Here is a 58,232-nt window from a genome sequence, read left to right on the forward strand (position 1 = left end):
AAAAAAAGCCTTCAGGAGAGCGGCTCAGTTTTCGCATGTATTTCTCTTAGAAATGAGTTTTCACGCCTCTCGAGTCGCGTTAGAATTGCTCTGCTTGTGTTTTCGTACCAGGTAACATCCTACCAGCTTGTAAAACTGAAGTCTCTTGCGGGTGTTTGCCGTGCCCGGGAGGACCGACGGGCAGGACAGGCCGAGGTGCAGCAGGGGTGGCTGTGCTGGCCGGCCCGGGGCCCCGCGCACGGGCGGCCGGCAGCAGGAGGTGCCCTGGGCACGGCCCCGCTGCCCGGCGGGACGGGCACAGCTGCCCGGGCCGCCCCTCCCCGCCCGGAGCCAGGGCCGCGCCGGCTGCGCAAGGGCTCGGGAGAGTGGCTGCAGGGCCGCACAAGTGATGCTTTGCAGAGAAGTTGTAATACGTGACTGGGTTTCATCTCATTTGAACTGAAACAAATTAAAAGCCTCCAACCCCGTCGAGCAGAATGCCGCAGCCGCGGGTTTATGGCGCTGGCTGACTGCAGCGCTGCATGAGCGTGGGGAGAGCAAAGGGGGAGAAGCTGCTGGGGCTCCCTGAAGCAGGGAGGCTGTTGAGGGTGAACGGGGCCATGGCATCACCCCTGTCAGCAAAATCCCACCAAGCACAAACCCTCCCAGTCGCCCCAGCTAACACTCTCCTCCTGAGAAAGGGCTAATCTTTACATGCCTCAGCCTTTCCCAACACATCCTGGTTCACAAGTTCAGCAGCTTCAAAGTTACGTCTGATCATTAACCCTGAAAGACTGGAGATTACTGAAGCGTTTAAACTGCGTGTTTGAGAGGGCTGAGAAGCACAAAGCTCAGGCACAAATCTGTGCCCAAATCCCGAGACAATCTTCATGAGGCAGATGGAGGGGTTTGCTTCAGCTGTGTGATGCCTGCACATTGTGTAGGTTTGTCTTGATTTCTTTTTAAAGCTGCTTTAGAGCAGCTGATGTTTTGTAAATGGTCATGGGTTTTGGGTGTATCTGCCCATATGGTCTGTGGTGAGTATGGATGTTCCTCTGGACTTCTGTAAGAGAGACGAGAAGGTCACAGCTCTTCATTTTTGACACACACTTTACAAAAATTGCTCTTTTCTTGCACATTTTCTCTATCACTTTTACTCTTGATGTGACAGGTACAGAAGAAAAAGCTGTTTGTGAACATGTTACACACAAAAACAGCAGCAGCAGGCAGAAGCTCCATCTGTGGCCGAGCTATTTTTCCGTTTGTTATTTCCATGGAGTGGCTTTTTGATGTCAGAATCACAGGGAGATGTGGGTTGGAAGAGGCCTCCTGAGGTCACCTTCCTCTTGCTCAGCATGAGTCCAGCTCCATTGGGCTTCTCAGCAGCAGTGAGCCCCTTAGCAGTGTGATCCTCAGCACCGTGACAGCAGTTTTGGAAGGATCTGAATGGGCACTGAGGAACAAATTTCATTGGTATTCTCCTTGATGGGATTTAATCTTAATGCAGCTCATTAGTCTTCAGGGGTGGGAGTCTTGAACCTGACAGTGCCAAGGGATTAACCTAAATTCAAATTCTGTAGGTATAGCCTCAAAAAATGGGAGGTGAAGGTCACACAGTGAAGGAAGCCCATGAATACAGCCTGTCTGTGACACCAGTGCTCCTGTGAGCAGAGGCTGAACCCAAGGTGACCCCAGGACAAAGCTGGCAAAGGGCTGAGGCTTTGAGCCCTGCTGGTGCTGATGTTTCTGAGGGTCAGTGAGGGATCTGCTCCAGGAAAAGTGGACCCTTCATCTCATCCTTAAGGAGAAACTGCTGAGGCAGCCAGAATCAAGCACTAGCTGAGTCTGATGCTGTTTTATTTTTCACCTGTTTGTATTGCTGCTACCTGGCAAACTGGGATCAAACTGCTGGATCCTGCAGCACAGACACCCAGCTGGGGCAGGCTGGGACCACTCCCTGCCCATGGCAGGGCGAGCTGCTGGGCTGGGGACTGTTCAGTGGGCAAGAGACCAGCCCAGCTGCACATCCAGTCAGTGTCTCACCTGCACACCCAGTCAGTGTCCCACCTGCACATCCAGTCAGTGTCCCACCTGCACATCCAGTCAGTGTCTCACCTGCACATCCAGGCACTGTCCCTCCTGCACATCCAGGCACTGTCCCTCCTGCACATCCAGTCAGTGTCTCACCTGCACATCCAGGCACTGTCCTACCTGCACATCCAGGTACTGTCTAACCTGCACATCCAGGCACTGTCCCAACTGCACATCCAGGCACTGTCTCCTGCAGGCTCCACTCCCAAGCTGGGGATGCCAGGACTTATCCCAAGCCTGGCCAGTGCCTGGATGGCGGGGGCTGCCCGCCAGCCTGCAGAACACAGGAATGTGTTTGCCATGGCCAACCTCTCACCCACCAGGCATGAAACACCAGGGTGTGGCTCCATTTCATCTTTGGTCTTTCATCTCTTAAAATTGTCCCACAATGCCCAGGCAGGCTGGCATGTTTTCAGCACTGAAAACCAGATGTTGCCAGCTTTCCAGTGGTTATGCTTGGTGTTTTGTGTGTTACTTCAGCAGAAGTATGCACGTCATGCCTCTTGCAAAAACAGATAGGATTTATTCTCTGAACAAGGGTCAGCTCTGTTTTCAGCCGCCTTTGTCTCCGTAGCAATGTCTGTCAGGGTCAGAAATATTGCTGTCAGCTTCCCATGAGCATGGGTTCAGTAGCATTGCAAGACTCAGTCCTCTCCCAGCCACTTGCTTACCTGGCCCCTAAGCAGCTGCTTGGTTTGTGCCTGCAAAAGTACTTGCCTGAATATTTTTGCCAGTAAAATTAGTTATTTTTTTCCCTATGTATTTTTAGACATTAAACCCAGAGTTTAGTCATCAGCTCTATGCTTTCTATCTGTGTGCAAGTACTGCAGAGGAGATAAATATAGATATATAAATAGACATATGAATAGATGTATGTATATATGATACACACACATAAGTGTATATATGTATATATATACATAACACACACATGTGTATGTATAGATATAATATACAGACACATTCATGCTATGCAAATGATCTGTCCTTGAAAAGGAAATCTGGTACCTGGGGATGTGGGCTTTCCCCAAACAAAATGAAGTTTCGAGGAGGAAGGATGCCCTTGCCTTTGTGTGCACTGCAGGGGTGTGATCCTCCGGCACCAGACCGTCCCTGGGGCACCAGCAGGGAGGAGGGTGGGCTCACACAGTGGCCAAAAGGCTTCTGGCAGGGTCTCTGAGATGTCCAAAGAAATGGTGCCAAACCACATGGGCCAAGGCTTGCCAATGCTGCAGGAGCTGCTGTGTAAATTGCCTCAAGTTTTAACGAGGGAGGCTCATGGTCTTACACCCATCTTCATGACAAGTGCCCAGCTTCAAACCAGGAAAAATAAGTAAAATTCTTCCAGAAGTTTTATTAACATTTTCTTTCATAGTTACTGGAAAAATAAAGTGGACCATTAGTCATCTCAGAAATACAGCAGAGCAGTATGAGGGCAAGGGGAGGGTTTTTAGTGGTGGTAGTTTTTGTGGACCAGTTACTGCAACTGAAATACAGTCTCCCTAAAGAACTGTAAGCACAAATCTGAGCAGGGAGAGAGCTTGGTATATCACTTTAGGCTGCCTTTTTACCTCGTTTTAGAAGCCCAGATAAAAGTGACAGCTAGCTCTGCAAGAGCACCCAGACGTGTTCTGCCGTGACCTGGGGCACTGAGCAGTCAGGGCTGTGGAGTGGGGAACACACCGAATTCCCGTGGCTGGGCAGGGCAAACACGGTCACTGTCACCCTGCGGGGCTCCTCAGAGCGTCACCCAGCTGGGAACACCTCCGTGCCTGTCTGCCTGTCCCTGCTGGGGACAGAGGTGTCTCCAGTGCAAAGGCAGGGTCAGGCTGACTCAGGCGCTGGGAATCGCTGTTCCACTGCAAAGGCTCTGGGCTGGGCATCACAGCTGAATTCCCACAGGGGCACACACGGGCAGTGTGAGAGCCTGGGGGCACTGACAGGGCCACCTGCTGACATACTGGCAGCGCCCTGCACAAGGTGAGCCTCCCTTCGTGTCTCTGTGGCGTGGAGAAGTTTCTACACACGTGTGCATAAACACACAGGTGTAGACACACAGATGTCTGTCTGTCTGTGTGCTCATACATGTGTGTATACACATTTCCTACACATGATTCTACAGACACACGTACATTCAGACATGTACACAGGCATGTGTATGTAAATGGATGTACACAGAGACATTATACACGGGTATGTACATATATAACATATCTATACTTCTGTTACTTGTAATACACTGCTATACTGTATATATACACATATTCAATGTTATACATTATATATATAAAATTTCCTGTTGAGATCAAACAGTCCCTAAGGAGACTCAAAGGCTGGGACTGGTTTGCAGCCCTCTCTGCAGGGTTTTTATCCCGTTCTTCAGCTCCACCATGTTTGCAGAAGGGCTGCAGTACCTCACTGTGAGCCACAGTGGGTGGGAGCTGGCAGAGCCCTTGGTTTAGGCACTAAACATTTGGATCAAGGTACAGCTGTTTGGTTTGATTTGGTTGGTTTGTTGAATTTTTATCTGTAGCTGACATAAGGGGCCGTTAGCACTTGTACTACACATAAGTATTGATTTCCAAAGGGGAATGGCTGATGGATCACTGCAGGTCCAGCACTAAAAGATGCCCAAGTGCTGCTTGACCCAGCATTCTCCTTGGGCCTGCAGGGATTGACTCCCCAGCAGTCGTGAGGGCAGTGGAGACAAAGATGAATGGCTCATTTCCCCCCTAATGCACTTCAGAAACAGGCTTTTATGAAAAACAGAGCACAGACAAGATGGAAAGGGCGACAGTCATTTTTGAAGGTCACACATACCATTTCTTTGTGGCAAGTTTGCCTCTGTGACTGACAAAAGCAGGACAGATCAAGTGTCTTCTATCAGACCTGGATTAAAAATGAAGTCATGTTGCTTGGAGAACTGACAGTCCCACCAAAAATAATAGAGGCTGCTGACAGTTCTGGCTTCACAATAAAAAGCCTCTTCCCACGTTGTCAAAAGAATTTCCCTGCTATGGGCATAAATAAGGCATTATTTGAATGGAAATGGTAAAGGTAAGGAGCTATAAATCATATTGGTCTGCTGCAGCAACAGCCTGCAGCTGAAAAGCGTGTTCTTGTTTCTCATATATATGGAAATATACGTGTGAGTGTATAACCAAGACATGCACATCTATTCATATCTCTGTATATCTATGAGTGATTCTACGCATGTTCCGTACACGTAACTAATGGTAGCTAAAATTACTTAGCAAACAGTCCTTCCCCTAAGAGCAAATGTTTGCTGTGATGCACCGAGGGCTGTTGTGTAAGATTTGACCGAGTATCTTTCCCATACATAAAGGTTGTAACGTAGCAACCGCTTTTTTTCTGCTCAGAAAACACTTTCCAAGCTAATTATTACTGCCCTTATCAGTGGCCACTGTCACGACTCCCGATGCCCTGCTGGGCTGGGCAAGAGGCTCAGCAGCTTGGAGCAGCTTGGATCTGGATGAAGGTGGTCTTGGAGAGGAGGCATGGCAAGTGAGGGCTCGCCCTGTGGGTGCACACCCGCCGTGAGGGGATATTTGGCTTAGGAGGCTCCAGTGTTCCGATTGCCTCGCTGCGACAGGGAGCTGCCCCTGGCTGCTCAGTGCGACTGTGGCCACTGCTTGGGAAGAGCCCACAGCCCGGGCCGTGCTGCCAACCCTGGCTGGAGGCAGTCAGGTCCTCACTCTGTCCTGTGTGCATATATAAATATATACATCCATATGTATATAAACATACTGATATATGTACGTTATATGAGTATATGCACACACGCAGAGACATCCCTGCATGGACATCGGGGCGCAGGAGAACCCCATCTCTCGACACTCAAAACTTCTCTCTGCCTGCAGGACCGAGGCAGTGACCCTGAGGGCCGGTGTCGGCAGTGCCCTGCTGCAGAATCGGGCGATGGCTGCTGCCGTGGAACGAGGGCTGTCCCACGCTGGGAACAGCGGGAACGCCACAGGAACCTCCTGCAATTGCTGCTGTGAGTGAACCCCCGGGCAGGGAGAAGGGGGGACAGCACACGAGACATCCCAACCCAAGGGCGTCTGTCCCGGCGGGCGCTGTCCCTGGAGGGGCCCTGGGGACGGGACAGGGCTTGGTCTGTGGTGCAGAGGCCAAGACACGGCGCAGTCCTGGCCAGCTGGCACCAAGCCGGGCACTGCCAGCGCCCCGCACTGTCCCCGGCGCTGGGCTCAGCTGATGGAGGTGCTGGGTGCAATGCCAACATGGCGTTATATAAACGTAAAAGCATTTTATATAAGCCTATTTTATCTGCAAATCATTTATATTTAGAACACCTATTTCTACTGGAAACACTAAAACCATATTACATAAGAGCTTGTTTAAATCCTTTGGCTTAAGGCTTGGGCAGGGGGAGGGGTTGGTTCAGGCATGGTGCATTCAGGCTGCAGTTTATAATCACCGCCTCAACCGGCAGCCAAAACCCAGTCTTAAAATCCTTTTTGCTTTCATTCCACGCTGCCCTGACAATAGCACAATACTTCCCTGAAGGGTAATTTTCCTCTTTCTTAGTGCTGCCTTCGTGTTTGGAAACTTTCATTTATAATGCTCTGAATGTGCTGCCAGCACAGGAGAGACGGCAGCTGAGCAGTGCCCGGTCAGTGTCCTTGTGCCCGGGCTGTGACAGTGGGTGGGAACGCTGCTGACATCACCTGAGAGGCTGCCGAGCCATTCTCAGAAATTAAAAAATGCATTAACTGGAAATGACCATTTAGCACTATAAAATTACTTGTGTCGTCATCCACGCAACGATGTTTTCTAATGTACAAATCATTCCCCGAGCCCTCCCACGAGGGGGAGGCAGGAGCGGTGGTGATGATGGCCATCAAATCCATGTCTAATGCACTGAAGGCAGCTGGAGCCTTTGGACGCTCTGCTGCGGCCCTGGAAACATCTGTTCCCACCACGTGCCAGAACAAGCTGCTCCCTACCAGGCTGGGGCAGGCTGCACCAGCCCACCCCATGTGCTGGGCTGTGGTGCGCCTGGGGGCTGTGTTACAGCAGCAGCACAGCACAGCTCTGGGCATGGCAGCCCCTCCTGGTGCAGGCAGAGGAGCTGTGATGGCCACCACAGCCTGCTGTGGCAAGCAGGTCCTTACACAGCATTTGGATGCTGCTCCCACCGTGCTTTCCCAGTGTGAGGGTCTCTGGAAATGGAGAGGTGGAAGATCCCACCTCACAGTGATGATGCTGTCCATGAGAACCCTCTGTTGGCCCGAGGCTGAGTGTACCCTGTCCAGGTGTGGGCTTCCCTGCAAACACACTGCTCTCCCAAACGAGCAGGGCTGGGATCTCCACTGCTTTCTCATCTGGACTCTAATCACCATCACTGCTCCAGTTCTCCCTGTAAGTGCTCCACATTCGGGTGACATGGTTCATTAGTTTCTATAAATGCCCAGGACACTGCAGAGATTTCAGGGACAAAGTAAGACCTAAGCTGTAAATGACTTTCCTCCTTACCTTAATCCATTAACTCCCTTAAAGTGACTCAAACTCCAGCACCAGGGGAGCCTGGTTTGTCCCAGCCAGCACCCTGCTCTTGCAGGATGAGCTTTAACTGCTTCATCCTCCATTTTCCCTGCTGTATAGTGGAGAAGACAACACACAAATTTCTTAGTGGTGTGGGAGGAAGGCAATTAACAACTGTGCATGCTGCAAATCCTCTTGAGACTTGCTTTCCCTCTGAAGGAAGTGCAGGTATCTTAAACTGTTTGAAAGCCACATCATTCCCAAATTCCTGTGAGCTCAGCTGTGCGGGCAATGGGGCTGGGGTGCTATGTGGCAGTGAGATGGAAACTGAGTGCCCTGGTGCCCAGAGGCAACATTCCCTGCTGGGAATTACCCCAGGACACGAGCAGTTGCATCTCCAACTTGGTTTCTGCAGCAGCTTCATGAGTATTTTGAGGAGAAGGGGGGAAGGACCAAGCTGGCCTGTTCCTGACCTGCTCCCCTGGCCTCAGTGGCGGAGAGCAGGGTGCCAGTGCCGAGGGATGGAGCTTTCCTGAGCCCTCCTGGCTGCTCAGCCCCACTATGCCCAGGGCTGGTGCCAGGCTGCCCTGCCTGCTCGCCCATCTCCCCACACATCACCACTCAAATCACTTAAGCAAATTCTGCTCATACTTCACTTGAGCCAGATGCTGTACATTAGATTGAAGTGGTGCCTGGAGAGATGTCTCGTGTCAAATATGTAAAACTAACATGACTTTGAACTGTCTCTGGGCTGCCACAGGGGTGTTGCTCCCCACACTCCCCTCCTGCCTTGCAGGGAGCTCCCCAGATCCAGCTCCATGAGTTTGAAGCTGGCTCTCCTGGGACACTGCCCACAGACACTAAAACTGATGTCAAAACCTACAACAGTGAAGAAGTTCATCTCGAAAATACGTCTCTTTATTTAGTCTTGGACAAAAGTTGTACAGGGGTGATTGTTAATGGAGATGGGCATCCCACTACTGCAGAAAACGGCCTGAGTTCCAGGGGCAGTCAGGCCACTGACTCCAGTCAATTATTTCACTTTATGCACTCCATCTCCTCCTATCTTTTATCACTTACAATAAAAGTCAAGTGACATAGTGAACATCTGGGACATTCATGGATGAGCACAAGACTTTGACTATTTCAAGGACCTGGAGAACAAATTTGTCTCATTTTTTGAGCATGGAAGAAGAGAAAGTGAGGTTATAGGAAACAGCAGAGCCTGCCCTGTGCTGAGCTTTCCTTCCAAGCCCTACAGCCATGCCTGGCCAGCTGGGATGCCTAACTGGGGGAAGACCTGATGTCTGGGAAGAGCTGCTCTGTGTTAACTGGCTGATTAAAACTGGGGACATGGTCCTCATCCAAGGGCTGTTCTGCATCCATCTGGTTCTGCACCGCATTGACAAACTCTGGCAACTTGCAATGCACATAGTAGATTCAATTTAGCCACAGAAAGCAAATGAGTGGATAGCAGTTTGGACTCATGGAAAACAGCAATTTTCATTTTACCTAAAGAACAATGCAGTTTGATTTAGCCTCAGAGATTTTAGCATGCATTCTCTAATGGCTCAATGACCTCATAAATTATGGGGCACTGAGTTCACGCTTCTTTCTGAGCACAGTCCACACCTGCTGGAGCCTGAGACCTGCGATGCAGAGCCCTCTCATGAGCCCACCACGCTCTCCAGGCTGAAACCTGTGTCCTGCACTGCAGCTGCCCCGCTCCCTGAGGAGCAGAAGCACCTCAGTGCTGGGTGTGCAAGGCACTGGAGAAGCTGGATGGGCCCTGGCCAGCAGCCCCTGGCCAGCCCCAGCAACAGCCTCTGCCAGGTGGCCGAGTGGCCCTGGGGATGGGAACCAGCTCCCTCAGCCACCCCTGCCGTAAATCCACAGCCCTGACTGCTGCTGTCAGCCCCTGGGAGGAAGAGGCAGTTAAGTGAGAGACAGCCTCCGTTGGGTTTTTATTTTGTCGTAGCTGGAAGGACGCCATGGGTGGCAGCTCGGAGAGAGAGCTGTGATCAGCTGGGAGATATCCAGCTCCTGCTGGCAGCTGGGCTCTGGAACAGCTCCTTCCCGCTGCCTGGCAGGTCCCAGCTGATAAATAAATGTGATCCCAGGCTGATGTGTTGGAGGGAATGCTTTATGACCTTCATCCAACAAAAAAGAATTCAGGCAGGTGTTGAGAGAAGGCGAGTGAACACATTGGTGTAAATAGCCATAATCAGTCGTATTTTGGGGAGCACGAGGTACCAGTCTGCTGCCAGCAGAGCTGTGCTGCCTCTGCCTCAAGGCTTTGGCGTGGGTCTCCACGTGTGAGAACTGGGTGTTTTGCCCCAAAGAGCCTGTGTGAGAACCTCCCTGCTCCCAGCAGCCTTCTGCAGCCAGCCAGCCCTGCAGCCCCACTGTTACCAGATTTCCAACATCCTGTTTTCACGGGGATTATTTTAATCTTCCTGTTTCCCATCACATTTTTCCTCCTGCCCATGCCAACGCAGACTGCAGTTCCTGGCAGGCAGGGTGGAAGCCTCCTCCCTGGGCTGCACCAGCATTTGGGAGGATGAGCTGGACTCTGCCCTGGGCACGCCTGGCTCCTCTCCACTGCTGGTGACCCACCACGGCCACACGGCCGCTTGCAGCAGGTCATTTTGACTCCACTCAGCCAGTCAATCGCTCAAGCAGCTCTGTGCTTTCTTCTTTTTCTCTGTGTTGGCTGAAGAAGCCAAACACCTGCTCCACTGCTGATGTCATTTTGGTTTTATCAGGGCAGGAGGAATGCTGCAAGGTACTGATGAACTGAGCCATACAGGTGAGGGCAGGCAGCTCCTCAGGTTCCAGCTGCAAACAGTGAGCTTCTCCACGGCTGCCCAGCTTGCCAGAGCTCCACTTAGGCTTCCAGCGTCTGCTTTTTTCCTGGATTTGCTCTGGATGACGAATCTCCTTGCCCTGTGCAGGTCCCTGAGCCAGTCACAGGTTTTTTACCTTGCCTTGCTGGAAGTGGATGCTGTACTCTGGGTGATGCAGTTACAAGGCAAATAGAAATACAGACAGGAATGCCAGCAATCCCAAAGGATGTTCCTGTCCACTCTGCACCCCAACAGACTGGCACCTTGCTGCTTCACAGGGCTGGGTGTGATGTAAAACTGAGAGACTCAAACAGCTGAGGGTCTCTCTATATAAAAGCAAGTAAAAAGAAAAAAAGGATCACGGAAAACCAGTGAAATATCTTGTGTAAGGGTCCAAAAGATAATTTAGTATCTAGAAGTAATTTAATCTTTCAATACGTGTCAACATCAAATCTGCTAAGACTCTAACAATAGCAGAAAATATCTGAGACAAATAGGATACAAAGCAAAACCCAAACCCATCTGCTTTCTTAATCATAGGCTTTAAGAATGTTTCTGCTAGTTACCCAGCTATTTCAAGAGCTGCACTGTCTAAATCTGTATCCAAACAAACACGGAAGTCACAATAAATCTGTCATTCAGTGATTCAGGTCTGTGCTTTAATTCCTTCTAAATGATAACATTCAAGGCAGGCATTAAATGGAAACATTGTTTCTCTACAGCCTCTAGCTCTGAAGGTTTAAACTCTAATCCTGTCTGAATGGCATCACCAAGAACGAGAGTGAGAAAATATCCTTCCACTGCCTGAATCTGGTTTTGGAGCATCCATTGCTGAAGCTTGAGCTGCAAACTAATTCTAAGCTGGCTACACCTGCTTTTTGGGAAGATGCTGTGGGGATGGTGACACAGAAAAATGATGAGGTTTATACTTACCTCGCACCAGCCACGGTGGGATTAACGTGGCAGTGAAGCCTCCACACTGCACAGCAGCAGAGCTCTGGGATATGGCATGGGGAAGATGGCACAGCCCAGATACAAAGGAAAGCCTGAATTTTATTAGGCCTCACATCTATTCTGAGAGTGGCCAGTGATCTTTAACCCATCAGGCAAGGGATCACCCACTTGCCTTGGACTATATTCAACCATGAACGATTACTAGGAGAATATAATAAGCCTAAACCCAAAGTTACAAGAAATCTGCAAAAATGTAAAGTGTAAGCTAAGACACAAGTAATGCAGGACGATACCAAATTAGGACAATTGCCTTCTAGCAATGTTAAAACTGAAGAAAACCCATCAAGCCATCAGCCACCAGTTGAGTAATGACTCTGTGCTCTGGAAACACAGATTGGATGTAAGCATAGATTAACCCCAGGCCCCAGGGACAGATGGAAAAGCCCTACAGCCATGTTCTTACGGAGCGTGTGAGCTGTGGGAATCACCTCCCAGCACCTTTGTGTTGGGAACAAGGGAGCCAAAGCTGGGACATGAAGGGCAATGGCTCTGATGCTGCACAAGTCACAAGTTCCCTGTCCCACCCGCAGCTGCCAAACGCACACTTTGGAATTTCATACCACACGTAGCAATCCAGGCTGGGTGACATAAAGGTTAAAAGTAATTTTGGCTGCAGTAGCCCAGCAGAGAGATTACAAAAGGTATTTTATTATCAGAGTTTTCTATAGAAGGGCTGCTCGGCAGTTGGGATGTGGCAGACGGATTCCTGAGGACAGCAAATGACACGTGTGGCTGCTGCCAGCTACTGACCCAGCTATTTGCAGAGCGTGGCCATACCTGGCCATCACCATATCCCCATCCCCAGGGGCTGCTGGGCACAGCTCCCTCTGCACATGGCCCATCACGCCCATCAGCCGTGCCACTGCCCAGCCAAAAGCAGCCCCTGAGCTGTTCAACAGCCTGTATTTTAAGGAGTTCTCCAATAGCACTCAGCGTAAGCAGATAACCATTTTAAATATAGACACCGGAATGGAAGCCTGAGTGCTGGGTGCCAGCAGTGATCTGGATTATTTGCTTGTTACTAAATACCCCCTGGCATTACTGCCCAGGTTGTTCAGCTCAGGTCTGACGCAAACAGTGGCAGAACAGCAAACAAGAATTTACAGGATTTTGTAAGAACTGAAATAAGTCAAGGAGTAAGGAACAATTTGGTTGAGGGTTGCTGTTGCTCAGGGCTGCATCTTTGGAAGAATGAAGACAGGTTACTGTTTAATTACGTGTAAAACCCACTGAAGGCTTGACAAGCACTTCCAGTTCTCAGCAGCAGGAAACATGAGTATAAATCAAGAAAAGAAGACTTGTGGGAGCAGATTTAGCTCAAGGATGGTTTTCCTTTTGATATCCAGCAATAATTGCACCGCAATCTCCCACTGAATTCCTTGGGACCTGCCTACATTTCTCGGGGGTTTGCACTGTACACATGTGTAGAGTAGGGGATGAAAGTCAACATGTGGAAAAACTCCTACGTCCCTGACTATCACAGAGGTTAGAAGGGGACAGAAAAAAAATAGCAACATTAGCTCCATGTGGAAAAAACCGTCTCAGGTGGAGGCCGTAAAAAAGGCATCAAAAACCTGTTCATAAACCAGTGCCTCCAGGCAATCAGCTGGACCAAAGTGGGAACTTGGCAAGGCTTTAAAAGGATGCAGCAGGCATGGCTCTAAGAGCTTCTGCAGCACAGAAAAGGCAATAGCGAGGTGACAGGAAAACAAAGTACATCAAGGCACAGATTTTGCTGTAGGCAGCGAACCCTTTGCTGCAGGTACAGGTGCTGAGCAGGGCAGGGAGGGGCAGCAGCAGCAGGGCCTGCCCCAGAGCCCAGCTGCTTCACAGAGCCCCGCATCCAGCCCAGAGCCCCAGCAGAGCAGCTCCGCTCACAGCAAAGACCAGCTAAGCTGTGCTGCTCACAGTCATCGCACCACTACCAGCAGTGTGGGCAGAGGCTTTTAATAGCTAAGATTATATATAGCAACGGGGATTTAATTAAAACTAAATACAACTCTGAGAAAGCTAACTGACCATGGCTGAGAACTCTCGATCAGAACAAACTGTTCAGCAATTATTAGATCTCATGTGATGACAGGACGTGTAAAAGGCTCTGTCCTGGTCTGTTGTAAACATCACCTCTTCTAGCTGAAGCTCTTGTTAAATATACTTTAAAATGCTGCCTTTTAACCAAAGGCCACTTGGAGAAGAAAGGGTACTTTTAAAAGATGGTGAATGTTCTCATTTCATATTTGCTTTTTTGTTAAATGAGGGTGTACCATTGTACTTGGCAAGCACCTTGGAGTGAAACAGTGGTCCCTTTATCTGGTTCATGGTTCAAGCCTCTTCCATATTTTGTTTTTAAAGACAATGCTGTTGCTAGGTCACAGCAAAGGGCTACACGTGTAACTGACCTATTTTTTCCTGCAGGGATAGGCACGGCTGATGAGTACAGGGCAGGAACCCTCTTCCACCCCACGGGAACAACCTGTGACGCCCGGCACTTTGTGCAGGCTGTTCTTCCAACACTCCTGCAGTTTGCCAAGGGAGAACCCAGCACCACACCCAGAGTACCTTCACTTTCTACCAGTGATTTCACTTTGCACGGTCCTTATAAAACACTTCTGTCTCCACTTAGGGAATTCCTCCTGCTAAAGAATCCCAAGTGCACCCTACAGTGACCCATGGATGGAGCCTGTTGTGACAGCAGGGTTTGCACCAAAGCAGGCAGCACAGCCTGTACAGCGCTGCCTCCCCTGCACAGGTAGAGGACAAAGGTAATGAAGCACCATGCTGGGTTTAAGCTCAACACTTTACTCTTCCCCTCCTTTTAGTGTAAAATGTTCCCTTTGTAACCTTACAGGCTTCTTAAGCAGTTTCACATGTGTTCTTGCATAAAAAAAAAAAAAAAAAGCAAAAGATACTTCATTTGTACAAGATGTGTTTTTAAGCTGAATTTTGTTTCCCATTCTTCCACCCACACCTTCCCACCCACTGCTTTCCTCCAATCTCAACAAAAGCCTCCAGAGCCCTCGAGAACAGTCCCTTGGCCAGAGAGGGCAGCTGCTCACCCCCGCCTACAGCCCACACCCACTGCTGGGGCTGCAGAACGCCCAGGGACCGTGCCCAAGGACACATTCCCTGTCCCCTCTCCAGGTGCCCACCCTGTGACAGACTGAAGGGACAGATCCTTGTTTCAGGGCAGCTGCAGCTGTGCTACCTGCCAGAGGAGCAGGGGTGGAAGAATCTGGAGGAACTAAAACACTGTCAAAGGAAAAGCTGTAGGAGTTTGCCAGGAGATGCAGCTTTAGTGCACAGTTAATTATCTCCCTCTGGAATGGCTGTGATGGGAGGAACTGGAAGAGAAATACATACTGTTCTAGGGCTTGCTGCACATTTTGAAACATCCCACAGGAGCTACCTGGTCATGCCCCCAAAGCCTCCTCGTGGAAGCGCTCCAGCCAGGCTCCTGGCTGAGGACCCTGCACCCTCACCTTCACTCCAGGCTGCCAGCAAGGTGAAGGTGCCCGCACACACTTGCAGCAGCTTTTCCTTTGGCACGTATCTCTCTAAAACATTGATCAAACAGTAACTTCGGCCACTTCTACTCTGAAAGTGAATTGGTTTTTTGGGACAGAAAGGGTTGTGGACACCGCTCTGTCTTTGTGCTTGCAGAGACTCACCCCTACACAGGATTTTCCTCAGGTACAGGCTGCAGGCACCAGGCCAGAAGGAAACTCTTGGGAGTCTCCTTCCAGGATGCTGCCTCCCCAGCAGCGGCACTTCCAGGGAGAGTTTCTCATGCTTCCGTGAGCGCCCTGTGTCAGGCAGTGACCCTCACAACCCCCCCAGCTGCAGCACAGCTGCTCTTCATCTGGCAGGGTGAGTACAAAGCATCACAAACTGCCGTTTTTGCTGGCCATGTTTTTATTCGTTTTTAGTTTTAAACAGGGGAGCCAATGATACATCCAGTATTTCAAAAAATCAGAAGGTAAAACAAATTTTCAAAAGACCGAGATGCTACATGCTATATTTAACCTAATTTTATTCATGCTTGCTTTTGAGGGGGGCTGGGAGTGGGACAGGAATCATTCAGTAAAAACATACAGTAAAAACAAAATGTCTCACCATATAGAACTTTAACCTACAGTAATGTTGTACCTTAATTATTTCCATGCACACAACTAACATTACAAAATCTTTAAAAAATGAACACAATTAAGACTTCTAGGAGCATTTGATAATAAAGCAATTCCTAATTTCTTTTGTAGAGATCAAGCACCTCCAATTACAAATTCCTATACACAGTGAGTGCTTTACTTGAAATGAAAACTAAAAAATAAAAATGTATTGGATAGCCTCAGAATAAGCCGATGTTAATATATATCCAGCGATGTAGGCAATAAAACCATAGTGCTAAACAAAAACTTTTATCTGAAAAGTAACTCAAAAATTGACTTTCTATAATTACAGAAATATACTTATTTGCTAAAATAAATAAAAGTGCTGCATATTAACACTTCACTATAAAGAATGCATACCAGAACATTTATAAATATTGAATGATTTTCAATAGGAATAGCTACTACAATAATGCTGGCTAAACAGAAGTGCATAATGAGAAGCACTATGGGTGGTTAATGTTTTGCCACATACTGCTGTTACCTTGAGGTAGATAACACATGCGTACCAAATTCTGCATTCATTTCAGTTGCTGCTGGTATCATGTGTCTAAGAAATGTGTAGAGTATGAAAAACTCTAAAATACGCATGAATGAAAAAAATGTTTTGGGAAAAATAGATATTCTCATGCAATTATGTACAGTCTCACTGTGTAAATTTCAAGGCAAGGTTCTTTTTCTGCAAAACATGGACACTGTTTTACTGAGAGAATGTTTTTTTTTTTTTTTTACTTGGTTTAGTGCATTTTTTGTTACCTCCTGCATTTTGCATTATTTTGCTCTATTCTTTAATTTTGTGTGCAAACGACATGCCAGTTTAAAAACAAAACTAACTCATGTATAGAAAGTAATTCTGGATTGTAAAAACAATGGTAAACAGAAAACTAATGAAATCCATACCAAAATTACACCATCTGATTCAAGTAAAAAAATTACTTACACTAGTAATAAAAAAAGACAAACACATCTCATGAATATAAAAGAAATGTCTGCTGAGTGTTTTAGTTTAGATGTTTCAGAATGCTGCTGTAGGTTTTGTGGGGAATCTGGGGAGATGATTTCATAGCAGAAGGCGTTAGTGTGGCCTGGATGGACTTCAGAGGCGAACCAACAGGGCTGTGAAACTGAGGAATACCTATAGCCTCAAGCTGCTTGTTGAAGAGGAGTTCCTCACTGTTACTGAGAAAGCTCTCTTCTCTTTCCTTCTCCCCAAGCTTCCCCTCTTCTACTGGCTCAGGTTCTAGCATTTCAGCATCTTCTTTCTTACTAAAAAATTTGTCTAAATAACTGGTGTAAGTATTTTCTTTTTCAACTTGTTCATCTTTCCTTACTTCGCAACAGAACTGGTCTATGAGGAAGCACCCCTCCCCACCACTGACAAACTGACTGTCCCAAGAAGTTTGGTACAGAGCTTCTAACTGTGCCAAATTGGCCATTCCTTTCTCCTGCTTCTCTCTGCTCACCGACTTCGATATTATTCCTTTCAACTCTATCTGAGACACTGAACTATTCAAGTCATTTAATTTATCAACATCAGTAGACTCGTGTTGTAAACTAAGCTGGATGGTTTCTGCTATAAAAGAATCAAAGTCAAACCCCTGATTCTTCTCCCTTTCTTTTTCAACAAGTTGCTGTGATGCTTCCTCGAGTGCTATCTGAGCTTTCACCAACCCATTCTTTTCACATTTAGACTTGCCTTTCTTGTCAGACTTTTCTTTGCTTTGTTCCTTCCAGTTTGAAAGATCTATAATAAGCTTGGGCTCATAGTAATGGTTAACTTCACTGTCTCGCCAAACCAAATTATCTAGGTATGAAGATGACCTCATTTTGTAATTACAAGTGTGACTACATTCCAGATCACAATACTTGTTTTCGTGGTGATCTGAATACTGCCAGCAAGGCTCAGTAGAGAAGTGGGTGTCAAAGGCAGGATCCTCCAGGTACTTTTCACGATCTCCGTCCAAATATTTGCGAGGATCTACTTGCACTTCTTCTTCGTCAGTAACATCGGAAAGAGCCCTTGGATCACGCTGAACTTCATCAGCTTCATAGTTATTATGAATAGGCCAGTCATGGTCGGAAAACTGACTTTCATGGTATCTGTAAAACAATTTCCTAAGTGTTAGCAGCTAAAAACAGTCTTCTAGCTCCCGAGACAGAGACAGTTCAGTTTAGAAATACCCCTTACAAATTAATGACAATTCAACACAAAGTTCTTCCTTAATCCAACTGGGTATCTCTTCCAGGTTTTTAATTTAATCTAGCATAAAAAACAGAATTAGGTACAATAGCTCACTCCATTTACAGAACTCTTTCTAAAGTGTGTTTAACTGACTTAAGATGACTACTGTGAAATCTCTTTACTATAATATGCACTAAGCATTAGACAAGACAATCATAATTAAAATTCTCCTTTAACAAAGTTTATTTTTAGAGAAGTATTTTGGGGAAGAAAAAAATATTGGAAACACTAATTTTAGATTCTAGAGTCAGGAATGCATCAGTATATCCCAGTCACATCTAACTGATTATAAATCCAATGATAATGCTATAAGGGAAAATTTTATTCTCATGTCAACTCAAAAAGAACAAACAGAAAAAGAAATAATGCCCATGAAGCAATGTCACTTCAAGTACAAAGCCATCCAGTTATGTTACCTCAGTAAGTGGCAAATTTACCTTTCCCAATTATAAATATGGCTGTGACTTTCATCCATTAGCAGAATATCATCAACCTCATCTTCAATGTGAAAAGGATGACTTGAAATAGGCTCATCCGTTGGAAAGGAATAAATGCTCATATAAGGATGGGACAAAGCTTCTTCTGCTGTCAATCGATCCATGGGACTAAATGTCAAAATTTGCTCCAGAAAGTCCAGTGCTGTAGAATATAAGCCACCATTAAATGGGAAATTTCTGACATTTAGAACTTAACATTAAGGTGCAGCGCTTTGCTCTAGAGCCCTCCAGTTGTTTCAAAGTAGCTGCCTGTGAAGTATCAGCTATTGACAGTTCTGTGCCAAATATGCAATCCCGTAGCCATCAGAAAGAGAGACAAGTCAAATCTAAGATCAACCATAATTTAACTTAAAGCATAAAAGAAATAGCAAGAGACAGAAAGCTTCAAGCTGAATCAGTATCCACCAATGGCTAACAGGAAACAATGCTGTTACTTTGGCTGGGGGACTCTTCTAAAAACATTTGAAAGACAGTCCTTCTATAGGGACTCCATTCCAATGGTCCCTTGTATTTAAAAGGCCAGTGTCTCAAAACAAAGCAATTCCAGTGCAAATAGGTCCAGCAGAGATTCACAATTGTACTCGAAAGATAACCAAGCAGCCATCATGGAAGTAGGTTTTTTTTACTATAGCAGAAAACAAACCTTCTTCAGAAAACAGATTCTTGTAACTGAAACATGCTTTTAACAATCACACACCTGCACCTCAAAGCAGCACACTACTTGATGACTTCAAAACATCAAATCAAGTTTTTTTTTTCATTACTTACCTTCAGGACTGATGCCTGGAAGCAACTGAGTTAAAGGTTTGTGTGGCTCAGTCATATCGTTTCTAATGTAAACTGGAATCACATTGAGAAGCTCCTGACGGTCCTCCTCATGTACAACAGGAATTGATTCTAGAATCAACTGCATCTGTTCAAGTTCATGTGCACCTGAGCACCAAAAGAAAAGACAAGATGCCATTTCAACTTTAAACATTTCTGATCCCTGTGTATGAAAGGCATGTCAAAATTTTGTGCTCTGAGCAGCTATTTCCAGTAAAAGATTATAATCTCCTGCAACAGAGGAAAGGCTGAAGTTCTGAATTTAAATGATAATAAATCTGAAGAGCTCTCAAGAAATGCCATGGCATATGAAGAATTACAGAGCTGCTACTCACAGATAAAAGAGACCTAACCTTAAGTTTTGTAAGGGTGTTTTCACCCCGGATGAGGTACTCTACAGCAATATCCTTTTTATTATACACTATATACCACAATCCTCCCCTTTCAACTGATCCACCTAATTAATCCAGTATTTGACCTCACTCTGAATTATATGTCCCTTATTAATAAAAACAGTAGTAGTTTAGATCAGAAAGACATTTTGCAGGCCACAACCATTTGCATTAATATCCTACTCTGAAATCCTGCATTAACTGTCAAGTGCAAGACAAAAATCACCTGTCAGTTACATAAAGTGATTCTCTTTTTGATAAAAGTACTGTATTACGATTGAAATTATAGTACTCTTTTAGCACTGCCTGAAGTTTCCCTGGGTAAGAACAATAAGGGCCTATACAGCAGGTAAGTTTTGAATAATGAACAGCACCTACATTCAGTACTGGAGTACTCAGAAATACAACCTGCCAACTTCAGCTTGTTGTTCAACTAGCAAATAAAATGCTATAGGATTATTTGCATGCCAGTGTTTCCTTCCTTCACCAAGCAGCTCTGGGCAATCACAAGCAATACTGATGTATGTGACAATAAATATAAAAACAAATGGGGCCAGCAAGAGACTGTACCATCTCCAAACCTCCACACCCCCAGTTCACTTCAGTGCCTGCACAGCACAGCAGCCTGCACTGGACATCCTACCACACACCTGCCAGGTGACTTGAAAAGCTAAGGCCAAATCACTGCAGAAAATCTGACAGAGTTCCCCAAATGAATCAGTACTGCCTCAAGTTAACTCCTCTACTGGACTGAAACAGCTGTTTTGTTTTACTTCAGACTACAACAAATTACTTAATATGATCTATCAGATGTCAAATTGCTTGTAATTTGCTGGAAAACAGATTCTACTGTGCAATTAGTACCACTCTAAAAATTAATCAGCATTCTGTCCACTGTCAGCGGAATAACCATTGCAAAATACTCATTTAGAACAAAGGGCTAGAGAAGTTGTCTGGAAAAGCTACTGAACTCCTCTGCCTCAACCTCCCTTCCCTCACTTGTTCCAGGTATTCTGCAATATTAATCTGCATTCTTCCTTCCCATTCTCATCAGCTTTCTGAACAGCAGGATTCCTAAGGGCTGGTTCAGAAGTAGACGGGAAGTTGCAATTAACCAAACCAATCCCTCTGAACAACTCTGCAAAAGAATTTTAATCAGAGTCTCAGGGCAGAATAACTGTCGATAGTATCTCCAACCACTTTCCCTTTTCAAATGCATGATGTCAAGAAATCCACTTTTCTTTACATAGAAAACCATGGCAGTGCTAAATTTTTGAAGGGGCACAGCTGTATCTAAAATACTTTTCTAAGTATCTACTCAATGCAATTAAGGCATATAAACAAGCCTATAAAATTAGGATTTTGATGACTACGACCAAGTTTTTAACAGAATTTTAAGTCTCTGCTCAGCTATTGGGCCAATAAAAAATTGTAACCAATACCAATGTTATTCAAAGAAAAAAAAAAAGCCAAAATGCTGGCAGTTGTGATCAATCTATGCAGAATGATGAAATCTGCAGACTTTCTGCCATTATTTGCCAGCAGAAGTACTTGATGCAATGGGAACCTAATAAATCTTGTATCAGCCAAGCATTTAATACTCTGGGGACATTACTCCAGTAGTTAGCAACTCAGAGTGAAAAACTCACTGCACGTTAAGAGAAGCCTTTGCGCTGATTTATAACAAATAATGCTTTCAAGTGACAATTCTCCATTAAATACTTAAGGGGGAGAGGGTCTCAATTCCACTGCCTTTTCATGCAAAGCTAAGAATGACAGCAGAGGTGTGCTTTCAGTCCACGTGTGTCTAAAGCAATGTGAACTTTAAAATGCAAGCTTAGCTCCGAGGTTTTATCTGTATTACTCCTATAATTCAGGCCCACAGGAGCAAACCCAAGAGGAAGCCTGAATAAGACAGCTGCTGCTGAGGCCCCAGGGTGCACAAAAATAAGCATTTCAGAGGTATTTCTGCAGTTTACTCATCTGCTCCCACGGACCGAGCGCTTGTCAGCAGGTGGTGATCTCCTATAGTGCAAATGACAATTTCACTTTATCTAAAATGCTTTAGTTTGTGCTCTGAGCTAGGTCAGCAACACAGTACAGGATTGCCATCAAGAGACTGGCTCCAAATATTTGCTCCTGAACCTAACCAAAGCACTAATATAGATGCACCCAATGAGACCAGAGCATTGCTTCCTATCTTACCTGAAACAGTGGAAGGTTGCACATATCCTTGCTGTATTGCATTAAATTTTACACCTCTAAATCTATGCCTCTGGGGCTTCAGAATTTAAAATACAGAGAAGCAAGAAGCTATTAGGTTGACTACATTAAAAAAAATAATCTTTATGTGTATGATACTCAGGGTTTTCATAATCTTCAAATATTCCTTGGACACACCAATTCACACATGTATCAGAGCACTTCTTAGGTAACCAATAAATTTAGCTCAATAAAATTACAGACAGATTTACCATGTATGACTCCCACATTAAATTGTGGTATTTATCTAAATACACACAAACACAAGTAACGAAATTGAAATGTCTTCTGCTTTACAGCTACATTAATTTACGGCTCATGTAAATGCATAATAATACAGTACATCCTGATAGTCAATGACTGATGTTAGCCACGAGAACCAATCTTTCCTGAGGAACATAATTAAACAGTACCACTCCTTTTATAAATATACACACTGATTTTATTCTACCCACCTGCAAAGAGGGTTTTCCCAGTCAGCATTTCAGCAAAGATGCAACCTGCAGCCCACATGTCAATGGCTTTAGTGTAGTTGTTAGGAGAAAGCAAAAGCCGGGGCGATCTGTACCATTTAGTAACCAATCCTTCAGAAAGATGGCCCTGATGAAATTAATTAAAAAAATTAATTAGGTTTTTAAGACTTATGTTTTTTTAAATTTCTTATTTTTAATGCACTACTAACAAGATTTTTTTTAGTCTCAAAGTCCTAGTAATTATATTGTGTGCATTCTACTAGACCTTCTTTCTACCTTTACCAGTATGTTCGTGAGTGAACAGCAACCATACAGAAATATGACACTATCTATTAGTCAAATGAGGTACTGCAGCAAAACTTTCTCCTTCCCAGATGTCAAATAAATGCAGAGATGATCGTGAACTCTCTTATGAAACGTCTAGACCAGGAGGACAATATCTCTAAACCAATCCCCCAAAGCAGCCACACTTGCACTATGAATAATATAATCTTGTCTAAGTCTTCTATAATTAAATATAACTAAATGTTGCTCTTAATCTCAGGTTCTGTTTTCACTCTTAAAACCTTTGCTTTTCTGAACCCATATAGTAAAAGAAAAAAAAAATGCTTTCAGTAGTCCTATCTGAGACAAACCATGCTAAGGAGGCCTTCCACAGCCTTTCTACCTGTGCAAAGGGGAGAAAGATGCTATTTTAAGGCAGAATTGTCAATGTGTCACTTAGATAATCCCACTCTCTGCATACCTTGTGGGAATAATGAGGATCCATGATTCGTGCAAGACCAAAGTCGCCAATCTTCAGCACCAAGTCTTCAGTATTAATGAAAAGATTAGCTGGTTTGAGATCTCTATGCAGAACATTTGCAGAGTGAATATACTTGAGCCCACGTAGCAGCTGGTACATGAAAAGTCTGGCATGATCTTCCAGTAAAGGGCCTTGCTCTAGCAAATTAGCCAGATCTGTCTCCATGTATTCCTGGACAATATAAACACAGTTCAATTCTGTCAGGGAGCCCACATCATCTGTTAACTGGCTTCCACTGGGACCAAGAATTTCAAATACTTTGACAATGTTATCGTGGTCAAGTCTTCTAATAATTTTGATCTCACGTAGAGCATGTTTAACACTCTGGGGATCTGTAAGGACAATTTTCTTGACAGCCACTCTTTTGTCACAGTCATTGTCGACAGCAGAAAAAACTAAGCCGTTTCCACCACAGCCCAGTGGTTTTAAGTCCATATACCGAGAGCCCAGATCAAAACCATGAATGTTCATGAGACTTTCAAATTTTTCTGCCATTTTAAAATTCTTTACGTTTTTCCTCAAACTACTAAGCTTCTGTAAACACACGGAGACACTTCCACTGGTATCTGAAGGAAAGGTCTTAGAGAAAGGGAGAAGAAACACTTGGCTTTGACTGCAAGATGGTTTCTTGACACTCTCATTTCATTATGAGCCAGCCAGGCCTGTTGTGTCCCCTTGAATTTAGAGCCCGTAAGCTCTAGAACTCAAACCGAGCATAAGATAGAAAGATTGCAGCATTCATAGTTCAAGAAAGGTGCAGCATTTCTGCAGACATTAAAGAAAATACTCACAAGAAACTCAAACGGAATGAAATGACATACTATGCACTCAGCTCTACTGTGCTAATCTGGTTAACGTTTAACAAAAATGTGAATAAATATGCACATAATAGGCTTCTATTAACATCCTCCTCCTCACAGTGCAGATACATTCAGTGTTGGACTGGTCCTGAGCAGCGTCATTCTATGGTGCTGGTAAGCACTATTTTTTTTTCCTTCTTCCTCCTTTTTCTCTTCTTTGTTTACAGTCTAGTTAAATGGAAAACCGGCAGCTCTTGATTTACAAAAGATGCCTTCTGTTAATGATCAGGTGGCTCCAGCTCACCACAATCACAGTCAAAGCTACCATCCATTTTACTCCGTGGCAACCTGAAAAGCAGAGAAAAACACATCAGTACCCCAGCACACACAAAAGTCTTCCTCCTCTCCCAACTCACTGGGTTGTCCTAAATAGACAACTTATTTACTATGCAGTTACAAAATTAATAAACCATCAAAAAAACTAAACTAATTAGAAATTATATGCACTTTTCACACTTGTGGAGGAACACAATAATGACCAACCACCACTTCTAAAACATGTATCGTGAGCATCTTTGATGTAATCTATTGAATTTAAGCCACACAACAAAAAAATCCACCTTAGTCTTAATAAAGAGACTAACAAAGCAAACTTGGTAATTCTCCAATAGAGCTGTTAAGAGACAAGCCAGAAGCAACAGGATCTGTAGCATCTGTCAGCAAATTTTGGAATAATTCTTTTCACTAAATTTTTATTTGAAGACAAAATCAGGTTTAACTATTTCATCACAGTAAGAAGTAACTAGGTACTGGTCACACAAAAAGGGTAAGGCTTGTACACTCCCAGTATTTACTGAATATCTAGCACACATCCAGTGCCACTTATAAAGCTTTAATCCTTGTGATTTTGGATAAAGTTTACCAACATCTCAAATAATAACTATGCCTCTACAGACTCATTGTTACAGAAATCATAGGGGTAATTCCTACATATCACACAAATATCATGACTTTATCAATTATTTCTACACTTATCCAACCTAGATTACAAAGAAAAACTAGCAGCAAGTACATTTTATCGAGTAACTGGTATGTTCTACAACCATTACCCCTACCATATGGGCTCTTTCAGACATCATTTATTTTTTAATAGTGTAATGAATTCACCTACTATTTATGAAAAACTGAACTGGCAATTTTCTCAATAAGTTCCCGTCAGCAACAGCAGAATGCAGTCATAAAACCACATGGTGCATTTTTGTACAGCACCCTCACTTCTTTTAAAAGCTCAAAAATGCCACAAAGGGAAGAGTCAGAGGTGTATGCTATAGTGTGGTAAGCTTTGGGCAATTCCACAAGTCACTTGAATGTTCTTCCCCAACATGTATAGGTCAAACCACTTAGTGCCTCCTGTTCAATCTTAGATTAACACATTTCAGCTCTCACCTCAGCTCTCTAGCTAAATGTAAAGGTCTCCCCACTATCCCAACACTTCAGAATTAACGATATGAATGTTTTGAAGGAAAACAGTGCTAGCCTTTCAGTGGAACAACTGGGAGCAAGCAAAACAAGTCTCCTCACTCCTGACAGAACAGCAAGAGCAGCTGACAAGTTATTAACATATTTTAAATAATGGCCTCAATTCACTAAAGTAATCAGAATTGTATAGAGAAAAAGGAAAAAAAAAAAGGGGAAAGAAAGGCACACTGGCAATGAGAAACAAGACCGTTTCAACACATTTAAATATGACCCTTCCTTCGGTTCATGCCTGACTGTCATCAAGACACAGCCCCAATGCCCTGGCTTGCTCGCTCCCTCCTGCGACACACCACCTGCCCCCAGGTATGTGGGCACAACGCATGCTATCCTCTGCTCAGCTCTTCTTTTTAAATAAAGATCACCAAATGTAGTATTTCTGAACTGAAAAGCATTGAGCTGCCCTCTACTGATGTGGTATCCCCTGCCACAAGCATGATCTTCAGAGCTTTCTCTACTCAGCACATGGAACTTAAGATTTCTTTCTTTGCGCATTGGCAAGAGTCCTAATTTTAAACAGTGTTTTACAAGGGTTATTATAGCTTCAGTACAAACACAGTGAGGTAACACTACTACTTTTCCCCACACTATCTTGACTTTTTACCAATATTAAGACATTACAGTGAGAACCCCTTTTAAAATATCCATGAATTTATTTAAAGAACAAAAGTAAAATTTATCCTAAAGAGGACAGCATCAGTGACTATCCAACCCTGTTCACAATTATAAAACCCGGATGTTTGCCTCTTGATTTTTAACGTTTTTCAACCTGAAAGTATTTTCTCACTCACATGTACTACTTTCAGGTTCACTTATCGTGAGCTGCTGCCTGTACAGCAGTTTACATCACCCCATTCACCTTTCATTCCAACCTCCCCCCGCCCCCCAACACTGTTACGGAAATTTATTTTAGTACCAATACTTCAAATTTCACATTAACTTGAGGTCCAAGGCCTCTGTTCAATTACTCTGCATTAAGCTGTATTTTACATCCTTGGGACCATCTACAACCACTTGTATTCTGCCTCATAATTAGGCTCATTGTTTCACACTGCTGATGTCTTCAACATGCAGCAATACCGAAACTGTTTGCACCAGCTGCGTGACACATCTGGAACCTCTCTTTTAGCTAGCTCCATTAAACAGCCCAGGAGCAGATTCCAAACAATGCCCATCAAGCAGCAAAGATTATGATCTACCATCTCTGCCATAACTCAGATCTTACCCCCTACTGCCATGAGTGAATGCAGCGACAAAAGGACTGCTTCAGGGAGAAAGGGAACTGTGGCCCATTTGCTTCCTGAAGTAGAAGCCCTAAAATTTTCATCTTGTAATCTCTGAAATGATGCATTTTTAATCATCAGTTTACACTTATCCTTTCACAAGGTGTCCACTAATTACAATGTTTTCAGAGAGCATGCAATGATCTCTATAATCAGACCGATTTAGCTAAGAAAACAAATGCAGACAACATAAGTAACCAACTCAGTGCAGCCTTCATTTGACCTGATCCTGCTCCAAACTTCCTATCTGTGAACAAATTACTTATTCCTATGTTCTAGCAACTTGAAACGTATAATGGACTATAGCATAAAAAAGTGAGGGCTTTTCATCCCACTTTGTGCTGATCAGGCTATTGATGCAGGCACCGACATCTTCATCCAGGCTATCACCTTGCCACGACTACCAGGTTTCTTTAAGTGATACTTTTACTCATTCTTCACACAAAGTTTAAAGAGGGAAACACAAAGATTTAAGTGGTTTACAACTATGGTTCTAAAATGGGTCAGTTCTTGGGAGAGGGTAACAGAAATGACCCACACGAGGGCTTTAAAATCATCCCTAGTGATGATCATCACACTTGACCGGTTTCAGGCATTGCGCAAGCAACCCCTTCAAATCACGCTCAACTCCTGCACGTGAATTTATCACCGTTTTCAGGAAACAGGATGTACACCGAAACAGTCAGGTATGAGATGTTTACTTTGTCAGAAATGCAAATAAAACTGAAAGATAGCAGTTAATTTGATTATGCTGACCATATAATGATCAAATTATTACTCACAGAAGAAAGACCGAGAATGACTAATGACACATTATACAACCTGCTAAGTACTATCCCTTTGACTAAAAAAATACGGGGCACAGAAGAACTTTTTTTTTTTAGATCAGCCACGTTGCAGTCAGTAGGCAGAGTGAGTCATCGTCCAACTCACGGAACTGCTGCTTTCTAAAACCTCCTACTTGCTCCCCACACTGTTTAGGGAACTCGGTGCTGGCAGTAAGCAAATGTTACTATTAGTTTATAAATCTTCTGAAGCATCTGTAAAAACACACAAGAACCCAATGTACTTTTTTGTATCGTGTTTAAAAATGGTTATCCCTTCAGATAATAATCATGAAAATTCCCCAGAAAGGAGCCCACCATCAGCTAACCACAGCCTTCTGCACCTCTGCAGACCTGCTACCATCTGCTGTTCCACTGAACAGGTAACCAGTCAAGAGTGAATTCAAAATAACATCCACACAAGCAAGGACTGAGCTTGAGCAAAGGGCTGAAATGAAAGTTCCCATTTTAGCTTTAGAGCACACATTTTCTGAATGCAATTGCCAAACCAAAATGCATCTCTATTTTAAGCCACCGCTTTCCAGAATTTGTAACAGGTTTATAAACACATAATGCCGTGACGACGTTATTTTTATATATACACACATACATATATATAAAAAGCTTGCTAGCAACAGCACTGGCCATACAACACGCCGATCGCCGTTTCTTTTTCCACAACACAATTAACAGCTATTGTGAGGCTCATCCTAAACGCCACTGAATTAGGAAAAGAGACACATCCTACAGACGCCAACCGAGAGCATCCTGCCTGCCTAGGCAAGGGTACCTGTTCCCCAAATCCCAAAACTCGGGCAGCCTCTCTTCAAGCCATTACCGTCGGGTGTTTCAACCCACTTATTAAGAGCATTAAGTCACTTTTCCCACAGAAGGTTCCCGGAGCCTGCGGGCGCTCGGCAGCAGGAGCGAGCGGTACCTGTGCCCTATCTGCCGGCTCGCAGAACTGCGCCGAACGCAGCGGCCAAAACTTCCGCAGGCGGCGGAGGCCGGGCCCCCCCGGCAGAGGACATCCTTCCTCCCGCCTCCCCCGGGCCGAGCAGCCCCGCCGCCTGCGCCGCTGCTCCGGCCGCCCGTGCCGAGGGACGCGCTCCCGCCGCGCCGCGGGGGGCAGCCCGGCCCCGGGCCGTGCCGCGGAGCAGCCCTACCTTCAAACGCCCTTCAGGCCGCGCCCGCCGCCCCCGGCACAGGCGGCCCCGGGCCCGGCGCCGCAGCCGCCGGCAGCGCCCCCCGCGCGGCCGCCCCCGCCCGCCCGGTCAGCGCCCGCTCGCCCCGCTCGGCCCCGCGGCCGCCGCAGTGCGGAGGGGCCGGGCGGAGGGAGCGGGGCGGAACGGAACGGAACGGGCCGGGGGCGCCGCCGCCGCCGCCGCCGCCGCCGGGCGGGATGGAGGGAACAAAGCCCCTTTGTGCGGCGGGGCCGGGCCCGCGCGTGCGGCGGCCGAGACCCCCGCGCCCCCCGCCCCCCGCACTCACGGGCCTTCCCAGGCTCATCGGGGGTGCGCTGCTCACACGGCCGAGCCCCGCGGCCCCGCCACCGGCCCTCGCCCGGCGCCCGCCCGCCTCGCCGCAGTTGCCGCTGCCGCAGCCGCCGCCATGTAACCCGGCGCGGAGGGCAGGGAGGGGCGGCGCGGCGGCGGCTCCGCCCGCCAGGGGCGGCCCCGGGCGGCCCTCGGGGATCGGGGGCGGGGCGGGACGGGACGGGACGGGAGGGCAGCGGCGCCCGCGTGTCGGTGAGGGGTCCGGGCGGCTCTGCGGTGCTCCCCGTGCCCGGGGTGGGGGGGCGGCCCGTGCGACACCCGCTCGCTCACCTCCCCGCCTCGCCCGTCGGCCTGAGACACGGCGCTCCCGCCGCCCCCGGCTGGCCCGAGGGGTTCGCGTTCTCGAAGCACGGTTGAGTCAAACGCGGCGAGGAAAGGCGGCAGGTGGGGCGGTGCGCGCCGAAGGGAGCGCGGCCGCGGCTCTGCCCGCCCCGCTGGCCCCTGCGGCAGCCAGAGCAGCGGCAGCGAGGCCCAGCGGGGGCCCCGCAGAACGAGCGCTGTCCCCGCAGAACGAGCGCTGTCCCCTGGGCTGCCGGTGTGCCGGGCTCCAACAGCCACAGGCGGGGAAGCGCCCGGGTGCGCCCCGTTCAACTGGCCCGGCACTAAACGTCCCACACGGCGGAGAAACAAAAACAGTTGGAAGGCAACAGGCGGGCGCAGCGGAGGCAGTTCCTTTATCCGAAGGTGACACTTTGGCTCAGGCGTTCCGCAGTCTTAATGTCATGGCGGATCTGAGTCTTCTCCCCACAAGCATCTACAAATCTTTGCCATTGCTGTCACCTCTAGATACCACAAAGGATTTCTCTCTTCCGATAGCATCTCCCTTAACAGAGTCGCTAAGAGTCTGCCTTTCCTCCAAACAACAGCTAATGCAGCAAAATAAAGAAAAATAATGAAAACTTTACATTTTCCCCCCTGAGACTTACACAGCAGTCTTCAGTAAGGAGAGAGACGCACGGGGACACCAAATCCCCGACGTATCGGAAGAGCCTTATGTTTCTACTAACAGTTTTGGTATAACTGTCAAGGCAGGGTGCAGTTTTCCTACTGCAGTCCCTTATATGCCTTTTCAGTGCAGGATGACTCAAAAAAATGATAAAACAATTAATATTCATTTTTGCTGGTCTAACAGAGGTTATTTATAGCTACTACTAGGACAGAAGTTATATGCAATAGGGCTCTATTGCTCTGCTGCCATTTGGACAGAAGCATCCAACTGACCCTTGCACTTTTAGATTGTGTAACTTTTTTTTTTTTTTTTTTTTTTAAATAAACAAGTAATATATCAGCATCCAAAGATCTCCCTACTCACTTTTTCCGTAGTTTTTAAAGTAACTTTTAAACTGTCTTCAATTATGCAGCAAACATCCTCTGTTTCAATTCGTCAGATGCACTGCTAGCTCTGATATTGACCCCGCTACCAGGAGAGGTGACCTGGGGCTTTGGTAGTTCAGCACTCTGCTAACAGCACACAGACAGAAGTCAGTAACCAAACTGGCACTTTATGTTACAATGCTCGCTAATTGATAGGCAGCTCACCATGCTGCCAACAGCACAGAAAAGCCAGAAACAAAGCTGCAGTTCTTCTGCCCACCCAGCAAAACAGAGCTGGAAGATTACAGCACTGCTGCTCCAGAAGGCCTGTATTTAAGTACACTCCATAAAGAAAAATCTGCAGGAGTGCATATTTGGAAGAGGTGATGTTAGGACGGCAACCAGAGCCAAGCCACAGAGGAGTTTTTGCTTGAATTAAAAGAAGGGATTTAGGGCTTTAAAAAAGGCTGGAGCAGCAGTAGGACCAGCAGTGGTTATATGTCTAAATCCAGAGCTATTTAGTTAATTAAAGAACCCCTCCATCCATACAAAGTATTTTCATTATGAGAAACAAAAGAGCAAGCTGATCCTCAGATTCTAGAATGCTGAAGTAAGAAAAATTTTATATTATGTCCTTGAAACAGCACCTGGAGAGCCCATAATCTGTGTCCATTGGGACTGTTTGCCAATATCTCCAGTGTCAATTTAGTCAGGTGGAGAAGTTGCACATCCATGGAGTTTGCTCTGCAGCAGCCTAGACTGTTTGAAAAATAGTTTAACAAACACAGAGGAGGTTTGCAGTAAGCAGCAAGCTTCCTCACTTGGGTAGCACACACTCACTCATAATCTCAGATAGCCCAGAAGTGCCACTGGTTTCTACGTTCTTAGTTCATAAGTCATGAACTTCATTCTTTTTTTTCCCCCTCCAAATTATTTTCTCCCATTCCAAGAGTGTAGTTCGTGGTAGGATTTAGTGAATGAGATCCTTCAGTCTAGAGGAAAATCTTGCAACAAGGAAGAGCATAGTGCAGGAATGTTACTTGTCATCAGCCTCACTATTTATAGAATTACAATGCACATGTGAGTTGCTCAGAATTGTGTGTCACATGGCAATTTATAACTATCTAATCCAGCAAATTGCAAATCTAATGTTTTCAGATTTTTAATATCCTATTGATTAGGCTATAAATTACTGTGACATTTTTTTTCCACATTTCCTGCAAGAATGTAATTTCATAGCCTGTAGATGATATGCTAGATGATACCAACCCGTTCTAAAACACTGGCAGATATTAACTGTTAATGAAATGCAGAACAAGAAGGGAATTGGATTTCAAAGGTCATAAAGACCAGCAATTAAAAAATAATTAGAACTGCAGCAGTGATTCATTTATTATATCCAAGTTCAAAAAGATCAAACAGTAAATTCCAGTGTAATATTTCAGTCCTGTGTGTGAATTGTTACTTGTGGCATAAAAGGGAATGAAGTATTTTTTAAGTGTCCACACCCATTATGATTGGCAAGGGAAGAAAGATTTGGAGACGGTTTGAAAAGGTTGCCCAAGGTAACTTGGCAGCTCCAGGCTTTTGTCTCAGTTTCAGTGCTTGACTTACACGTCCTCCCAGGAGAAGGGAAATCTGTCCTAGGATACATTTTTAAGGACTAACCATACTTCTTACCAAAGTGTAAGACGAATTTTGCACGTGAATAGGGATGAGTTTAAAGGAAAAAAATCTACTTATTAAAAGGAAATGGGGAGAGATTTGAGAAACATTCTGTTTCTGCGGCCTCCTTGGCTTATTCCTGCTTATCTGTGCTCTGAGCCCTGAAATACAATTTAATTTTCCTGGCACAGATCTCAAGAGTTTTTAATAATTTGGGTCTCCTTTAACTGCTGCCTCTTCCAATCAGCCTAGTTCTCTGCAGGTGTTAAGCAAAACCTTTATAGATCGCTTGCTCTTCCAGCTTAGTTTCATAGCGCTGATGGTCAGCACAAACAGCCTGGATACATTTGAGTTTCACTGGCAACCCAATAGCTCAGGTAGCTTCATTTCCTGGGCACCTTCATTTCCTGGAAGTGTCAGACACTACCTTGCCATAATGGACACAGGGTTTTTTAATTTGTTCTTTTTAACACAAACACTTTTTTTTTTTTCTAACAAGCACTCACTCTCTGGATTAGCACTTTAAAATTTTCCCAATAAATCTTAAAATATAATTCCAGTCAGCATTATTATCAGATAACCACACAGAAGTTGCCGTCTTAGAAACTTTTAACAAATGTTTGTGTCAAGATCCCTTTTTAGTTAGAGTTTACTTGGTGGTAGGCAGAGCTGGCTGGGCACAGACAACATGCTATCACCTCATTAGGCTCACTTGGATCTGACTTTGCTAGAGCAAGATTTGTACTCTGATCAGCAAAGAAAACGATGATAAGGACTTGGAATAAAGGAAAAGATCATACCCCAAGATCTGCATTCCTGTGTGAAACAACAGACAGACTGGAAAAGAACAGACAATTAACTGAGGCCAATTCAAACCAGAGGCAGCAAAGTACAAAGGGCAAATGGAGGAAGAAAGTAACAGAAGATGTTCAACTTTGAGGCTAGAAATAAATGGGTTATGTGACATACTTTGGAAATTCTGTAGGACAAAACGTCATTAAATACTTAAAACAGAACAAGTAATTTTTCCCCTTGGTAGACCATCAGTGATCTAGGACACTTTGGTACAGCAGGCTGCATGCAGTCTCCCTGCTTAAAATCACTGTTTCATTAAGTCAGGCAATTCCATTGCCTACTTCTTCTATGTTTGAAACAACACTCAGTGCAGGGGACAGAGTATCTGCCTAAAGCAGGAGTTGGCAAAGCCATGTCAATAAAGAGAGAAGAGGAAAGCATAGAAAACTTGCCTTGTAGCTGGGTCATCACTGGAAGCATTAGCCCTTTGTGTGTAAGGCTGGAGCTCTCCCAGATCCTCAGCCTTTCATCATTTCCTCATTAGTTTATCTTGCCTAGAGATAGCTTGCACAGAATAGCAAACATGTCAAAAATTTTACTGAGGTAGGTAACTAAGGCTGTATGTGTGATAGTTTAATTTTTTAAAGGATGGCTAGTACCAACATTTTCACACTCGGGCGCTCCAAGTGACCCAAGCTCCTTCTAACCTCCCAGCACGGGACATTGGAGGTGTGCATCCAGTCAGTGGATGAATCTACAGCTGAGACATATTCTACAGGAGGACAAGGCAAAGTGTGGGATGAAGTGGAAACAAGAAGCACCAAATGTTTTTGTCCCAGCACTTCAGGTGCAAGAAAATTCAGTGTGCAATAGTCCTTCCCCATTCAGACCTTCAGCAAGGCACCATTCTCATCCTCACCTCCAAAACCTCAAGTGAAGTGGTTAGGAGAACACATCTGCCAACTGAAGTGGCACCAGAGCACAATCATCTGAGGCCTCTGGGCTGGTTATTGCATTAGCTGAAGTGCTGCTAAAGTTGAAAGGCAGCAGATATTTATTTTAAATATCTATAATACCTTGAGTACGCCAAGGTGGGGAGATGCCCTGGAAGCAGGACTGGCTGCTCTCAGCAAAAAATACATTTGATTTTGGTTCCCTGCTGGAAAATATGTCAGCTGTTGGGCAAGTTATGAAGGCCTGATGATGGATTTATATAGTACAATTCTGTGTTTTTGTAGAACTATTGTATTTAATTGCAGAAATATACATATTGCTATGCAGAACTGTTCTTGTTCATTCTTATAGCACTGTAAAAACCTTCCTACATGTAACATTTTGATTCCTATTGCATTGCAGACATAAAGCCTCTGGTGTGATTGTAAATACAGCTGGTGCTGCAGAGTTTGTCATTTACAGAGAAGAAAAAATTGGACTAACATTCACTAACATTTTCATCCACATCAGAATCCTCTTGAAATACATTTACAGGGGCAAAGCTCAATACAAACACATGGGTATTGTGAAAAGAGGATGAAACAAACTGCCTTGGGAGGCACTTTAAGAAATTGTGCCTTTGTGACTGCTCAGGCAAAGGCCATCCCCGAATTCCATTTGCTCCACACACAGTAGTCCCCAGTGCGCCCCAGCTCATGGATGCAGCTGTTTGGATGGTTAAAGATAAAGGGCCATGTGGTGCCAGCAGGGTCAGGGCAGGCCTGCAGGAGGCTGATAGGAGTTCTGCTGCTCAGGGTGTGTTTTGGCTGGGGCTAACACCCTTTTTCAGGATTCCCAAAATAGCACTTATCAAAAGCAGCAGGTTGACTGGAAGCATACTGCTTCACATAATGACTGCAACTATCCCTGCCAGACTCCTACCTCAGTCAGTCTCCTGAAGCTAAAGAGATTGAAAATCTAAGAAATATCAAAAAGTAGGGATTTTTATAGAACATCTACCATCAAATTATACAGCAAATACTCAGTGTTGCAAAAGCTACCTTGAATCACTTTTGTTGTATTGTCAGACAGCAAAACCCAAAGTTTTCATTTCACTAACAAATATATTTTAGAAACACCTCCTCTCTCTCAATACTCTGTAACTTTTTCTCAGCACATCTTGCACCATCTATTTCTAAAGATTTCCACTGAAAACATATGGGACTATTCAATTCCCCATACTCCTCAATATCATTTATGTCTTAGACTTCGTTAATATTTTTAAGGTTGTTTCAGGTTTTTTCAGCAGTTTTGAGACACTTGCTGGGAGGGATTACATTTCCAAAGTATTTGTTTTCTCATGAAAACTGGGTTTCACTTGTGTGCCAGAATCAGCAGACGTGTTATAAATAGCTTTGGATAGATGACAGGAAATGATGCAAGATCTCAGGCCACTCTACAGAAGACAACTGTTTGAAGTGCTGAGAAAAGAAGGACTTGGACCATTGACTACTGCACAGGGGGAAAAATTAATGCACAGAACCATAATTTACTGCAAAGGGTATTAGGCTTACGAAACACAAGACCACTTATTACAACTCAAGCAAAAAGTACTTGCTTGCAATTACACTACAATGAGAAACAAGAAAATTAATTTTTCCTTTGAAGAGGAAAAACTGACCAGAATTGTCTAAACTCGCTTTGTATTTTACTCTTGGGGAGAAAAGACACGCTCCTTACATGCTACAAATGCCAACACACACATTGGTAATTCTCCAGGCTCTGAGTGGTGCCAAACACTGGGATCATCTTCCTACCCTGGCATTTCCCATTAGCTTCAGCAAAGTCTCTTCCAACTCAAAGTGCTTTAAATGGGCTCCAATACCAGATGCCTAGAGGTTAAGCTGTGTCTATTCATCTCATCTGAAGAACTCCCTGTTACTCTTTGCAGTCGTAATACAGAATGGAACAATAACTCCTGGTCTCATTTTGCTTCTATCAACTCCCATGAAGATAAAGCACAATAATTTAACCCCCAATAAATGCTTTATTTGCAACAGGAGCGAACTCACAGCATTCTTAAGTTTACAACAAAACTTTGAACAGATGTAACCTTAACACAGTGACTCCAGCCTTCACCTCCAGTACAAACTGGCTCCTTTTCCTAACAGCAGGAAGCACCTCTCAGCCCACTCCCTGCCACACTTGGCACCGTGGATGACTGGACAACGTGCTACACATGAAGGGCTACTAAATTAGTGAGAAATACATAGTGTACCTCCCCAGCAGGTTGTTTTTTCACAGAGGGATGCATTTAGGCCCTCTACATTCCCACATTACAGCTGAGCATCGTGTGGACCAACCTCCCTTCTGTCCTGGGCCCTGGAAGAGCATCAGGCACACAGCTCACCTCGTACCATCATAACCCCCCAGTGCCTTCTCCCCCAGAGACACCATCAGCAGGCCTGCCTGGGACTTCTGCTGAGGTTTTACTTCAGGAGACCATGGCATATTTGATCCCTCTCATGACTGTAGCTCAGAGGCATCCCACTTTCAGGAGTGGATGGTTTCTATGCAGGGTTTTTGAGTTGTCTGTTCTTCTGACAGACAGAAGAGCCTAGAAGCACTTCTGCCTAGGAAAGGAATAAATAATACATGACAGATTTTTTGTACTGAGTAACTCATTTTACCCATGATCCACGCTTCTGTAAGTCTGAGGAACAATTATTTTTTTCCAGTAAAGATATAAAATCTGACTGAATCTTTGTTATTTTGGAAATGTTAGATTTATTGCCTCTCTTAGAGGTACAACAGTGCTGAAACTGGGTCATCTCAAACTTTTTCAATTAAGGGCTAGACAAATGAAATACATCTCTCCATGTACACAGTGCAGGACAGAAAAACAAATCAACTTGTTAGTGGATACTGACACATACACTTACACATTTACATATACACTTACACACATACACATACACTGTGTGCAGGAGAGGAGAGTAGGAAAGAAGGTGGGCAAAGCTGTCAGCCTTTGCAGAGCTCAGTGGGAGCTCCAGTGCCAGTTGGTGCATCTGACCTTTGTGACCTTAATTCCTCTCAGAAATACTTCCATTGGACACCCCGGTGCTGAGGAAGCACTGAGACACAGTCCTCAACCCAGAAAGTTATCTCATAGAGGTAAACATTTCATTGAAGGGTTGTACCTAGAGGTTCTTTCATTATATAAATAGCAGGCTTTACCCTGCAAGTGAGCTGGAATTAAGAAAGGTAAAGAAGTAGAGAAATCTGCTTATAAGTGCATCACCTTTCCCTTATCTCCAGCATATATTTAAATAGTTTTCCACTCAAATTTCAATAGTCAAAAACTGTTAAGTAAAAATTTAAGAGATACCCCATGCCCCTAAAGTTGTATTTTTTGAGAAGAAAAAGATATTTCTTCCTCATTCTTTTTTTTTTTTTTTTTAAACACCAGAGAATTGTTTAAGCCTCAATTAAAATACAACCAATTCCTGATAAACTTATTTTAGTAAACACAAAAAGCTGCTAACCATTATCTCATATTTCTTCTTATTGTTTAATCAGGACACTCCCAAAACAAAAGCAATCAAGATGACTCAAAGAAGATGAGTTCCAACCTTTGGACCAGCTCTGATTGCAATACTTACTTCTCATGATTGCAGCAATTCAGCAGACTCCAACACGATAATAGCGTTCACGTGTTCTCTGTGACCTACTCCAGCACTGCCCTGGGTGACAGCAAGCCCTGCTGCACGGTTCCTGTGTGTGTTCTGCTGTCCCCAGCTCACAAACCAGCTGCCAGACCTTCTTGTGCCCCCTTGCATCCATGATCACAGGGGTTAGGTACACAAACCCTTTCACTCCTGTTCAGTGGTGCGAGAGACACGGCCAGGCTGCACTGTTGCAGTTCTTACTTGGCCACCCAAAGCAATCAAGAACCAGCTTAGCCACCAGAAAAAATTGAGCAAACTCTCCCTGTGTCTTGAAATGGTGGCCCAGAGGGGTAAGACTACAGCTTACAAACCTCTCCCCTCTTTATTGCTGTTGATTTTTCCAGGACAGCCTGTCTATCCTTGATTTCTGTGTTGGAAAAGGTGTATCCCAGAAATCAAGGATAGAGAGAAAACTCAGCTCTTGCCCTCAGAGTTAAACCATACTGCCAGGGTTGGACTAGGAATCTTATTACCACTGCCAAACCATCCTGCTCCAAGGGCAGCTCCAAGGGAGACAACACTCCCAAGCCTGTCTGTCAGAGATGCTTTACAAAGGCTTCACAAAACAGCACAATATTCATCAAAACTGAGGTTGTGATTTTCCCCTCAACCCAACAAAGGTTTTGAGACATCAGCTGTTTATTTGCTCCTGACAGACTACCCAAGCTGGTATTCCCACAACTGCGTGGACTATCTAGATACTTCCTCGAAGTACAGAGTAAAGTGAGATTGTTATGGTTTGTGATAATATCCCTGTTTCAATAATTACAGCAGCTCATTTTCTTGTAGTAAAATTACTTCGTGAATGATATGTACGATTAGGGATCAAAGTACTGTCCTGTACCCCGCGTTTATCATCCCAGGTCCAAAGACGTTTATTAGTAAACAATAGCAATGTAATCATTGCCAGGCAGCAGGGAGTCAGAGGCAGGGCTTGAGCAGGCTGCTGGCAGCTAAGAAACATCAACAAAGAACCTGCGGGGACTGCTGAAATCAAGGGAAGCAGCAGGGCAGTAATGGAAACTTTTGAACCTTTTTACACAGTGGAACAAGAAGATTTGTCATTCTGATTGCTGAAATGTTTCAGATAGCAGGAGAACATGGGAATATGGGCCTTCATGACAGCCAGTAAGCTTCTCTGACCTTGGAAGGGAGCTCCATGTGGCATGACAATCACAGTAATCAGAACAAGCTCTAGCTGCTCTGATATAGCTTTACTGCAGGAGCAGATATTCCCTTTTTTCCTCACAAGTGCTCAGTGCTCTCCTTCATTCATTGGACAAGACAGTGCTCACCTGATTACCAGCAACTGGATACCGACAAAAACCAAACTCAGCGTACTGCCCTGCGTGCTGTTCATCACATATTGCCCCGGTCTGAGGACAGAACTGCCAGAGTTAAAGGGCTTGGCAAATAACCATTAAATTAATTTCTACAATCTGAAAGAATGTCAGAATATTATCAATCCCACTCTTCTGAACTAAGTCACTAAAGAACAAGGTCAATGTAGCCCTTAATAGCAGATTTAAGATTACTGGAACTAAAATTTGCAAGGATTCTGTACTTTATTCCACTTTTCAACTCACTTTTCAATGTCCTTGGTCCTGGCACCAAGTACAGATCCCCAAAGCTCTGAATTCTGAGTTTACAAGTTATTCTAGGCTTTGTCCAGGCAGTTCTTTGTCCATGCCCAGCACCAGAAGGCCCCGAGTAGCTGAGTTTGTACACCCTGAGTTTGCACACCCTCTATGCCAGTCTCTTCACTCCCTCTCAGAGACCATCTAGTTTCTCCAAGTCTCTTCCCATTTCCTGGTTTCTATTTGCTTTTCTCCCATCCAATTAAAGTCTCATTTTTACAAGCTTTTTCTCCCAACCTATTTCTGAAAAGTTCCCTACCTATTTGGTCCTTGTTTCTTCCACGAGTCAGCTGCTGGAGCCAACAGGAGCCACTAAAAGCAATACATGGGAGGAACAGTCCACTTAAATTCAATTAAGGTGCCCAATCCCAGCATAGCCTGTAGAAGCCTGTGGATGCATTCACAGGAAAATTTCTGTTCAGGAGTTGTGTGGGCTGGAGCACACCCAGGACTCACAGCACGGGAATTAATCTGCTAACAGATCTCTCAGTCTGCAAAAACCTGAGGTCTCCAGTTCGTGAACACCAAGAAAGATAAAACACGCCTTTTTGATTCTGGATTTCAAGAGTGCCCTCCTCTTCTGAAACAGGCAAGAGTCTTTTAAAAGCTTTTTGTTGTTGTTGTTGCTTGCTTGTGTTTAAATAGGGCAAAATCATTGGTCTCCTCTGCCCCGGTTCTTGTAAAATAAGCGAAACATTCCAGCAAAGTTCAGATTTGGAAATCTACCTGACACAAAAATGTTTCTGTCTGAAGAATCAGCCGTCAGCAAAGTCGTGGTCTATCAGAGAGCCTTTCCCGAGAGGCTGCGGGTGCCCAGGGGCTGTGCCGCCGCCCGCCGGTGCCGCCCGGCCCCGCTCTCCGCGCGGTGTGCCCGGCCGAGCGCACGGAGCCAGCTCGCCTGCCTCACCTCTCAGCGCCTTCTCCTCATGCTCCCGGGCACCAAAGCCTCCAGCTGTCGAGGAAGGTGGTGGGGAAGGAGTCTTGCTGCACAGGAACGCATTAAGGAGGAGAAGAAGCAGCCCAGGGAGTTTCTGAGGAAGAAATGTCCGGGACAGTGCCCTCCGCGGGGGTGGGTCACGGATTGCTGGGGGAGCGCAGGTCGTCAGGGAGCGAGGGGCACCTGCTGCTGGGATGCAGAGCGCCTTATTCCAGCTTCTCTTCCCCTTCACCAGCCTGTTTTGGGAAAAGGCCCTCAGCAGTGCAAGGCAGGAGGCTGTAAGGAAATATCCCACTCTCCAGGATGAAGGTTTTCCCTATTCTTTTGCTCCAGTGTGTGGCCACACGGCCTCTCACACCCAAATCCTGCTGCTTGCCTGGTGTCCTGGTGCGGACTCCACAGTCCTCGGTGCAGCTGGTGCTGCAGGGCTGTGAGACAGCCAGCACCAGGACAGGCAGGGACACAGAGTAACAGGGACAGACCCAACCATTAGAGGAACGCAACGCTGAAGGAGATGGGGAGCTAAGAGTTTAAATAATCTCCATCATCAGCTTCTCTGTAATCTCAGGTTTTGGCTGTTTGGAGAGATAGACAGAAACTACATGTGACTGTATGCAGGGGAAGAAGAGAAGTCAACATTAGGCCAGCTTTCTGATGGTTACAGAAGCTGTAATTTCATTTTCTTGCCGTTGTATCCTATGTGAAAAGCATTTCAAGTCATGCCGCACCCCCTAAACCCTATAAAGAAAAACTAGACCTCGCAAAGCTGTTTTCCAGTGTGTCAAATTCAGCTGTTAGACAGGTTTTCCATTAACTCCCGACTGAGCAGAGGCAACCAGGTCACCGAACACCAGGAGAGCAGGACTCCTTGCCCAGGTTTCTGCGAGCCCCCCTCTCCAGCCTCAGCAGAGTCTGTCCCACCCTCTGTCACTCAGCAGCAGGCTGGACACCTCGAGGACAGCCAGCTCATCCCAGCGCTGCTGCTGCAGGGGTTAACGCTGCAGCACATCGGCGAGGCCACCCAGTGCCACCACTGTCACCTGCGGGACACCGCTGCTGTAGGAGGGACCGGCTCGCCTACAGGGACTGCCTGGAGCCCTCCAGCATCACCTGGCTGCCGTGGCAGGCAGAATCCAGGAAACGCTTCTCCAAACCCGCCCTTGTGATCTCTAAAACAAGCTTTTATTTATGCTGCTGCTGGTGAAATATACCTGAGAATCTATCTGAAATATACAGAAAATAACCTGAGTCCTCAGTCTACCTTCAGCTGTAATTTTCTTGAAGGATCCTCTCCCTCTGCAGAGCAAATACAGCGTTTGCAGGAATAGAGCTGCACTTATGTAAGTTTCTGAGAATGCCAAGTTGAAAGCCTGACAGAATAAAAACTTCTGGTAAAAACCTATTTTTTCTCTTTTCAAGAGATCTAATCTATCTTCTGTGCATTCCTGACCTTCGGAAAGCATTTTCATCTCACACGTTAAGTATAACAATCCTCTTAACAGGGAACATTTTGTTAGGGCTTTAAATTGGGTTACGTAAATTATTTGTAGTTCTGACAGCAGGTTTCTCTTCCGTCCACGAGGACAGTTGTTTTGAGCTTGCTACAAGGTTCATTTGCAATCACAGCAGATAATCATCGGAAGGCACTGTTTGAAAGGCGATTTTATCTGTGGCATATGCCACAAGTTTGTCAAAGCTTTTTATAAAAGCAACATTTTTGCTAAATAAAGTACAGTAACATGCATGAGAATTAAGACATCCCTGATGGGGATTGTAAACTAAGTGAACAAAAGCTTTTCTAACTTTAACAAACCTTAGGAGGTACAGAACACAGAGGGGAAAAAACCCAACACTATGTAAAACCATGGATTGAGATACGTATATAGGTGGTACTGAGCATGTCTCAATCCATGGTTTTACTTTTGCTGACTGCAGAGGGAATTGCAAACAGTCAGGATGAGGCTCTTTCTTCACACTAGGTACTTGTTCAGAAAAAAAAACAGTAGAAAAAGTATTCAGAAGTTACAGCACTACTTTTAGTATTGTATCAGAGCAGCCAGTGACTTAGAAACACAGTTTGCAGTACTCTCTTTTCATTTTTTCTTCTCCCCAGCCCCTAGACAGGCACAGGCTTAGACACTGTTTTGAATGGGAAGAGTTCTCTGGCAGCAGAACCCTCCTGCCTCCCTTTCTCTTGTCACTGGTAGGGCTGATTGGGGAAAAAAAGTTTCTACTGATTTCATCACGGGTGGGAAAAGAAAGGCATAATTTCTAAATTTGGATTGATATTTAGGTTTCCTATTATATTTATGAGTTCTTAACACACGCCCTCCCCAATAAAGCAATAAAACAATATTTTATTAAAATTGAAAGTATTAGGTTTGACTTTAAGAACAATGTTTTACTAAAACAATATTTTAAAATGAAAACTTTCAAATGAAAATATGGACATTTATTTTTTAAGTCTTTGTAAGAGCATGTCAGATTTTTTCTCCCTAAGCAACAAGAGGGAAAAGTTTCATCCCATGCTGAGTACAAGCCAATCCAGTAAACCTGATTTCTACAATCCTGCTGGCATTACATTCTCCACAACAGTGGTGCAGAAACCAACAAACCCTTCTGCAACATCAGAGCACTCCAAGGAGTGGCATTTTCAATGAGGAGAAAACCTGAGAGTCTGTAAACCACACACACACACACACACACATGCACAAACAGAAGAACCATGCAAAAGGTGCTCAGCAGAGAGGACCTTTACCCACAAAACTTAATGTCTACTAACATTTCCAAATCTGCCCAGGAATGCTTCACCTTGCTATTTCCAATTGTATTAGCTAACTGGTGGTGTTTTATCTTTCCCTCCCCTTCTTTATTCAATGCCAACATTTATTTTCAGCAGTCTATACAGAGTTATTACATGGTTTTATTAGCAGTCTTTCTTAAAATACTTTATCTATAGAGAATGCAATGCGTTAAGGCTTCTAGGGACAACATGAGTACTTCTAGGGACAATGTTAGCTATTCCTATGAATTATCTGGAGACACTAGCTGATTAATATGAAATTAGTTAATTTTTATAAAGAGAAAGAGATGTTTCTAAGTGTTAGTAAGAAAGATTCATCTTTACACTTCTTTCTCTCTAAACAAACAGATCTCATGGGAGAATACACACAGACATTTAACTTACCATTACTGCAGCTATCTTTTGAATTCCTCAGTACCATTAATATTTAAGCAGAAAGAACAAGCAATTATCCTAATGATACCACACCAGAACTAGCAAAGTAATTTTCAAAAAGTCATCCAGAAGAAGTGAGAAGGTCAACCAGAAAACACGAGTCAGGAATAGCTGTGCTCCGATGAGGAGGGGAAGGTTATGTTGCTGTGATATGAGTAGTGCACAGCTGTTACTCTAGTAATAATGCATCATATTAATATTTAAATGAGAGGAGGAGGAGGAGGGCACGAGATTGTGTGTGACTCAATGGTCCCTCCCTGTCCTCAAGCAGAAAAATAGGCCACCAATACAGAAAGAGCATTAGGAGCTGCAGAGTGGGAAGGTTTGTTTTCATTACCTCATGAATAAAAGTGGGTAAACTGGTCCCTGAAGAAGTCTAGAAATTATCCTGCTTTTACTACAGCAAGTCAAATTCTGTTTCTAGTCTCAGAAGCAGCCATTGCCTAATGAACAAATTGGACCAGTGCTCTAGGTCTGCACATGGTGTTTCTTGGATTTCAGTGTATTTCCAGCAAGCCCCTACACTTCCTCCAAACACTGCCTGCAGGAGTCTTGCCTGGCAGTCCCTCACAGGGAACTGCTGAATTGCTGCTGTACTTTGCCAGTTATCCAAAGACACATTTATAAGTTAGCCCCCTTTCTTTCTGGGAGCTAACTTACCTTGCTGCATGGCCTGGGCCCATCGGGGCCTCTGGCTGGGCAGGTCAGGGGACCTGAGGAGGAGCAGGAGTGTCTGCGGGTGCTGTGAGGAGCAGAGCCTCAGCCCCGGGAGCCTGGGGGAGCTGCTGGAGGCAGAGCAGCAACACCCAGCAACAGCAGGCTCAGCTGGAGATGGAGGGCTGGAGGAAAGAGCTGATGCAGGCATAACCCAGACACATGTGGGTGGCATCCCTGGCAGGAGAGGCAGCCTGGCTACGCTCGATTGCATGTAGGGTTGCACAACTTTATTCAACAATTCAATATAAACACACCTCTTACAAACTGGGTTTTGGGAGGTCGGGATTTTCTTTGGAATTCTGTACTTTTGAATACTGTAACAGAAGTGTTAATGTGATAGCCCTGGCTGAGCATCGCCTTTTTGGCTGTGTAACTCTAAAAAGGTAATAAGCAACCATTTAACCAGAAACAGACATGGACTCCAGAAATGGCCATGAGGCTAAATAACAAATAGTTTGTAACAGAAAAAAAAATCCACAGAAAAGCATTTGGTTTAGTGCTTGGCATGAAAATACAAATTACACAAAGTACAACATTAGGAGATGCCAAACTCATGCTGTAACATCAGTTCTCAGTGCACCAAGGTAAATTCTTCATCAGAAACTTTCTATTTTTTCCTGTTCAAGCAAAGATGTTCCTCCCTCCTTTCATTTTGTTAGCCTAATCCTTCATGAACAAGTTTGGAAACAACCTGAGTTAACATTGATGTTATTTTAACCTGACTGTTATGAAGGTTTTATTTACTGTGTCCTGTACAAAATTATTTGTTATTTATACACTGCAGAAAACACCGCTCCTCAGATCTTCTCCATATCCATTGTCATCATCCCAGCAAAGTAACATTTAAAACTGGTCCTCATGACTTGCTCCAAAGGTTTTCACATAAAGCTGAATCAGGCCTCTGGACATGTTGGAGGAATGGAGAATACTGATCTAGGCTGCTTTCAAAGAGTAGATAACAACGGTCTACAGGAAGACACCTCTTCTCTCTTGTAGTAATTACACTAACACATTAGCTTGCAGGGATTAGGTTCTTCCTTCCTGGATTTTGGGAGTGCTGGAGGAAGGGTCCACCCACACTGGCTTTAATCCCTGGCAGAGCCCTCCCTTCAGCTCCACCACTGCTCCTGCATCATGGGAGGACAGACACGTGGGGCTGGAATTGACCACCTAATGCACCTACGCTGATGTATCAGTTTAAATCAGAAGAAAAACCGTGGAAAAAGGCTAAAAAGGCTTTACAACCACCGAATAGCTAATTGGAGGCAAATATGTCATGGAAGATAAACATTTTCAGGTACAGATTGTGCCAGTTGACAGATTTCATAGCTTCCATAAAACACCAAATTACAACAGCTTTTACAGCTGTATTTATAGGCAGCCATCAGCTTCCATCTGGGCTTGGTGGCTCCCAGATCAGTGGGCAATGTTTGAGGAGGTGCAGAAGCCCAGGCTCAGATTTGCTCTTCCTTCAGTGACAGAAGTTGCCAGTTTAATCCAAATCCATGGTCTTGATTCAGAAGAGGCTACAGCCTCTGTTGATGAGTACATTTGAGGCTAAGGTTTGTTCAGGCTTTGTCTAATGCCTGCTCAAATGCCACACTGTTCCAGCCTATGCTCTTAGTTAAAAAGAAAAAAACAAAAACAAAGGCAAATTCATGCTTCCCTGGGAGCAGAGGGGTCAATGTGAAGAGCCCTGCTGACGCCACAATCCCCAAACCCTTATCATATGCAAATTGTAATTGAATCAGCATGTGTTAAAGGTGCGAGCACCAGATGCAAATGGCTGGGTACAGCCCTGGCATGGTCAAACACAGCCTACATCTGTGCCCAGTTTTTCCTTAACCCAGCCTCCATGGCTCGGTCTTCCTGGTTGAAACCGGGCAGTTGAGCTTTCCCCAGGCCACACAAGGGGCCACACAAGTCCCCTCTGGCTGTGCCAAGGCCACTTGGTCCACTTGAGATATTAGCACATGCTCTGAGAAGTGCTGCGTCTAATTTAGATTCCAAGTAACAGCAGCAAGGCTTACATAGTTATTTAACAGTCAAAAGAGAGGAGTAGGCTTTTTATAGTCTAAACTTTATGAAGTGATAAAGATCTATTAATCATCTAACATGCAGTTTATCTACAGACAAATAGGATTAAAAATAGTGCAGGTAGTTTCGACTCTTTTTTTTTTTCTTAATTGGCATGAGAACAGCAAGCTGGCAGATGAGGAAAAAGGAGGTTGCTGAGGATGCCGAGCACAAAGCTATGGCTGTGCTGCAACCAGAGCTCTCTCAGTTTTCTTTCCCTGATGAGAGGCCAGATCTTAGGTACCCTTGAGTGGCCCTTTTCTGTAATGAGGATCTCAGTATTTGGCCTATTCATATTTTTCATTTCATTTCTCTGCACTTGGTCCAGGAAATCACAAGGCTTGTCTTGGCATTTTACCACAGGAATCAATGCAAAGAATTCTTCCTTTCAAGTGCTTGGCTCTGCCTCAGAGTTTTCTAATCTTTCGTAACTGTAACTGATTGACAGGAGTGTGCATCCCTCGGTCAGTTTTCAATTCATGTCCCTAACAGCTTAACTCAAAAGAAACACAGTTTCACGAAAAATTTTCCTTGAGACTGTCTGGAAACCCTTCTTGTCAATAAATAATTTCTACCAAGTGAAACACTGACAGAGCTATGCTGCTCAGCTAAGTATACTGTGAAACATTAACCTCCTTCCCTGTCCCGTGGTGGCAGAGACTGTGTTTTGCTGCTTTGTCCCCCGTGACTGACCTCCCCATGAACTCCCATATTTTCAGCACACCTCCCTGAGTTTTGGGATTGACTTGGCACCTATATTTAAAGAAGCAGAGGGGAAACAGCAATTTTCATTTCTTCCTTGTCTCCACGGAGCATTATGTACAGTGAGAGTGGGGCACATAGTGCCAGGACCACTGTTCCTCATCCAGGACACAAATTTGTTCCTGTTGCTGCTGGACAGGAACTGTGACACTGGAGATGCCAGGGCTGTCATTCCATGGAGCTCCAGGACCTTGTGATAAATTCCTGAGGGTGTCAGAGGGTGAGAAACTCTGGGAGACCCCCTCCACACTCCAACAACCCCACCAAGAGAGGGTGTGCTCAGAAGATCATGGGTGATGCCAGAGCAGCACATGGGCAGGAGCCACCTCACCAGTATCCTGATAGACACCTGTGCCTCTGGCTCTTCCCTATCCACTCCTTCCAACCTCGCCCCTCCACTGAGTAAGTTTCTCTACACCCACACTTCTCCACACCCACAGTTCTCTCCCCTTCGCCTGTCACAATAGCACCCTGGCTGTGCTGGCAAGCCCGCGACACCTCTGCAGGCCCAGAAAGAGGAGCCTTGTTCAGGCACCTGCTCTTGGGGTGCCAGCCATGCAGGACACCAGACCTCCCTTCCAGCCACGTCTCCAGAGGACCTTTTCCACAGTGGCATTGCCCTGCGCAGGGATCCGTCTCAGGAGGGCTGCATGACTGCCAAGCCTGCGCCAGCAGCCCAGAGCTGTTTTATAATTAGGATGCTTCACTCAAACAAGACAAGCTGTTAAGAGACATGTAGAGAAGAGTGTTTTGTGGAAAGGCTGGGTAATGTCCTAACAAGGAACACTGATCCAAAAAGGAAAGGATTTTTCTTTTAATTAAAAGCCAAACCAGACCAAACCCCACTTTTCCCTCAGCGTCAGCAGAGCACCCAGCCTCCTGCAGAAAGGCTGCTACAGCCCTGCTCACCAGCCCAGGCCTGACAGTGCTGCCCTGAGAGAAAGAAAAAAGCCAAACCAAACAAAAAATCCGCTCATACTCAGAAGTCACTTCCGCAACCTGTACACAGCCGGCACAGCAGAGCCAGGACAGCTGAGGAGAGGTTAGGGCAATGTGTGGAACAAGCCCACACAGCACAGAGCCCACAGCTCCCGGGAGGGCCCACGCTGCCAGCAGGGCCGGCCGAGTCCGGCACGGGCGGCTCCCTCTCCCTGCCTTGTGCCAGAGCTTCTCTTTGGAGCTTGTGCTCCCAGGGGCCCCGAGCAGATCCAGGGGACTCGGGGAACAAAGTACGTGCCATGTTGTGGCCAGGCTTTGCCAGGCAAAAGGTGACAAAGGGTGCTAAGCTGCCCCACGCTTCTGGACATGAGACTCGGGCTTTGGGCTGCCCATTTGCACGCTCGGTGAGAGGTGTGCAGTACCAACCTGCACGGCTCAGCAGGAGGAAACCAAAGGAAAAAGCCATTTGGCACTCAGCTGTCTGCATGTCCAATTAGCACCTGCACTGATGAGAGCCAGGTGCCTGTGCCTGCCACCAAGGCTGGTGACACTGGAGATTGTCACAGGGCCTTGGCGCTGCCGCCTGCACTGGCTGCGCTGCCTGCTCGGCGCTGGCCACCCGGCACGTCCTGGCCTTCTGCTGGCTCAGCGTGAAGGAATTGTCAGTGGAGCTGTCTCTGAGATAGTCTCTTGTCTGGCATCTCCCTCCAGAGCTTGTGGTCTAACTCTTGTTATTTTGCTTTCAGCACCAGCAACCCTCATACTTCAACAGAGATGCTCAAGCAGGATTGAGAAACCCAGAACTCTGCTCTACCTGCTTTACCTGCTCAGCCTCCCTTACAGCCCTCCCTTGGCCAAGCTAAAGCAATTTCAGCAACTTGGACGGTAAAACATTTAGCCTTTAGGTCACAGCTGGGAGGAAGTTGTAACGGCAGCACAGACACAGCCATCCTTATGCGGTCCTACAAATCCATAGAATTGCAGAATCACAGAATGGCTTGGGTTGGAAGGGACCTTAAAGATCACCCGGTTCCAACTCCCTGCCACAGGCAGGGACAGCTTTCACTCAACCAGGTTACTCAAAGCCTCAGCCAACCTGACCTTGAACACTTCCAGAGATGTGGAATCCACACCTTCTCTAGGCAGCTTGTTGCAGTGTGTCACCACCTTCATAGTGAAGAATTTATTCCTCATATCTAAACTAAATCTACCCTCTTTCAGTTTAAAGCCATTCTCCCTTGTCCCATCACTACACGACCTTGTCAAAAGTCCTTCTCCAGGTTTGTTGTAGCCCCCTTAGGTAGTGCCTGCTGTATGTGCCCAGCCGTGAGGGACAATTTCATAAGGGGCGATTCCCCCTGCTACCTACTGACCTGACCCAAGAGGTTTGGATGTGTACATTCAGAGACTAGAAGCATGACATTCACAACAAATAAACCTCACCAAACATGGAAATATTTCTGCCACATCCTCACTGTATCTGGCTCAGTCTTGACCTTGTAAATGAACAAAGCCTAATGCTGGCAAAGGTAGATAAAACCTCTGTCAGGAGCTCAAACTGTGGAATAAACAAAAGTGTAGGAAGGTGAATGGGGAAAGAGGAAAGGGAAAGAAGGAAGGAAGAAAATTCAACAGAGGGTTTTTTTGTGCATGAGGATCAGGCAGCTTAAAGTACCATAAAATCCTTTATACAAATATCCTTGCAGTAAAATGAAATAGCAGCTCTTGGGGAAATGGCAGCTACCCTCAGTGATTATAGCAACAGCCTGAATGATGACATTTTTTTTCCTTTTTGAACCAATTGCTCTCACTAGTGGTATGTACCTGTATCCTTACAAAGTACTTCAGATCAGCATATCAAGTTTAAGTGGAAACTGTTTAATACATTTATACACTCAGGCTGGATAGGGCTTTGTTCCATAACTATATCTCATGGTGAGATAACAGACAGAACTGCATGAGTCACTAACTGTCCATCAAAGCACACATAGCTTTATTCATTACTCTCCTTACCCCTGGGAACAGATAAACAGTTTAGATATCCCTCAATTAAAACTCTCCAGGACCACCTAGTCACAGATTTGTTTTTGATTTCCTATCTTTAAAAGCTTTTGTCCCTGTCTACTGCATTCACTACAGGCAAAACTGGTAGAGTATTACTCTTTTTTATTTCAATCCCTGCTTTTGCCAGAAGGTTAGTCAACATCTTGAGTCCTACCCCACTTGCTCAGACAAAATCTCACTGATTGCAAATATGAATGGGGCTCATTTCCTCATTTTGTCCCATGGGACGAGAAACATGCTTTATAATGCTCCAGGTTACATATGGCTCAGATATACTGCCAGGGCCTTCCAGCCTGTTCCAGGGCAGATTTCCTGTATCCCAGACAGCTTCCCATTTAAACAGGCACAGACTTCCTTCCCACCATGCAGGTGGGACCATAAGTACCCATGACCCTGCATTATCAAGCCCATATCTTCTGAGCAGGTCACAAGGGCACAGTGGGAGCAAAGAGGTAGTGTTTAAGCCACCAAACAGTTATTCTTTCATCAGAGCAGCAATGAAACCAGCGCTGAACAGATCCAAAGAGGAAATTCTGCCATAATAAGCTTAGATCAGAGTGCAAAGTAGGTGGAAACATGCCAGATAATGACTTCCAGCTCCTGCGTGGAGAGCACAGTGGAGGAGGACAAATGGAGCAGTGTCTGTCCTCAGCTTGAGAAGTCACAGAGCTCCTTTCTTCTAGATGCTCCATTTGTGTATTTGGAGTGGGGGTGGCTTTAGGGATGAATGCACACAATGACACAGAAACATGCCACACATTTGGATCTCAAATCAGACAGGCTTCCACAACATTCTGCAGTATTAATAGTTGGATTTTCACATAACTTCATTACAAGACAGAGCTATTTCATGAATTCAGATGTCACACTGAGTCCTAAGAGCAGCACTTCTCCCTTGGGGCTGGGAAGGCGGGAAAGACAGGAAGGTCTGGAAGCCTACCACTTGCACTTGGGTCTCTTCTTTCTTTACTCACAAATTTCAAACCAGGCACTTCCAAAATATACGGAACTTGTCACAGAATAAAGGGCACAGCCACAACCTCATCTTTCACAAGACAGGGAGAAGTCCTCCAGCACGCAGCCAAGGCATCCAACTAGGGCTACAGGACAAGGGAAGGGAAAGAAAACTACATGATATATCATTGAACTAAAGATTGAGCTCCATGATATGCAGCCCTCTCAAAATCTGGGCTTGATAAAAGTCCAGCTCTACCCACGCAGCAGGACCAGCAACTGCCTGGAACCAGCAACAGGCCCAGGCCAAAGAGAAGCAGGCCAAGAGTCTCTAAGGCTCAACCACTTTATCCAATACACACAACCAAAAGGGCCAAAAAGTCTGCAGGACTGTACAGACAAGCCGCAGGACTGCCTCAGGCCCTGCTACCCCTCTGCGTCATCATCCCACTAAAGATGGTTGACTGTTCCTATGTTTCTCAGATGTCTGCCTTTACTGGTCACAGCTCTCTCAGTCAGAGGGAAGTTTGGGAATGAAATTCCAGACTCCCACTCTTTTGCCACTAAAGCACCCAACCATGCCATTCCCCTGGTCTTCAGCAGGCCCTCAGATTTGATTTCCCACAAAGCGATCATCTTCACTCTGTCCTGCCTCTCTCCCACCTCTCCAGAGGCTGAGAAGCAGGTCCCAACTCTTCTGTCCCCTCATCCTGAGAAAGCTGATGGCCAAGGCATTCCCAGACAGCCAAGCAGTCTGTGCTGCAGTCTCACTGCCACGTTCAGCAGACGAAGTTGGAACGCTGGGAGAACGACCCAGTCAGTCACCAGCTAGTGAGAGGGAGAAGGGTGAGAAGAAGAAAGACTCACACTGACTCCACTGCTGCTGAGACACAGCTTTACATTTTAGCGCCCTGAGAATTGAAAAAAGGGTGTTCTGGGGCTAAACAAATCTGAAACATTAACTTTCAGAAGTATGGGCAAACACTTCTGCCTGGTTCTTTGCAGCACGTGACCCTCACTTTGAGTGCAGGTTTCCACCCAACACTCAAAACAAAACTGCTGGAACCACAGACTTTTACAGAAACTCTGCTCAAAATAACTACCTTAGCTCAGGTTTACTAAGAATTCCTATCTCTCCTGTAGGTACAGGGTTTTGGGCTGGTGAGGAGAACAGCAGCTGGGAGTTCCAGGGGAAGGACTGAGGCAGAGAGAGAACAGGAAAGCCAGGAGCCCAGCCCTGCTTGCCAGGGCAGCAGCCCAGCAGCTCTGCACACGTACCCCTTGAACCACCACACCTGTTCCTGAGCTGTCAGCATTTCTGAACTCAGCCCCTGTACATGGCAACGAGGTTCTTTGTCTTAATTACCACATCTGTTTTCTGCCCATTGGAAATAAGGACTGTAAACTTTTCCAGCACTTGCACAGGTGCTTTTTGAGCTTTTTCTCCCCCTGCTTTGTGGTCACTCTGCCCATGCTCCAAGCCATGACCTTGTGCCTTCCCTCTCTGTCGTATTCCAAGCTGGAAGCCTACTCCAGTTACTCATTTAGCAGCCTATTCTCCTTATCTGTTGTAAACTCAGCAATGCAAAAACATAGGACACAGCAGCACTTGGACGGGACACCTGATGTCAGGAATAGCTTCCCTGGCTCCTCGAGCAGGACTGCAGCTTGACAAACTGTGCTGGACAAACAGCATTGCCTTGGAGAATGTGGGAACAGCTCTTTCCTTCTGTGAGCTGGATCTGCTGCTCTTCACCCTGGATAAAAGGCTGTTCAGCACTCAGGGTGGCCAGGACTGCCAGAAGCTGCTCTTTCTTTGCTGGGTTTTTTTGTTTGTTGTTTTTTTTTTTTTTTTCCTCATAAGCCACAGACAGAAGAAAACCACGGAGGGAAGAAAAGCCTTTAATCAGCATTGAAGATTTGGCTACTACACTTCAATTCTCTCTTTTATTTTTCAAACAGGCAGATCTATAGCAGAGATAAGCATATGCCTAAGCAGTTTGCTGAATCAGAATCAAAAGAGTACTCAGATTCTCCACTCAAAAGTTGCTTTGATACCTCAGTTATGCAATTCACTTAAACAGCACATGTAAAATGAAATATATACTTTTTTTCCTCCCATGCTTTTGATGCTGATATTTCTGGAGGAGAAACTGCATATCCCATCTCTAACAGAATTCCCTCTTTGGCAAGCCTGGCACTGCTGTGTAGTACAAGCAGGCAGTCACCTTGTCCAAAGTGACACTGACAGGCAATGGGCTTTGGTCCCCACTGCTAAAGGCAGTCTGGCAAATAACTGCTATTCAAAATACTCTTAAATCCCAGCTTTGAAGACACAAAAAACCCCTAAAAAAGAGCCGTAATATAACAGCCCTGTCTCTAACACAGGGTTTTCTCAATGCAGTAAAAATGACAAACTTTCCTACTAAAGTATTTTTGCTGGCAGAGCAATTCCCAGTTCAGTAAGTCAAATAACCTAAACAGGAAAAAGATCACGTTGATTTAATTATCCACCTACAATGGTATTTTAATGATACAGAAATGGCATAATTTTTTTTTTCTTTAACAAGCATTTCATTATCATAAGCTTGTAATGTGGGCCTGGCCTTAAAGACCGGGGGGACAAATTTAAGCCTTAAGTCATTTTATGCTGGAAAAATCTGTATGCATTATCCTTTGTGGATACAGAAGCCAGTGCACTCTGCTACACAAAACAAAGGCACTTGCTTCGGTGTTTTTTAGAGAGGAGACTTTTCATTTAATTTCAGTTTTCCCCCTTACAATAACCCTAAAGAGTTTTGCAGGCGGCTTTTCAAAATAAATACACAATGTCATGCTGCTGTGGGGAGGAGGGAGAGGACAGGCTCTGCTCCTTGGGGGCAGGAAATGAGTGCTGGGGGAGCAGGAAGCCTCACAGCAGGGATGGCAGGTCCTTGGAGCACCCGAGCCAGCTCTGGCTGCTCCCAGCCCCATCCGTGCGACATCGTGTCCCGTCAGACCAACAGCCTCAGAGCCAGGCTTTGTGGGGCATTTCTGAAAAGTTTATTGAGGGATAAATCCCAGACCAAAGCAACCCCAAACAAACCAAAGCAAGGCTGGGATTTGAAGTTGCTTCCACGTGGCTTTATGTTTAAAAAATTGTCACAGGATTGATAGTACTGGAGGATCTGACCCCCACAGTCACACACATGCTGCAGTGGTCTGTAGTCCAACAGGGCACTGTATATCTGTTTTTTATATATGTATGAGCTGAAATCCGCATTAATTTCTATAATTAATGACCAAGAGGTTAGTGAAGGGCAGCAAAAGCAGCCTCCATTCGGATAAATACCGGTCTGAGTTTCAGCAGCCATCAAATGGGTAGTTTGCAAACCAGGCCTGGAAGAGCAATTAGGAGAGGTTGACCTCAGTGTTAGAACATCCTTCCTTGCATTTTCTCCTTGAAGGGCAGATGGTTGTGTGCAATCAAGTTGGGGCAGTTAAAAATATTATCATTCCACTGGCTGAAAAGTCCCACCCTGATGAGTTTAACCCCCCTGCAGCAGGTGACTGGAGGTGTCCAGTCCGTGCACTGGGAACACAAACATCTCCAGTTCCCGTGTCCCTGCCGAGGGAGCCAGCACTGCCCCAGCACCTCCCTGCCTGCCTGCAGCACAGGCTCTTCCAGGGACCTTGGTAGCCTAAGATACAGGACTTCCAAAACCACACAGGGCATGGTTTGGCTTACTGCTCTGGCAGCAGGGAATCTGGCACCAGTGCCAAAGCTGTGCTCGGAGAGGTGGATTTTGGGGTGCTGGGCCGGCTAAAGAGCAGTCAGCGTTCCCAGTCACAACCCAGTGTGGCGGTTTGGGTCTGTTTCTGGGGAAGGCATCCCCTGCACAGGGCAGAGCCCTTCCCAGAGCAGTGGCAGCAGCCTGGGGGTCCTGCTGGGGAGTGGGGATATCTCTCTCTCACACAGACTGCCACAGCTGCAGCAGAACAGTGAGCACCTCGCTGCTGCTCACTCGGCCCCAAGTAAACAAATACCATCCTGCCCTGCTCTTTGTTTTGCTTCAGCCTCCTGCTCTGCTCCCTTGTTCTGACAAGGAACAGCCAGGGCAAAGAGGGAAAACATGTTTTCTGCCTTCTTCTGAACAACAGAGGATTCTGCAATACACTGATCTGTGAGGCAGCAAATACCAGGAAAGGCCAGAACAGCGTGAAACCCCTTTGGCCTCCTGAAGCTGACAAGAACTTTACCATTGACTCTATTAGTTCTGTATGGGGAAAGCCCAGGCACTGTTTATGCAATAGTGGTTATTTTATGTCCAAACAAGAGGTTTAATAAATGTTGATCATGCCAGCCATAGCAAAGATTCCATATTTTTTCTGTTTAATCAACAAAAACCTCCCTTGGACTGTTAAGTTCTATCGGAATAAACACCTGTTTGGAGTCTACGCTTAGTTTAGAAACAGGGAGGAAGCCATTTCCCTTGACATTTCCTCTACATAACCTTAACATAATATAATAAACAATTCAGTTATGCTGCTATTGTTACTAAATCTGGCATCGAGGTGCTGCTTTTCTAAGAGGGAGAAATCGAGGCATAACTTTTCAAGACATGTTATTGCTCCACAGCTTTCCTACGACAACACCAAGCCCTTTCCTACACAGAAAGGCTGAGTTCCTTCAGAGAAAGGCACCTGTTTCAGCTCATTTCCACAGAAATATTAATGGAAATAGAAATATTAGTAGCAAGGCTGATTGGGTAAGAATGGCTCCAGGCTGCAAAATGCTGAGTAATCCTGTGTGACGCTGAGCTGCTCTGGGTAGGGGCTAAGGACACACAGTCCTGGACAGAAAGGCTTTAGCATCCTGCAGAACCAAGCTGTTACTACTGAATTCCTCTCTTTTGCAATCTGTCAGAGAACAGCTGTGCCAAAGTGGAAAAAATCCCGGAAAGTTATTGAAACATCCTTACTATTAAAGACATCATGTTTCCACAGCAAATGGATGAAACTCCCAGTGGGATTTCTGGTGTCTGTTAAGGTCAGTGTTTGTGGCATTACAAAATATCAGGCGTTCTGTGATGCTGTACTCAGATTTTGGGAACATTTTTAAGTAAGACTGGGAAAAAATTGCCATTGCTTGTTGTGCTTTACACCAATGCTTGCCTGTAAGCACACATAACACTGATGTACTGATCTTTCTGCCAGTGCTCAGCGTGACTCAACCTCCTCCCCTCATGTACATCCCTTCTGACTTTGCCCCACTTGGCTCCAGTGATTGGGACTACTTAAAAAAAATCTTCAGTTGGCTGCATTTGAAATCTCCAATGAAGGGACTGCAGTGACTTTCAGACTGTGCAGCATGCTGCTGCCTTTAGCTGTAAGGGCAAATAACCTATTCCTGTTGTTCAGACTGCCCATCACAAAACTAAAGGTTTAAAGAGGGTCATCACAACAATCATTTTCCCTCATCTCCACCAGTATCTCTGTCAGCGTGGGGGGAAAGGTTGCAGACAGCAGAACCAGCTGTGCTGTCTCTCTCTCAACTGCATTGCTTAATGTTTTCCATAATCACTAGTATATAATATCCCTCCTGGGAAACAAAACCTTTTCCATACAGAACTGAGGATCGCTTCAAACTGAAAGGATTTTCCCCCTTTTTCATCCCTGCAGAAATGCGCTCTGGATAGACAGATGTTAATATCTCTGTGGTGAGGAGAGATCAGACACTAAATGGCATTCCATGCAAGTGAGGACTCATTACTGCAAAGCTGTTGTTTCTTGCCCGGCCAGTTATAACTGAAGCCTATAAAATTTCCATTGTTCAAACCTGGAATGTCTCACAGACTATGCCTGGACAAGGTAAATCCCAAACCCTCGTTCACTGGACTGATACATGGGTTGACAAACAGGAACAGGATGGAAAAATAACCCAAGACTGTGCCACTTGAGCAGGTTCTGTCCAGGGATCTCCAGTGGAGGTTTTAAGTCCATCTGTGGAAGTACAGACACTGAGGAGTGAAGTCACTTGCCTTGAGGCATGCAACTATTTAATTGCAGAGCTGGAAATAAAAACTGAGAAATTAGAACATGCTGGACCACGCTATAATCAGCAGATGCTATTGCTTCCAAGTTCTAACTAAAGAACTGTCATTACACAAAAAGCATTTGTCGTTTGCAGTAAAACTGATAAAGCTCAATAGTTTGAAGTACTGGACAGAAGGCATATGTTTTTTGAATCTCCCAAAGATGACAATATATTCTTTTTTTTTTCCAGGCTGCTTCAGCCTCTGTAGCTAACTGGTCCCAGCTATGAGGTCTCTTTCTGCTCTAACAAACCCAGGGCCTTGCCAGTCCAAATTAAGTAATGCTTAAAAAATACAGGCTACACTGCAATTTCCTACCTGAGACTGTGAGAGAAACAGTACTTTAGCACTCTCACAGAATAGATAGAACAACCAGTGGGAAAATAACAAGTCTGGGAGAGAACAGCAGTGGTTGAGTGCTGCAGCCATCATTAGCACAGCTGGAAATGTTTAAATGCATGAAAATACAAATGAAGCGATTTGGTGTCTTGGGTATGCAAATGCACCACAGACACACACGAATATGCACATTTCTCTGCAAAGGAAGCTCCTGCTTCCTGGTAGCCCTGTTCCCAGCACCACCTCAGCAGGCACTTGGCACTGGATCCAGCCCCAGTGCTCAGGGCTGGGTTCCCTCAGCGCTGGAGCAGCTGCTGGATGTTCATGCCCAGGTCTGTGAAGCAGGCTCAGCACTGAGGCTTCTCCTGAGAGCAGGGCCATGGGGCACCGTGGGGCTGGTGACAGTGTGGGGCTGGTGGCACAGGGGCAGTGGCTGGGCTCTGCCATGGCCAGGGGCTGACACGTGCCCAGGCAGTGTGTTGGGGTTGGGGTGAAGGTGTGCCCAGGTTACTCAATGCCAGTGCCTCCAGCCAAGAGAGGAGCAGCAGGAATAGAGCCTTGTCCAGCCCTGCTCCTTCAGGCAGGCAGCAGCTGAACTCAGGCCGTTGTGAAAGGGGAGAGGACAGGGAAGTGCACGTCTCCATGTTTCCCACAGAAACTAAATACCTCAAAGATTTTCCTCCAAACCAACCGTTACTTGGATTTCTCACTGCTGGTCACACGTTGCTGTGAATCCCAGAGAGGTATGGTGTGCAATCGCTGCAGGGAACAGGGAGAAGCTTCTCTTGGATCCACAGACCAGGTGAGTCTGTGTGAAATACATCAAGCCACAAGTGACAGGAAGCTGCTATGTCCCATAGCTTCCAATATCAGTTTTGCAAAGAAACAAAAAAGAAAAGTGTCAAAATGAGGCCTTCAGCTGAGCTTATTTCCAGATCTTTTT

At 45.5% G+C, this 58,232-nt stretch overlaps 1 protein-coding gene across 4 annotated transcripts; it reads right to left on the bottom strand.

The window, feature by feature from the left end:
• Positions 1–15,350: 15,350 nt before the first annotated feature.
• On the bottom strand, positions 15,351–43,503 carry MAPK6 (mitogen-activated protein kinase 6). 4 transcript variants are annotated; one of them, XM_040077783.1, is made up of 6 exons: positions 43,314–43,503; positions 23,059–24,266; positions 22,296–22,440; positions 19,130–19,294; positions 18,302–18,503; positions 15,351–17,722 (listed from the first exon to the last, which is right to left on the bottom strand). In XM_040077783.1, the coding sequence occupies exons 2-6, from the start codon at positions 23,611–23,613 to the stop codon at positions 16,624–16,626; spliced, it is 2,166 nt and encodes a 721-aa protein (XP_039933717.1). In that variant the 5' UTR covers positions 23,614–24,266; positions 43,314–43,503; the 3' UTR covers positions 15,351–16,623. The 4 variants fall into 4 exon arrangements, with proteins under 4 accessions (XP_039933717.1, XP_039933718.1, XP_039933716.1 ...); XM_040077784.2 differs by lacking the exon at positions 43,314–43,503 and adding an exon at positions 29,388–29,461; XM_040077782.2 differs by lacking the exon at positions 43,314–43,503 and adding an exon at positions 29,053–29,158.
• Positions 43,504–58,232: the final 14,729 nt, after the last annotated feature.

The sequence above is a fragment of the Hirundo rustica genome, chromosome 13 (genome assembly GCF_015227805.2).
Source record: "Hirundo rustica isolate bHirRus1 chromosome 13, bHirRus1.pri.v3, whole genome shotgun sequence".
Lineage (NCBI taxonomy): Eukaryota > Metazoa > Chordata > Aves > Passeriformes > Hirundinidae > Hirundo > Hirundo rustica.

Coding starts and splice junctions, on each gene's coding strand:
- MAPK6 (XM_040077783.1), bottom strand. CDS start 23,613: ATGGCAGAAAAATTTGAAAGTCTCATGAACATTCATGGTTTTGATCTG. Junction 19,295..22,295: donor TGGGAAAACCCTCTTTGCAG/GTGGGTAGAATA, acceptor TTTGGTGCTCAG/GTGCACATGAACTTGAACAG. Junction 17,723..18,301: donor CATATTTATAATTGGGAAAG/GTAAATTTGCCA, acceptor ATTGTTTTACAG/ATACCATGAAAGTCAGTTTT.